General features: G+C 43.0%; 1 protein-coding gene across 1 annotated transcript; it reads right to left on the bottom strand.

Annotated features, from left to right (window-relative positions):
• Window positions 1-18456: 18456 nt before the first annotated feature.
• On the bottom strand, window positions 18457-49699 carry LOC121557075 (glucagon receptor-like). The gene is made up of 14 exons (XM_041870954.1): window positions 49520-49699; window positions 29067-29234; window positions 28475-28571; window positions 27726-27833; window positions 25676-25797; window positions 23005-23111; window positions 22421-22574; window positions 22112-22271; window positions 21922-21982; window positions 21757-21826; window positions 20616-20704; window positions 19619-19757; window positions 19280-19321; window positions 18457-18813 (listed from the first exon to the last, which is right to left on the bottom strand). The coding sequence occupies exons 2-14, from the start codon at window positions 29115-29117 to the stop codon at window positions 18457-18459; spliced, it is 1557 nt and encodes a 518-aa protein (XP_041726888.1). The 5' UTR covers window positions 29118-29234; window positions 49520-49699.
• Between the last annotated feature and the right edge of the window lie 21687 nt (window positions 49700-71386).

Genomic DNA, 71386 nt, shown 5'->3' with positions numbered 1-71386 from the left:
CAAACCTGTGGTGGTGATCTCAGGCTATCAGGCTATCAAGGATGCTTTTATCAACCATGGAGAAGAGTTCAGTGGCAGCGCCAACTACCCCGTGATCATGACAGGCTCTAAAGGATATGGTGGGTGACTTTTAAATGGAAGTGGGTGGGTGTCATTGACCTTGCCACAGTCAGTCTGTGTGGAAATGGACAATTTAGCAGATAACCTAATGTAACATACGTTTTGTTATGCTCTTCTAATTCTACATCTTTGTGCTTCTGTCCTACTCTTTACTGTAGGAGTGTTGGTGAGCAATGGGAAGAGATCAAAAGATCTTCGCAGATTCTCGCTGATGACCCCGAAAAACTTTTTGATGGGGCGCAGGAGCATCGAAGAACGGGTCCAAGAAGAGGCTAAGATGCTAGTGAAAGCCTTCAGTGAATATGGAGGTAGATTGTTTTCTTAGTATTTTTCTTGCTTTTGAAATATGGGCAATATGCTCGGGCGGAGCATGTGGGGCCTCAAGCGTATAAATTATTTAATTACTATTTATTTTATTATGCCCAGCTCACGAGCGAGGCCCCTTGATGATGTGAGCCCTGAGGCAATTGTCTCTTCTGCCTAATGATAAGTCCGCCACTGGTAAAACCTCCCCAGTACAAAACCAGACAGAGCACTTTCCTTCCAGGACCCTAGGGATAAATAACAAGGGAGTTTAACGTTTGTTCTGTAATCAGTGTAACTGAGAACTGGGGCAGGGTGAATGTTATAACCTAGTGTTTAATTCAAACATAGTTGTTGCTTCTCACAGCTATTTCTAAAAGTTGCACAATATTATACTGTATATGGATAACCAATCAGGTATTTAAAGGTATTTGTGTGCTTGCCTTCCTTCTCTAATCTAGATTCAGTTGTCAATCCCAAAGAATTGCTTTGCAATTGTGTTGGCAATGTGATCTGCTCCATAGTCTTTGGGCACAGGTTTGAAAATGACGACCCAACATTTCAGCTCATCTAAAAGGCTGTTGATGCCTACTTTAATATCCTCAACATCCCTATAGGTGCGGTACAGTAACTTTTCAGTTATCTCTTTTTATAGAATCTTCCATTGCTCTCAACGCCCTAACTTGTGCTAAATTGAAGCTCTATCACACTAATTGCACAAAATGGCCTTGGGCTGACCAATCCATTGTTTTCACTAACAAAAAACCCTCCCCTTCCTCCCCTTTCTTTCAGATGTACAACATGTTCCCTAGAATCGTTTGGTGCTTTCCAGGCAAACCCCATGAGAAAACAAGGCATGATCCTCACATTGGAGGTTGAACCTCTTACACATTCTGAAAAATATGGAATGTGGCTGGAATTAAGATACCATCCATGTCCACTCATGTGAGTTTGGCTATCAGAATGAATAGACAAGTGAGAGGCCCATCTCTGGTTTTCCAATGTATTTAGTGGCATTAAGTATGTGGAGATGGCATCAACTAGCCACCAGATGTCGCTGTTTACTTGAATAACTGATGGTGACTTATTCTCTTCTCTTAGGAGAAACACTGAGTTCAACTGTGAGAACATGGTGATGACTGCATGGAACCTGTTTGCTGCTGGAACATTCAAGGTTCCCTGTCTACCCAACTCTTTATCGATTGTATCCAAGTCTCCTAGACCTATTTGATAACATGGTAATCCCAAAAATAATAAATAGTTTGAAATGTGTTATTACGATGTAGTTACATGTAATAACTCCAACAACAAGCCATACATGGTATCAGTGCAACGTAATGTAAAGTGTGACCTAAATCTTCTTAAGAGACTGTTCAGAAGGAGATAGACGAGGTGATTGGCTGAAGAGTGCCCACGGTTGACGACATTTCACCATATTTTGTTTGACGTGGTGGAAGTGTTGTTCAAAAAATATGATTTACATTTTACTAATCAACATGCAGTTTTCATAGCAAGTGAAGGGTGTTATTTTGACATTCTTTCAGGGTACCATGGTCCTGCCTCTGCTGTCCTCTGTGCTTGCTGATCCTAAACTGTTCAAGAACCCAGATGAGTTTGACCCAGAGAACTTCCTGGATGAAAATGGACGCTTCAAGAAAAATGATGGATTCTTCGCTTTTGGGGTGGGTAAGATTATGCTCCAAGTAGTTTGTGGATTATGTGTTCCTGTATCTCTATCCACAAAAAAAACATGAAAAGATATGAGAGGATTGGGACTGCCCTAGCCTGGTGGAACCAGCCTGATCCACCAGCCTAGGATTTCCGCACTCATTTAAAAAACGAAACAAGAAACCTGAGAACCTCTGGTCAACTTCAATTAAACAATTGAAGTTCTAGGCTGACTGACAATGACCTCTCCCCTCTCCCTTCTCTTGTCCCTAAAGGAAGCGGGTGTGTCTGGGAGAGGCTCTGGCCAGAGTCGAGCTCTTTCTCCTCTTTACCTCCCTCCTGCAGCGCATAAACAGCGCCGGAGAAGATGGCTGCCGTTTTACAGCCCTCTAACCAATTGTACTATTATGTGTGTTTTTCCGCGTTATTTGTAATTTATTTTGTACATAATGTTTATGCCATCGTCTCTTATAACCAAAAAGAGCTTCTGGATATCAGGACAGCGATTACTCACCTCGCATTGGACGAAGACTTTTTCTTCAACGAGTCGGACGCGAAGGATATTCTACAGACACCCGGCAAGGCCCAGATCCCCGTCATTCGCCTGAGGAAGAGACGGAGATATCGTGGACGTAGGTCGGGGGGTGCCTTATGAGGATCCGACGGCGAGCGAGTAAACTGCCTCTCCCATCAATACTATTAGCCAACGTTCAATCTTTTGAGAATAAAATTGACGATTTAAGATTACGGTTATCCTACCAACGGGACATTAAAAACTGTAATATCTTATGTTTCACGGAGTCGTGGCTGAACGACAACAATGATACCATTCAGCTAGCAGGCTACACGCTACATCGGCAGGACAGAACGGCTGGCTCCGGTAAGACAAAGGGTGGCGGTCTCTGTATATTTGTAAACAACAGCTGGTGTACAAAATCAAATACTAAGGAAGTCTCGAGGTTTTGCTCGCCTGAGGTAGAGTATCTTATGATAAGCTGTAGACCACACTATTTACCAAGAGAGTTTTCAGCTATATTTTTCATAGCTGTCTATTTACCACCACAAACCAATGCTGGCATTAAGATTGCACTGAATGAGTTGTACAAGGCCATTAATCAACAGGAAAACGCTCATCCAGATGCAGCGCTCCTAGTGGCCGGGGACTTTAATGCAGGGAAACTTAAATCCGTTCTACCTAATTTCTACCAGCATGTCAAATGTGCAACCAGAGGGAAAAAAACTCTAGACCACCTTTACTCCACACACAGAGACGCATACAAAGCTCTCCCTCGCCCTCCATTTGGCAAATCTGACCATAACTCTATCCTCCTGATTCCTGCTTATAAGCAAAAACTGAAGCAGGAAGCACCAGTGATTCGGTTAATAAAAAAGTGGTCAGATGACGCAGATGCCAAGCTACAGGACTGTTTTGCTAGCACAGACTGGAACATGTTCCGGGATTCTTCAGACAGCATTGAGGAGTACACCACATCAGTCACTGGCTTCATCAATAAGTGCATCGATGATGTCGTCCCCACAGTGACCGTGCGTACATACCCCAACCAGAAGCCATGGATTACAGGCAACATCCGCACTGAGCTAAAGGGTAGAGCTGCCGCTTTCAAGAAGCGGGACTCTAACCCGGAAGCTTATAAGAAATCCCGCTATGACCTCCGACGAACCATCAAACAGGCAAAGAGTCAATACAGGTCTAAGATTGAATCATACTACACTGGCTCTGACGCTCGTCGGATGTGGCAGGGCTTGAAAACTATTACAGACTACAAAGGGAAGCACAGCCGCGAGCTGCCCAGTGACACAAGCCTACCAGACAAGCTAAACCACTTCTATGCTCGCTTCGAGGCAAGCAACACTGAAGCATGCATGAGAGCACCAGCTGTTCCGGACGACTATGTGATCACGCTCTCCGTAGCCGATGTGAGTAAGACTTTTAAGCAAGTCAACATTCACAAGGCCGCTGGGCCAGACGGATTACCAGGGCGTGTACTCCGAGCATGTGCTGACCAACTGGCAAGTGTCTTCACTGACATTTTCAACATGTCCCTGACCGAGTCTGTAATACCAACATGTTTCAAGCAGACCACCATAGTCCCCGTGCCCAAGAACTCTAAGATAACCTGCCTAAATGACTACCGACCCGTGGCACTGACGTCTGTAGCCATGAAGTGCTTTGAAAGACTGGTCATGGCTCACATCAACAGCATAATCCCAGAAACCCTAGACCCACTCCAATTTGCATACCGCCCCAACAGATCCACAGATGATGCAATCTCTATCGCACTCCACACTGCCCTTTCCCACCTGGACAAGAGGAACACCTACGTGAGAATGCTATTCATTGACTACAGCTCAGCATTCAACACCATAGTGCCCTCTAAGCTCATCACTAAGCTAAGGATCCTGGGACTAAACACCTCCCTCTGCAACTGGATCCTGGACTTCCTGACGGGCCGCCCCCAGGTGGTAAGGGTAGGTAACAACACATCTGCCACACTGATCCTCAACACGGGGCCCCTCAGGGGTGCGTGCTCAGTCCCCCTCCTGTACTCTCTGTTCACCCATGACTGCATGGCCAGGCACGACTCCAACACCATCATTAAGTTTGCCGACGACACAACAGTGGTAGGCCTGATCACCGACAACGATGAGACAGCCTATAGGGAGGAGGTCAGAGATCTGGCCGTGTGGTGCCAGGACAACAACCTCTCCCTCAACGTGACCAAGACAAAGGAGATGATTGTGGACTACAGGAAAAAAAGAGGACTGAGCACGCCCCCATTCTCATCGACGGGGCTGTAGTGGAACAGGTTGAGAGCTTCAAGTTCCTTGGTGTCCACATCACCAACGAACTATCATGGTCCAAGCACACCAAGACAGTCGTGAAGAGGGCACGACAAAGCCTATTCCCCCTCAGGAGACTAAAAAGATTTGGCATGGGTCCTCAGATCCTCAAAAAATTCTACAGCTGCACCATCGAGAGCATCCTGACTGGTTGCATCACCGCCTGGTATGGCAACTGCTTGGCCTCTGACCGCAAGGCACTACAGAGGGTAGTGCGTACGGCCCAGTACATCACTGGGGGCAAAGCTCCCTGCCATCCAAGACCTCTATACCAGGCGGTGTCAGAGGAAGGCCCTCAAAATTGTCAAAGACTCCAGCCACCCTAGTCATAGACTGTTCTCTCTGCTACCGCACGGCAAGCGGTACCGGAGTGCCAAGTCTAGGTCCAAAAGACTTCTCAACAGCTTCTACCCACAAGCCATAAGACTCCTGAACAGCTAATCATGGCTACCCGGACTATTTGCACTGCCCCCCACCCCATCCTTTTTACGCTGCTGCTACTCTGTTAAGTATTTATGCATAGTCACTTTAACTCTACCCACATGTACATATTACCTCAACTACCTCAACTAGCCGGTGCCCCCGCACATTGACTCTGCACCGTTACCCCCTGTATATATAGCCTCCCTACTGTCACTTTATTTTACTTCTGCTCTTTGTTTTTCTCAACACTTTTTTTTTTTTGTTGTTGTTTTATTCTTACTTTTTTTGTTTAAAATAAACGCACTGTTGGTTAAGGGCTGTAAGTAAGCATTTCACTGTAATGTCTGCACTTGTTGTATTCGGCGCATGTGACCAATAAAATTTGATTTGATTTGATTTGATTTGATTTCACTTTCACCGGCACCAGACCTCCAGCGGAGATCAACATCGACCCAGCGTGCTACAGCTTTGGCCGCATGCCGCCTTCCTATCATTGCTACATCAAACTGAGGAGTGACCACTCTACTGTGGAGCAGTCACAGGCTGAGCTTCACAGGCAGCTGCTTGTCATTATGCAGTAACGATAGCCTTACATTTACCACCTTTTGACAGGGGTTAGTGAGTTGTAGTATCTTGCTATTATCCTCAGGTAGGATCTCTAAGGTATGGGTTGATATTTCAAGGCTAATTTCAGTCCACATGAATGTCTTTTTAAAGCTTGTTTTTGGTCAGGTTTCAAGAATTCCCATCAGAGGTGTTGGTTACCATATCTCTAGACTTTTGATCACACTCCCCTGCTTTGTACCCTTGTAAAATGGGACAACATTTCAGCACAGGCCTATAGGTTAATATTAAGTTCTCTATTGAAATGTTATGGTGAGAGGACCAACAGTTTCTGGTGGTAAAATGTAAGCAATTGAAATTTGTATTTTTTTGTAGGTTACTGTGTGGTTAGGACTGTACATCTATACCAGCAAAGCACTTAGGGGTACTGTACACTATGTATACTGTGGGGGTCACAATGTTATTCTGCCTTTGTATTCAACGTGACTGGTGTATCGTAACAAAACGTTTGGTTGTAACATATAATATGTTTCACAGAAACAGAATGCTGTTACTGGAATGTTCGTGGTTACCAGAAAAATTAATCAATTAACTCATGAAAATAGTATTGTGATTGTACAACACATTTTACATATGCTTTTGACACAATGGTTCTGATTGGTACAACTGATATTTTTGAGTTTGTTTGCAAACTTAATAAACCTAAAAGTATTTGCCCCCTTTCTAATTGTCTCTACTTCTACATATTTTTGATACTGAAAGTTCTCAGATCTTCAACCAAAATCTAATATTAGATAAAGGGAACAAATAACACAACAATTACATACTTCATTTATTTCATAAACAAAGTTATGCAACACCCAATGCCCCTGTGTGAAAAAGTAATTGCTCCCTTACACTCAATAACTGGTTGTGCCACCTATAGCTGCAATGACTGCAACCAAATGTATCCTGTAGTTGTTGATCAGTCTCTCACATCGCTGTGGAGGAATTTTGTCCCACTCTTGCATGCAGAACTGCTTTAACTCTGCGACAGTTGTGGGTTTTCAAGCATGATCTGCTCGTTTCAAGTCCTGCCACAACAGCTCAATTGGGATTAGGTCTGGACATTGACTAGGCCATTCCAAAACTTCAAATTTGTTGCCTTTTAACCATTTTCATGTACACTTGATTGTGTGTTTTAAAACATTGTCTTGCTGCATGAATCAGCTTCAGCTCACAGACGGATGGCCTGACATTCTCCTGTAGAATTATCTGATACAGAGCAGAATTCATGGTTCCTTCTATTAAGGTAAGTCGTCCAGGTCATGAGGCAGCAAAGCATCCCCAAACCATCACACTACCACCACCATGCTTGACCGTTGGTATAAAGTTCTTGCTGTGGAATGCAGTGTTTGGTTTTCGCCAGGCATAATGGTACTGTGAGCTGAAGCGCAGCTGGGTCATGCAGCAAGACAATGATCCAAAACACATAATCAAGTCTACGTGAAAATGGTTAAAAAGCTATAAATGTGAGGTTTTGGAATGGCCTAGTCAAAGTCCGGACCTAATCCCAATTGAGATGTTGTGGCAGGATTTGAAACGAGCAGTTCATGCTTGAAAACCCACATATGTCGCTGGGTTAAAGCAGTTCTGCATGCAAGAGTGGGTCAAAATTCCTCCACAGCGATGTGAGAGACTGATCAACAACTACAGGAAACATCTGGTTGCAGTCATTGCAGCTAAAGGTGGCACAACCAGTTATTGAGTGCAAGGGGGCAATTACTTTTTCACACAGGGGAATTGGGTGTTGGATAACTTTGTTAATTAAATAAATAGAATAAGTATACATTTTGTTTGTTATTTGTAAATTCAGGGTCCCTTTATCTAATATTAGGTTTTTGTTGAAGATCTGATAACATTCAGTGAAAAAATATATGCAAAAATAGAGAGACCAGAAACAGACAACCTAGACCATAGTGCCCTCCAAGCTCATCATTAAGCTCGGGCCCTGGGTCTGAAACCCGTCCTGTGCAACTGGTTCCGGAACTTCCTGACAGTCCAACCCCAGGTGTTGAAGGTAGGCAACAACACCTCCGCTACACTAATCCTCAACACGGGGGCCCCACAAGGGTGCGTGCTCAGCCCCCTCCTTTACTCCCTGTTCACACATGACTGCTTGGCCACGCACGTCTCCAACTCCATCATCAAGTTTGCAGACGACACAAGTGGTTGGCCTTATTACCAACAACGACGAGACAGCCTACAGGGAGGAGGTGAGGGCCGTGGCGGTGTGGTGCCAGATAATAACCTCTCCCTCAACGTCAACAAAATTAAGGAGCTGATCGTGGACTTCAGGAGAGCAGAGACGGCACGCCCCCATCAACGGGCCGCAGTGGAGAGGGTGACTAACTTCAAGTTCCTCGGCGTCCACATCACTGACAACCTGAAATGGTCCATCCACACAGACTGTGGTGAAGAAGGCGCAAAAAGTTGCAACCTCAGGAGGCTGAAGAAATGTGGCTTTGCCCCTGATACCCTCACAAACTTCTACAGATGCACAATGGAGAGCATCCTGTCAGGCTGTTTCACTGCCTGGTGTGGCAATTGCACCATCCGCAACCGCAGGGCTCTCTAGAGAGTGGTGAGATCAGCCCAACGCATCACCGGGGGCACACTGCCTGCCGTCCAGGACATCTACAGCACCCGGTGTCACAGGAAGGCCAAGAGATCATCAAGGACCTCAGCCACCCAAGCCACGGCCTGTTCACCTTGCTACAATCTAGAAGGCGGAGACAGTACATGTGCATCAAAGATGGGACAGAGAAACTGAAAAACAGCTTCTATCTCCAGGCCATCAGACTGTTAAATAGTCACCACAAACCGACCTCCGCCCAGTACCCTGCCCTGAACTTAGTCACTGTTACTAGCCAGCCACCGCCCAGTACCCTGCACTGAACTTAGTCACTGTTACTAGCCAGCCACCGCCCAGTACCCTGCCCTGAACTTAGTCACTGTTACTAGCCAGCCACCGCCCAGTACCCTGCACTGAACTTAGTCACTGTTACTAGCCGGCTACCACCCGGTACTTTACTCTGCACCTTAGAGACTGCTGCCCTATATACATAGTAATTTAACACTGGTGACTTAAATAATGCTTACATAGTGTTTTACCCACTTAATATGTACAGTTGAAGTCGGAAGTTTACCTACACTTAGGTTGGAGTCATTAAAACTTGTTTTTCAACCACTCCACAAATTTCTTGTTAACAGGCTATAGTTTTGGCAAGTCGGTTAGGACATCTACTTTGTGCATGACACAAGTCATTTTTTCCAACAATTGTTTACAGACAGATTTTTTCACTTATAATTCACTGTATCACAATTCCAGTGGGTCAGATGTTTACATACACCAAGTTGGCTGTGCCTTTAAACAGCTTGGAGAATTCCAGAAAATGATGTCATGGCTTTAGAAGCTTCTGATAGGCTAATTGACATTATTTTAGTCAATTGGAGGTGTACCTGTGGATGTATTTCAAGGCCTACCTTCAAACTCAGTGCCTCTTTGCTTGACATCATGGGAAAATCAAAAGAAATCAGCCAAGAACTCAGAAAATAAATTGTAGACCTCCACAAGTCTGGTTCATCCTTGGGAGCAATTTCCAAACGCCTGAAGGTACCACGTTCATCTGTACAAACAATAGTACGCAAGTATAAACACCATGGGACCACGCAGCTGTCATACCGCTCAGGAAGGAGACGTGTTCGGTCTCCTAGAGATGAACGTACTTTGGTGCGAAAAGTGCAAATCAATCCCAGAACAACAGGAAAGGACCTTGTGAAGATGCTGGAGGAAACAGGTACAAAAGTATCTATATCCACAGTAAAACGAGTCCTATATCGACATAACCTGAAAGGCCACTCAGCAAGGAAGAAGCCACTGCTCCAAAACCGCCATAAAAAAGCCAGACTACGGTTTGCAACTGCACAAAGACAAAGATCGTACTTTTTGGAGAAATGTCCTCTGGTCTGATGAAACAAAAATAGAACTGTTTGGCCTTAATGACCATCGTTATGTTTGGGGGAAAAAAGGGGTAAGCCGAAGAACACCATCCCAACCGTGAAGCACGGGGGTGGCAGCATCATGCTGTGGGGGTGCTTTGCTGCAGGAGGGACTGGTGCAATTCACAAAATAGATGGCATCATGAGGAAGGAAAATAATGTGGATATATTGAAGCAACATCTCAAGACATCAGTCAGGAAGTTAAAGCTTGGTTGCAAATGGGTCTTCCAAATGGACAATGACCCCAAGCATACTTCCAAAGTTGTGGCAAAATGGCTTAAAGACATCAAAGTCAAGGTATTGGAGTGGCCATCACAAAGCCCTTACCTCAATCCTATAGAAAATGTGTGGGCAGAATTGAAAAAGCATGGGCAAGCAAGGAGGCCTACAAACCTGACTCAGTTACACCAGCTCTGTCAGGAGGAATGGGCCAAAATTCACCCAACTAATTGTGGGAAGCTTGTGGAAGGCTACCTGAAACGTTTGACCCAAGTTAAACAATTTAAAGGCAATGCTACCAAATACTAATTGAGTGTATGTAAACTTCTGACCCAATGGGAATTTGAAATAAAAGCTGAAATAAATCATTTTCTCTACTATTATTCTGACATTTCACATTCTTAAAATAAAGTGGTGATCCTAACTGACCTAAGACAGGGAATTTTTACTAGGATTAAATGTCAGGAATTGTGAAAAACTGAGTTTAAATGTATTTGGCTAAGGTGTATGTAAACCTCCGACTTCAGCTGTATGATATGCATTGTATGCCTCTTATTTATCTATACCAGCTCTTCCAAAGCATTGCTTGATTGTGTCTTATATGCTTGCCTGCCAAAAATGGATAATGATAACAAAAGTATGTAGGTCACCATTCAAATATAACAACGACCCCTTCCTTCCCATGTTTCCTATGTTGCGCCTCTTCCAGCTGTACAACATTTCCCCCAGAATCGTTGAGTGTTTTCCAGGAAAACACCATGAGCTGTTTAAGGCCATAGACAAGGCCAAAGCTTACATACGAGAGGAAGCAGATCGTCGCCTTAAAAACCTGGACACCTCTAACCCCCAGGACTACTTCGATGTATTCCTGGTTAAAATGCTGGAGGTAAAACAGTGATTTATTCCTGGAATTTGATATTGAACCTCTTACACAGTATCAAAATAATGTAATAGCACCACCTAGCTACCTAAATATATGATCAATGTTTACGTGGGTCTGAATCTTTGTGCAAAAAATCTGACTTTCTCACAAATCTCCTATCAGTGTATGATTTAGAGGTATCTTCCAACTTTCCTTAGGAGAAGGATCAGCCCGAGACTGAGTTCAACTATAACAACTTGTTTCCGTGTGTGTGGGATCTGTTTGCTGCCGGCACAGAGACCCAGTCCTCCACCCTATCACACGCCTGTCTGATGATGATCAAGTACCCTGACATCCAAGGTATCCTCTCTTCTGTATCACTGCTATTGAAGTTATACTCATTTATTGCAAATATATAGAAAATAGTACTGCAACCCGACTTAATGGGACGGTTTCCATGACGCAGATTAAGTGTATTCCTGGACTAAAAAGCACTATAATGAATGGAGATTCCCTATTGAACATGTTTTTAGACTTAATCTGGGTCTGGAAAACCAGCCAAATAAGAGCTGCAACAGAGAGTTTACATTACATGCCATGTAAGCAGCACATGCATCCTGGCATTTCTTCATTCTCAGTACACTATAAACACTGTATATAAACATAAATGACAGAACCCAACTGCTATGAAGGTCTATGACTGTCTCACTTCCTCAGAGAAAGTTCAGAAGGAGAAAGATTAGGTGATTGGCTCGAACAGAGTCCCCACAGTTGACGACAGACATATGATGCCCTACACGGACGCTGTAATCCACGAAATCTAGAGAAGTATGAGTCTTGCTCCCACTGCTGCCCCTCACCAAATGACCCGAGACACAACGTTCCACAATTACCACATCCCAAAGGTGACCACCATTTCTGCAAACTTATCCCAAACGTCTATTAATTTTTACTTGTTAAACTGCCAATTGTTTTATGTAAGTGCTCTTTTGTAATTCTTCCAGGGTACCACGGTGTTTCCACTGTTGTCCTCTGTGCTGTTTGACCCCAAACTGTTTAAGAACCCAGACGAGTTTGACCCAGAGAACTTCCTGGATGAAAATGGACGCTTTAAGGAAAACAACGGACGTCTTGCTTTTGGACTGGGTAACATTTTGTTACAAGTGGCTAATAGAATAATATGAGAATGTGAAAACAAGAACCACTCCATAGTAGCTCTCAGAGAAAAAGAATCAACATCATCACACGATATACATACACATTGCTAACATCTTGTTTGATATGTTTTGCAAATCAAACAAGGCCAATGTGTAGGTTTCAGTCCCAGGATTGCAGGTTGACTGCTGAAGGTAACCTCTCTTCTCTCCCACTGTCCCTCAGGGAAGCGGTACTGCCTGGGAGATGGAATGGGGATTCCCAGGATGGTACTCTTCCTGTTCTTTATTTCCCTTCTTCAGCGTTTCACCTTCAGGGGCACCAAACCTCCAGAGGAAATTGACGCCAGTGTAGTATCCTCCTTCATTGGCCGCCTTGCACGCCCCTACACCTGCTATGTCAAACTCAGGACACCAAATATTTAATTGATCAAACAGCTTTTAATCTTGATGAAATTCAATGTGATTTATTTTCTGAATAAGGAGTCTCAACAGAAAAGTTGTCATGTTATTAATGTCAATTTTTTTGTTAGAGACCAAAAAACAATAGACAAATAGTTAAAAACGTACTGTCAGATTAAGAATAATTTAACAAACGTAAATAAAAAGTGAATAAAAAGTGTCCATTCATGTCACATAGTCTTATATGTGAAATGTAGTACTGATCTCTGTACTGTAATCTCCATGTGATGATAACATATTCACACAGAGTGAAATATAATTTGAGCCACAGTGCACCCAGTTTACCTGTTGACAGGTATATAGACAATGTGGAGTCAAGTCAGAAGGACATGTCCGTTTATGTAACATGTTCCACCCCTGCCACAATGGACCCAATGTATTATGGGTCCAGGGTGACAGTACGGTACTAACTCACTGCACGGTTTTAACGTAGGCATCCACTGAATCAACCTCCCTTTGACCTCAGTTTACTGGGTCCACTCTCTAGATCCAGGTCACGGCACCACTGTAACACATACTAGCAATGCTAACTAACTATATGCTACATCTGGTAATTTTTTCTTGAAAAGTCAATGTCTGACATAAGCAGTTCTACAAACAACACAATATTTTGGAATGTTGGCCAAAGAAATGCCAAAGGTACAGTGAGGGAAAAAAGTATTTGATCCCCTGCTGATTTTGTACGTTTGCCCACTGACAAATAAATGATCAGTCTATAATTTTAATGGTAGGTTTATTTGAACAGTGAGAGACAGAATAACAACAACAAAATCCAGAAAAACACATGTCAAAAATGTTATAAATTGATTTGCATTTTAATGAGGGAAATAAGTATTTGACCCCCTCTCAATCAGAAAGATTTCTGGCTCCCAGGTGTCTTTTATACAGGTAACAAACTGAGATTAGGAGCACACTCTTAAAGGGAGTGCTCCTAATCTCAGCTTGTTACCTGTATAAAAGACATCTGTCCACAGAAGCAATCAATCAATCAGATTCCAAACTCTCCACCATGGCCAAGACCAAAGAGCTCTCCAAGGATGTCAGGGACAAGATTGTAGACCTACACAAGGCTGGAATGGGCTACAAGACCATCGCCAAGCAGCTTGGTGAGAAGGTGACAACAGTTGGTGCGATTATTCGCAAATGGAAGAAACACAAAATAACTATCAATCTTCCTCGGCCTGGGGTTCCATGCAAGATCTCACCTCGTGGAGTTGCAATGATCATGAGAATGGTGAGGAATCAGTCCAGAACTACCCGGGAGGATCTTGCCAATGATCTCAAGGCAGCTGGGACCATAGTCACCAAGAAAACAATTGGTAACACACTACGCCGTGAAGGACTGAAATCCTGCAGCGCCCGCAAGGTCCCCCTGCTCAAGAAAGCACATATACAGGGCCGTCTGAAGTTTGCCAATGAACATCTGAATGATTCAGAGGAGAACTGGGTGAAAGTGTTGTGGTCAGATGAGACCAAAATCGAGCTCTTTGGCATCAACTCAACTCGCCGTGTTTGGAGGAGGAGGAATGCTGCCTATGACCCCAAGAACACCATCCCTATCGTCAAACATGGAGATGGAAACATTATGCTTTGGGGGTGTTTTTCTGCTAAGGGGACAGGACAACTTCACTGCATCAAAGGGACGATGGACGGGGCCATGTACCGTCAAATCTTGTGTGAGAACCTCCTTCCCTCAGCCAGGGCATTGAAAATGGGTCGTGGACTGGTATTCCAGCATGACAATGACCCAAAACACACGGCCAAGGCAACAAAGGAATGGCTCAAGAAGAAGCACATTAAGGTCCTGGAGTGGCCTAGCCAGTCTCCAGACCTTAATCCCATAGAAAATCTGTGGAGGGAGCTGAAGGTTCGAGTTGCCAAACGTCAGCCTCGAAACCTTAATGACTTGGAGAAGATCTGCAAAGAGGAGTGGAACAAAATCCCTCCTGAGATGTGTGCAAACCTGGTGGCCAACTACAAGAAACGTCTGACCTCTGTGATTGCCAACAAGGGTTTTGCCACCAAGTACTAAGTCATGTTTTGCAGAGCGGTCAAATACTTATTTCCCTCATTAAAATGCAAATCAATTTATAACATTTTTGACATGCGTTTTTCTGGATTTCTTTGTTGTCATTCTGTCTCTCACTGTTCAAATAAACCTACCATTAAAATTATAGACTGATCATGTCTTTGTCAGTGGGCAAATGTACAAAATCAGCAGGGGATCAAATACTTTTTTCCCTCACTGTATATTATATAGGAAAATATTTGTGAAGTGCAATGCTCAGTTTGTGAATGCTATTTCAGTAGTTGTGAGGTTCAGCCAAGCCACTTTGGAAATTAAGATAATAGTACACACACACACAATTTGAGTAATGATCGAGGCCTCTCTGTCAAGCACCAGTAATGAGCCTAGTAGGAATACTGCTAGTAAAAAAAACGTCTGTTCATTTTTATGACATACATTTTGATGGACATGTTTGGGTAATGGGTTGGCCCCATTTGGAGTGAATGGGAAGACAGAAATACAAAGCTACCTCATTACTCCATTGGTATGTGTGAAGATGGGGCCTCTGTGTATGTGGGTTAGAGGAGCTATTTCAAAAGGGAAGTTGGAAATTGCCTGGTTTAATTGCCTACATTTATACAGAACCACTGTTCAACTGGTGGGTAGACATTAGGTGGAATGTGGCCCTCAAGAAGAGACTATTGACAAACAGTAAAATGAGTTGAGGGCTCTGGATGCTCATACAGATCGATACACACAGAGTAGTCAAGCTATATCTGGAGAAGTTAGGGCTGTGCTAGTTTTAGATTGAAACCAGTCTTTAAATAGGAGTAGGGGATTGTTTGCTGGGTAAAAAAAACAAACACATTTAGCTAAACTCATATTGGTTAACTGGTATTTCAAATCTTCACTGAGGGTGAGGGTGTGATCAGGGCAAACTATTTTGTTTCTCACAGATTCCAGCATGGAGAACTTAGTTTTTGTCATCCTTACACAGATATACATTGCCTTCGGAAAGTATTCAGACCCCTTTACTTTTTCCACATTTTGTTACGGGACAGCCTCATTCTAAAATTAAATAAATAGTTTTTTTCCCTCATCAATACACCACAATGACAAAGCAATTTTTTTGTTGTTAATTTATTAAAAAGAAAACCCGGAAATATTACATTTACATAAGTATTCAGACCCTTCCTCAGTACTTTGTTGAAGCACCTTTGGCAGTGATTACAGCATCGAGTCTTCTTGGGTATGACGCTACGAGCTTAGCACACCTGTATTTGGGGAGTTTCGCCCATTCTTCTCTGCAGATTCTCTCAAGCTCTGTCAGGTTGGATGGGGAGCGTTGCTGCACTGCTATTTTCAGGTCTTTCCAGAGATGTTCGATCGTGTTCAACTCCGGGCTCTGGCTGGGCCACTCAAGGACATTCAGAGACTTGTCCCGAAGCCACTCCTGTGTTGTCTTGGCTGTGTGCTTAGGGTTGTTGTCCTGTTGGAAGGTGAACCTTCGCCCCAGTCTGAGGTCCTGAGTGCTCTGGAGCAGGTTTTTATCATGGATCTCTCTGTACTTTGCTCCATTCATCTTTGCCTCAATCCTGACTAGTCTCCCAGTCCCTGCCACTGAAAAACATCCCCACAGCATGATGCTGCCACCACCATGCTTCACCGTAGGCATGGTGCCAGGTTTCCTCCAGACGTGACGCTTGGCATTCAGGCCAAAGAGTTCAATCTTGGTTTCATCAGACCAGATAATATTTTTTTCTCATGGTCTGAGAGTCTTTAGGTGCCTTTTGGCAAACTCCAAGCGGGCTGTCATGTGCCTTTTACTGAGGAGTGGCTTCCGTCTGGCCACTCTACCATAAAGGCCTTATTGGTGGAGTGCTGTAGAGATGGTTGTCCTTCTGGAAGGTTCTCCCATCTCCACAGAGGAACTCTGGAGCTCTGTCAGAGTGACCATCAGGTTCAAATTATGTCCAATCATTTGTATTTACCACAGGTGGACTCCAATCAAGTTGTAGAAAAATCTCAGGGATGATCATTGGAAGCAGGCTGCACGGGAGCTCAATTTCGAGTCTCATAGCAAAGGGTCTGAATTCTTATATAAATATGGTATTTCTGTTTTTTATTTTTAATAAATGTGATTTTTTTTCCCGCTTTGTCATTATGCTGTCAGACATGTAGACCAACAACATACCACAAACAAACATACAGTAGAATACTAATGTGTATTTTGTAGCTGTGGTCTATCATGTAGAGAGCCATTTCATATTGCACCATAGTGATTAGGCTACATGGAAGCAGGGGTACTGGGACCTTAATTCCCAGAAGCAGAGGAGAGATTCCCTCTTGGCATGTCAGGGGGTTATAAAACCTTCAGCTGGGTGGTAAGTGGTTGTGGTTAGTCTGGAAAACCTATAAGAAAAAACGATTTGTGGTGAGTAACAGGCTACCATAACTCATCACGAAAGAGATAATTTTCATTCCAGACTCCATAAGCCTGTGATAAATGGAGAATATTACAGAAGGTGCCACAGACTACACCAAGGCTGCTGAAGGGAGGACAGATCATAATAATGTCTGGAACCGAGCAAATGGAATGGCATCAAACACATGGAAACCATGTTTTTTATGTATTTGATACCATTCCACTTATGCCACTCCAACCATTACCACGAGCCGTCCTCCCGAATTAAGGTGCCACCAACCTCCTGTGGCTTATAGATACAGTGCTTATAGATACAGTGCTTAAAGGACCTCTGGAATATGGTCACCTTCCATTCTGTGATAGTTTTCACTATGTGAATATGACATTACAAATAATTCAACCCATTTTGACAGTGCAGTAAAGAAACTCCCCTTCCCCCACTGACTTCATTTGAAGAATACATCTCTTGCTAGTTATCTTCCATATAGTGCATGTGTTCGAACCCTCCTTAGATGTCTCTGATTACATGTCTATCTTTCTCACCCTCAGGTCATTTGCAGGAGTTATGCCTCACACACAGCCACCACCATGATAGTAATGTGCATTCCTTTAGGTCTATGCTATTGATATTGCGTAAGAGCGCGGTTCCTTTGTTCACTGTATTCAGTTACGACTATAAGGTTGCGATAAATGTATGGCTAGAGAGCAAGGGGCATTAGAGATTGGTTGGGTGAGAAGAATTCAAACTACAGCGTTGCCTAGGGAAACCATAGTGTTTGTGTGTGTGGCTAGCTCACTGGTGAAGACAATATTGGTTTACTCACCTCTTGCCTTCTCAGAGAGTTTTTCCAATACCAACATGTAAACACACTCTTGTTTAAATATCCATTGCACATGAAAAGACAGTCCACGGTTGGCACATAATGTTTCCATTTTGTCCACAAGTACAGGCAGAAGTAGAAAACAAAGAAGCAAACCCCCAAAACAGACGAATCAGAGCAGATAAAGGTTGGACGGTGTTCATTTCCTAATTTAAGTAGCTTTCCTCAACATCTAGGTCAATTGAGGCGATATTGCACTTGGGATGGGTCATCTTATCTGCCACTGGAAACCTATAGAAGTCACAGCACAGCCTGATTGGCCAGTGCAGAAAAGGCATTCTGGCAATCATCCAATGAGGCCCAGATCATGTTCACACAACTATTAAGACATGGGTTCGACAAAACACCAAGTAGGCCACATAGATCTGGAAGTACACAACTGAATTGGAAGCAGGTGATTGTCTGGTTCATATTCCATCCACTAGAAATTACAACGGTAGCCATTAGCCCCCCACAGGGCCCCTCAGCAGTAGCTCTCAGAGTATTTGATGGCTCCCTCTCCGCCCCCGTTGCCCAGTGGAGCTCCATCAAGGCCGTTCAGCACCTGCTTGCGGGCGGAAATGTAGCAGTAGGCCTTGCCCTTCTTGGCCCCTGGGTGGTGGTGTGGGTGCGGGTGGGGATGCTGCCCCGAGCCGGAGGCGTCCGAGGAGAGGTTGTGGGTATCCTCATGTGGACAGTCAGGCTGGCAGGGTGGGTCGTGGTGGCACTGCCCGCCGCCCGTGCCCCCCTGTGGCGTGTTGCTGCCGGTGTTGCGAAGGTCATCCAAGACAGTCATGCCCAGCTTCCATCGCTGCCACTTCTTCTTTATCTCTGACTGCACCTGGGAGAGGGAGAGAGGGATGCATGAGGGAAGGTAATTTGTTTTTTTCTGACCTTATGATCTGACCAGGAAAAACGTTTCACAAGACAAATTGTATCTAATTATATCTTTATTCTCTTGAAACACTACTGTATGTAGGCTACCTCAACCAACTAGCCCATATCTCAACAGGAGATACATAGGACCTTTCATGTCACACAGTGGCCTATACACTTCTTGACTCTACACATGGCTGGGCCCCTCAGTGACATCCCGTTGCCCTGTGGACTTAGGTATTAAGCTTCTCTGTGTGACAGCTAACCCACAGTGACAGGGTGACATACCCAGCAGGTCACAGAAAGCACAGGCTTCTCATAGGAACAAACAGAAACAAATGTGCCATAACCTCAGGTGTTTGCTACTGATGTTCAAGTGCACTTGTTTTGCCCTGGGCTTTGTTGAGAGCACACTTCACTTCGTTACTCACCTCTTTATTGACGAAGCAGTACAGGATGGCAACCAGGAGACCCTGTGGGACGAGAGAGAGAGAGGTATCAGAAGAAGAGTGATTACCTCTATCTTCCCATATCTAAGACACACCTAACAGAAGCACCACAGAGAGAAAGAACATGCAGTAACAAGCAAGAATGCCTGCGTGCACAGGACACATGCAAGCACACGCGCTTGCACGCGCGCACGCACACACATACACACACACACACACACACACACACACACACACACACACACACACACACACACACACAAACACACAAACACACCCCCATATAGACAAATGCATAACCTTTTTATCTCATCATATTACCTGGAAAGAGTTGAAGAAAAGTTCAAAGAAGAGGTTGATATTTCGGAGGATGCCCTCTGTCTGTTCTTCTGACATCACGGCAAAGACAACCTCATGGATGCCCAGGAGAGGGATGAGGGTCAGAGTTGACTTAGCCAACCTGCACACACAGAGCATCCTTTACAGAGTCAAGCAAGGGCAACTATTAGAGAGGTCCTATGTGGTGAATCTCTTTCATCAATGACATCAATGGATGGTTCACTTTTCACACAAACACATAAAAGCCAAACAAGGAAAGCCACAAGTTCCACATCTGGACTCAGAGCAGGGATGTTAAGTAACGGCTTCAAACAAAGCATCTTGGGAAATCAGAAAGGCCTCCTCTTCCCATGACTCTTTGGTGGTTCAGAATTGAATTGTGCTTAGATTCCAATCAGACTCATGTTATCCAGTGTGCCTCAAAGCCAGGCTTAGGTCAGAGGATTAGGCATGCGACTGGTCTCTTGGATGTGGCTGGTTTCCTAAAAAGTCTATGCCGTCTCCAAGGACCACGGCTCACAATCAAAGGATGGGAGGCCCCTTTCAATACCACAGAAACATCAAAGAATTCCATAGCTCCCTTTCCTCTGCATGCCATAAATGGTTAGTAGAAGTGCAAGTCAACTTAGTGATGGATTATTGAGGTAATGGATGTCAACTAAGTTTGAAGCAAATATCTTTAGTGTGGATAGTGTTATGTCATCATAATGTCTGCTGGCTCGCACAAGAGTAGAGTCCTTGTGTGTTCATGCTGGACGATAGTTGACAACATTATTGCCAAAGGTACGGTAATGTTCCGTGAATTGAACAGTGTTTAACAAGGTATGACATAGACAAAGTTATGTGACAAGAAACACAAACATGTGTAAGCAATGAGTTGACTAAATCAGTTTTATAAGATACAACACGGTGTTTGTTTTGTGTTTTTATTCTGGTTTGCTTTGATCTAATTCATGGATTAGAAGGTGCTGTATCTTACCTGAATTTATAATCGGTGTACCTCATTTGGTGTGCCTTTAATTTGGAGACAAGGATCTGTATGATCCGAATAAATATGAAAAAGTTGATCTGGAATAAAAAATAAATAAATAAAACATAATTAACATCAAACCACCCAATATTAGCTTTATTAATTTCAGAAATAAAATGTAAGAATCTGACATCTAAAAAGGATATGTATCCAAATAGGTCTGTTCTGTTCTCTGGCATTTCAGTATTTTATAAGAAAGGGAAACAAGGATAACTGCTACTGTTGAAGTAGGGTGAATATGTGAGAATTCCACAATAATGTGAAAAGCGAAAGTTTGAGTTCCAAAGTCAGATTGCAGCATGTTAGGGGTATTAACTGCAAAGTCCAGGTGACAAGAGTGCAACTGCACGCCATATTATGTGTGAATTACTCCTATTTATTTATTTAACCTTTATTTTGACAGGGAGTCATGCTGAGACCAAGGCCTCTTTTACAGATGAGCCTTGTAATTACAAAGATATACACATCAACACAATATGGAAAGTAAAACAGAGTTACAAAACACAGTCTATGTCTAACATTACTAACAATGTCAAACCATGTTAGGCATTTTGTCCTGAGGGGAAACGCGAGAGTTGTGGGACAAATGACAAGTAATCTGTGACAGGAGAATCCTCATCTCTTCTGGCATGTTTGCTTCTAATGCAAAATACCATAGAAAAAAAGGATATTCTCTTCTTCTCAGTTTCACTGAGAGACACTAATTAAACACTCTTAAGATAAGGTGGATTCAAGCTTCAAGAACTTGTTAAGCATAAATATTCAAGGTCTAGGTCCTTATTTCTAAGTGTTACTAAGAAAAGAAAAGAAACCGAATGACATTAATTTTATGTCTTCTGGGTTGATGAGTCATTCATAAATTTTTATGTACAGGCCATTCCGGAACCAAAACATGCTCACTCAGCTTTCCCGTTTACACAATTTCCCCAGGCTTGTCACGGTCCGCTAACTTCAAAGAGACAAGACTGCAGGGGAAGTGGGGGGGGCAGAGGGCGGAGGAGAGGAGCGGGGGGTTGACGAATGACTCACCCCTGGACCCCCGTTGCTTTAGGGCACACAGCACAGTCGACACACGTCAACACACACTCACCAGAATGGCTAGGAGGATGGGTGTGCGGATGATCCACCAGTACGCCATGTTCTCGTTGATCTCCCAGCACCTGGGAGGAGATGAGTCACAATCTCTCAGTTGTAATTCTGTTTTTAGTAACAGATGATAAGCCAATAAGACTGAATGGAAATGAGTGTGACTCACCGTGTGTTTTCGTACAGGTACCGCACTATAATCCAGGGGACCACAAATAACACTGGGGTTCCTACAAACAGTGCCATAAACCCATACATTACTGTCAGGAAACAGTATTTACATTGTTTACCATGCATGTGTGTTCATCTGTGTGTGTGTGTGTGAGAGAGTGTGTGTGTGTGTGTGTGTGTGTATCTACCCCAGCCGATGAAGAGGTATCCACAGAAGTAGCTGTTCTCAGAGAAGACCATGAGCACCAGGAGGTTGTGTAGGTACAGGCCCTCCACCAGCAGCCAGTAGTAGTTAGCCCCCACACAGTACTGCATCAGCACCTGGGCCACACGGCAGCCAGAGAGAGCCTGGGGGCAAAGGTCAGGGGTCAAAGGTCAGGGGAGGAGGTCAAGGATGGCTGTCTAAAGTATGAGTGATGAATTGAGTCTTTAAACTGTACGTTTGTGTTTGTGCGTTTCTGTAACCTGCATTAGTGTGTATAGCCTTTAGTTCTGACCTGATCACTGAGGACATTGGACACATCTCTGTTGTCTCTGAACTCGGGGGTGTCCCTGGTGAGAACAGCATCTCTGGTGAGGATGGATATGGCTCGCAGGATGAAGGATGCAAACAGATTGGTGTGGATATAGTTCCTGGTGCATCTTAGTTTCCTAGGGTACAATACTTGACAATGAGATTACTGTATCACAAAATTCTTTCCAGCATCATGTATATGTCATATACAGACGTAGGATCTTAAGTTGATCACTCTTGTTGCTGAGAATTTTCCTGCATAGCAGGAAATGCAAACTTGTAGTGTATTCAAGGTTCTAAAGTTTGTAATTTCCACTTTAAAATGTCTGAATTTGCGGGAACAAAAAATATCCATTAATTACAATCCACATAATAATTAACATTTCCTGTTGCTGCAGGATTATTTTCCTGCTGTAGCAAACAGGCTCAAATTAAGATCCTACATCTGTATGATTTATATTTGCCTAATTCACATCAGAGGACTAGAATTGAATCCATTGCCTTAGTCCATAGTCAGAGTCAGATCCTGACATATTGTTTATGACTGTGGTCAGAGCCAGTATTTACCTGAAGATGAGCAGTATGATGAGGGCCAGGGAAAGGCTGGCCAGGGACAGAGAGTAGCCCACAGTGTACATCACCCGGAAGTAGGCCAAGATCACCATCTGGTTCTCCTGTGGACACACAAAGACATGCACTCAAATCCCAAGTAGACGAGGGAACAACCTGACCCTGTTTTCACCCATAACTCTCTGACTCTCTTCTGGATTTGCTGTGCTGTACTGAACTAATGTCCGGTCCTTTAGGTAGAGCGCAAACAGAGACACAGATACAGACAAAGCAGATGCACTGACCGCAAGTAGTCCTCTTGTCTTGTTGTCTATCATGCCTTGGAAAACGTTCATAAATGTTTTAATGATGCTCGCAGTACACCTGTTAAAAATATGTGACACTCCATTATTGTATACTCTAGGCTTATGCATCTCACAGATTAGAACATGTGAGTGTAACAGGTGGAGTGGAGCGTAAACGCACATTTTACCCACCTATCATGGAAAAATGCTTTGGAAATATTGGGAGAGTTATTTTATTCACTGCAAATGGCTGCGAGCGGCGATCAGCATTTACCCACCTATTTTTCTTATCATCAGAGAGTCTGCAGACTGGAGTACATTTCAGCTGTGGGGCCAATGAGGCAAAGCAGTGTTGCATCATCGGTTGCCAGCAACAACATAACCCCTAGGTTAAAGAGAAGACTGTGTGTCTCTCAGAGCTCACCCCTCACACTCTGTAGCCTGGCAGATCTATAACCCTGTATGTAGTACAGACTAAGTAATGACATATTTTATACATGTATTTATGTAGTGAATGGGCCATTCATTACTGAGCTCGTAATGGGGTGCAGCATTAGATGTGAAATTAAGAGAGGGTAAGGAGGACGTGAGTTGCGCATATTGATAGGGATTAGTGGAAGTCATCATTAGGGCACAGCAACTGCTGCTGCTGCTAGCCCACCTCAACATTCATAAGCAATCAGAGCATTCGGGCATTATCGTAAAAGGATGGCCATTCTAGTAATTGCATTTCTATGTCCCGTACAGGTGGTATGCCATTGGAATACCTACTCTATTACTCCTTGCTTTTTGAATGGCTATTTGGCTATAAATTAGTTTACCTCTCAAAGCATCTGTCAGTACTTGGAGGGTCTATTAAGACTACGGGTGTAGTTTTCTAAAAGTCAAATTCAGTAATTAAAAGCATTAACCATTTGAAAGTCTCTTCTTCTTCTTCTTCTTCTTCTTCTTCTTCTTCTTCTTCTTCTTCTTCTTCTTCTTCTTCTTCTTCTTCTTCTTCTTCTTCTTCTTCTTCTTCTTCTATGGTATATTGGCGATTACACAATTTAATGTGCATCCCGCCACCTAATATGCAGGATGGAAACAGGATTCCTCAAAAAAACCGAACTACCAAAAAACGACCAAAAAATTAATCAATAAAATAAACTAAATCAAACAACTTTTCTGTAAAAAATAAATAAATAAATAAAACAGATCTGATCCCTACACAGGCTCAAGGGGAACCTGGGAGAGCGGTCTTCCGGCGCCAGTACCCCTTTCAGATGTAAAATCCTTGAGTCCCAAAAACTTTTCTGCAGCAGCCACAATAATGTCTAGTTTCTTCTACTTTTTTTAGACTGCTGTACAGTTTATAACTGTGGCAATGAACGCAACAAAGTCCACATTTTTAACACACAGGGTATCTTTTGTCTGGCAGCAAACATTTACTACAGGCTGTGGTGTATCCACTACCATCTCTTCACTAGCATCACTTGTTTTCTCAATTATTTTAATCGCTTCCGCATAGGAGATCCGATTGACTGCTCTAACTTTTGCCACCTCAATTTCCTTCACCCTTACAGGGCACTCCAGGAACTCAGGATCATGATCCCCACCAAAATTGCAACACCGTCATCCTTCTACACACCGTTCTTCAGTATACTCTGTTCGTCTGCACACACTTGAAACATGGCCAAATCCTTTCCATTTCTTACACTGCAGTGGTTTTGGGACGAAAGCTCTTACGGCGTTTCTTACATAACCAAGCTTCACATGCGTAGGTATTGCTCTATCAAAAAACAACAGGACCGACAGACTTTCTTCTTTCCTCCATTCACCCAACGGGTCAGACACCGGGCACCAACCACACCAGGAATTCTCTTCAGGTATTCAACCTGAACATCCGTCATCACACCTGAGATGACTCCTTTGATGTGTGTTCTACTCCGAAGTTCAAAACACAAAACTTCTGTTGTCCGGATTCTTTTGAGGCCCACTGCAATTTTCCTCTGCTCTTCAGAAATACAATTAACCAAAATAAGATCATTCCTGGTCACTCTGACAGACTCCACTTTTCCAAGCGTACATACTTCACCATTTTTGACACCTCAAACGTGTTTCCCACATATGCATCCTTACTCAACAAAATCATCCCAACAAGAAGCAATTCATTATAATTTACACACGTATCTTCCACTCCAATTTTAGACAATATCCTTTTTATTCCAGTTTTCGATATTACTGTCTTCACCAAATTTGCTCAACATGCTGCTTAATTCGAACTCAGCATCCACTTCTGCCATCTTCCCTGCAGAGCCAGTCTCTTGTCCTCCTCTTAGCCATGCGTGTTATTATGTGCTCTGAGAAGAGGGTCTACTTCAGGAATGGTGCATGATGGGTATTACCTGTGCCACCTGCTGGTTGTTGTCTGCGTTGCACTGGGAGTGGTCCCTCCAGGTGCTACTGGTGTTGTTAATGGCCCACTGGCCATCAGGCCCACACTCCCGCAACACATAACCATTACGAACTGCACAGACATGGGGAGGGAGAGAAAAAGGAAGAAGGCAAACAGATGAGACATATTCAATTCTGCACATAGACATTAAAACCAGCAGATAGTGATAGCGCTGACGTCATCCACGTATCCTATGGAAAACTCCCAATGGCGCATGAAGCCGGAATTATTTGAATTTGAAGTGCACCATATTGCTGAATGGGACTGAATGGCGCCACAAAATTGCTTAGGATCATGGTGAAAGTGGCAACAAGGAGCCTCCTCATTGCCTGCCGGCCCGTGATTGGTCTGTGTCAGCACGTGGTCCTGTGTGACGACAAATGTAGTAGTCAGAATGGATCACTATTTAATTAAATATCTCGATTTGTAGTGGACTTTAAACGTTGGCATTTGCTCAAATTTAACTTGACATGAGAATGTGTTCACCTTCCCGCAAACTTTAGACCATGCATACGCACATCTGCTAGTGGTTGAGATATTGTATTGTAAGTTGGCAAGTACGTATTTTGTGCAAATGGGGAATATGATGAAAAGCTTATTCATAAAAAACTAAAAAAAGGAAAACATATTAACAAGAATGCAACCCTTTTCCATTAGTGAGAAGAGCAAAAATCTATGTTTGATTTTTTTAGTCTAAAATAATTTGACATAGGAATCTTATAATTAGACAGAAATATTTTTCCTCTTTTATTTTCAGAACCATTGCAGAATATATTCCTCACTTTTCTGGCCTCGAAGGGTTAATATTCCCGAAGGAGCCATACAACAAATTACCATGTGCATACTATCATTTAATTGGACCTAGTAGCCTAGTAAGTAGATAGGCCATATGTATTTCAAGTTTTGCAATATCATCGGCAGCGCAGTTTATAATACCGGTATAGACTACAGTCGAATTTAACAGCTGATCTTTTACATTGAAGTAGGCCTATGAATCAAGTTTCACATTTTAATTGTCACTTGCACAAGTACAGTGAAATGCCTTGCTTGCTCTTTCCCAACAATGCAGTGATGAGTATCAGTAGTACTATAATAAATAAAAAAGCCAAATAGAACAAAAACACACAAGAAATAGAACTGTAAGTATTGTAATTAAAACATTTTAGTAGCCCTACAATGTTTCAGAAAGCGCGGGCAGTCCATCATATTTAGGTTAGGGGAAAAGTTTATATAAAACATTGTTGAATTCAAACGTTCTGCTGACAGGTCCATGACAATTTGCCATAGATTTCTCTTTAAGAAACGGAAACAGTCCTGTTCCAGATACAGCATACATTACTGCTAAAGATTCAAACATTCTGCCAACACATTAAATAGACCGGTAGTTGATGTAAAATATTTGACAGTATGGGTAGGTTACAGTATTGCTGTGCGATTGGAGCGCGACATCATTGCCTATTTAATCTCAGAGTCTATACCAAGGCAGGACAACCAAAAACCCAATAATCTATTGATAAACTATTGAACAACAATTTGTCTTTTGCATGCCGTGGTCTAATGCCAATAGTTCCACATTTTACAACAAATAAAGGGCGTTATTGTCACCATAAAAGGTGAATGAAGCGTTTTCCAGGCAAAGTTTTAATGCTCGTTCACGCATCCACAGTTTTACGACAGGGCTGATTTATAATGGGATACATGCATATGTATTGCATGCGTCAAGTTTATAAATCTCAATATTTTTGTATGTGCGCAGACTTTCAGAAATGGCGCACGGTTAAAAATGAGGCCCCAGGGCTTTTGGCACTGCTAGGTTAGTACGCAGTAGCCGACCAGCAGAGCTCGTGATTTCACGCTCCAGATCAGACACTGGGGGCCTGATTCTGCACTGCTTTAGATAGAAACAGTGTTATCATTAACCTCCTTGCTGGACGTTGGATGAAACAGAATCTCAATTCTCCTACCAAACCATAAAGCACTAACCAATGCCACACCAGTACCTTGGTTGTACCAGGGGAGGTACCACGGACAGGGCACTTTGACAGTGGTGTTGGGGACGCCCTCCGGCCAGCAGGCGTACATGTCAAACATGCGGCCGCAGAACAAGCCTGGGGGGAGAAGAGAAGATATAAGTAAGTCGTAAGTAAGTAAGTAAGCAGTAGCTAATTAAGTAAGCAGTAAGTAAGTAGTAAGCAAGCAGTAAGTAAGTAAGTAGGTAGGTAGGTAGGTAGGTAGGTAAGTAAGTAAGTAGTAAGTAAGTAAGTAAGTAAGTAAGTAAGTAAGTAAGTAAGTAAGTAAGTAAGTAAGTAGTAAGTAAGTAAGTAAGTAAGTAAGTAAGTAGTAAGCAGACCCTGAATCCCTAAGATTTTGTCTGAAACTAAGCAGGATAGAGACTGTTTAGTGTTTGGATGAAGACCCCCTGGGAAAACAGTAGTAATGATGAGGATACTGCCCTGCAATGGATGCAGTCCTTTGGGTCAGACGTTAAGTCGAAGCCTGACTCATGGTACTTATTCTAAGAATTGGGTAGATTCTGTGGACTCTGAAATATATATTTGTTCGAGGGAAAGGAGAAGGGTGATGAAGCTCCTGGTGTTTTATCATAATTGTGAAGCCAAATGCATATTTCCACTGTCTACTGTAGACAATAACGTTTTCGATGTTATTCTATTCTATTTATAAACCCATAACTGGGTGTGCCTGATTAGGACACATACATGTAGGACAGGTGTCTGTCTTTGAGTCTTACCTGGGTGTGTGGGGTCCGTGCTCATTCTCAGCAGGCATTCGTTCCTGTATCTGTTCCATTCCTCCACCGTGTGCTTCACCGTCTTTGTTGACACAAGCTGCCGGTCACAAATCACAGGATGGAGGGTCAGGGGTCAACCCCAGTGGGTTCTTCTGGGTAAGCCCCACAATACCTAACTGCAGTGGGCCTGACTGGGTGTAAAACCTGACTGGATATAAAACACTAATGCCTTGGCTTACTGTAGTGCTGTAACTTAAGTTCTCCATAAAAGCTGACATATCCACTAAACCAGCTGCATCGATTGAGGATGCAAAGCACATTACACTGACACTGCTGTTCAGATCAGCTTCCCAGCACTCTGATTGTGTTCTATAAAGCACACTGAGACCGTTATTACCTGAAGTGATTCAGAACAGTGAATCATCTTCACATTACTTACATTTCATAACAGCTCCTGAGGACAATCAAACAAACTAACGACGGCAGAGTCTAAAGACACGACACACTTATATGGATGTCTTGAAGGTGGAAAGTAATGTTAAGTACAATCACTACTGCCGTAATGAGTAGAAACAAAGTTAAAAGTGCCTACCCCAGTTCTGCACAGGACAGACAGGATGAGGATGAAGGCAGGGGTCTTCATCACTTAGAGGAGTGCCAGGGAGGAGGGCCACTCATCATCTCAGGGCTGCTGGGTGTTGTTCACCCAGGGGGGCCAGAACCAGGCCATGCCTCAGACCTCCACCCCATAGCCCACACCCTGCAAAACAACACACACAATCAGTTAGACCTACTGTGTACAATACAGAGCAATCACTCAATATGGGTTTGGGTTACAATTCTTATCACATATTACGCTAAAACAGAATGTATCTTATAATTTTTTTACTTTTTACCCCTTTTTCTCCCCAATTGGTAGTTACAGTCTTGTCCCATCGCTGCAACTCCCGTACGGACTCGGGAGAGGTGAAGGTCGAGAGCCATGCGTCCTCCGAAACACGACCCCGCCAAGCCGCACTGCTTCTTGACACACTGCTCGCTTAATCTGGAAGCCAGCCGCACCAATGTGTCGGAGGAAACACTGTACAGCTGGCGACCGAAGTCAGCGTGCATGCACAAGGAGTTGCTAGAGCGTGATGGGACAAGGACATCCCAGCCGACCAAACCCTCCCCTAACCCGGACGACGCTGGGCCAATTGTGTGCCGCCTCATGGGCCTCCTGGTCGCGGCTGGCTACGACACAGCCCTGGATCGAACCTGGATCTGCAATGCAGTGCCTTAGACCGCTTCGCCACTCGGGAGGCCCAGAATGTATCTTTTAGTCTTTTAGAATAGTTATGCACGCTCAAGGTTTCTGTTTTTTTTGTCTTATTTCTTGTTTGTTTCACCCAAAAAAGTATTTTGCATCTTCAAAGTGGTAGGCATGTTGTGTAAATCAAATGATACAAACCCCCCAAAAATCCATTTTAATTCCAGGTTGTAAGGCAACAAAACAGGAAAAATGCCCAAGGGGGGTGAATACTTCCGCAAGCCACTGTAATGAAGCCCAGAACCATGTACTGTATTTAGAGAGTTAGGACCATGAGGTTTCTGCATTATGATGCATTTACATGACACTACAACATTCTATAGCAGCCATGTTAGCTCCCCATTAACATGACATGCAGAATATTTAAGTAAGGGATAATAAACGAGGGGCTATGCGTTCTCTGGAAAATAAAGAACGATGTGGAAGGTGTTTCACGATGAGCTGGCGGAGTGGAACTAACCTTCCACGGAGTTGCATTATTTACCAGAGAACGCATACAGCCCCGGGTTGATTATCCCTTTTATACCATGGCTATAATTTAACACATTTACAGCTAGAAATGTGTTCAACATCCACTGAAGTAGCTAGCAAGTATACTAGATAGCTACAGTAGTTGCCTTGGTAACCAAACAAACAGACTTGCCAGTTTAGCTAACCAAACGATCAGTCCTAGGTTGCTATTATGAAAATCAAATTCAACAATGCCAATAATGTTTTCAATTCGACTTCTGCTTTCAAAAGGTGGTCCTCTGTAGCTCAGCTGGTAGAGCACGGTGCTTGTAATGCCAAGGTAGTGGGTTCAATCCCCGGGACCACCCATACACTAAAAATAAAAATGTATGCACGCATGACTGTAAGTCGCTTTGGATGAAAGCGTCTGCTAAATGACATATTATTATTTATTATTATAAAAGCAGCTCAAACTTGTAAGAATGAACTATAGTCATTGAATTCTACCGTGCAAATATACAGTGCGTTACAGGGAAATAATGCACGCTCTAGAATGCCCTTCAAGCCAATCAGAAATGAGTATTCAACAATGCCATGGTATAATGCTATGTAACTGAATGTCTAGAATTAGAACAATATTAAAAATTCTAAAAGTTGGCCTAACTCTCTAAATATATCTCTGAAGAAGCCACGTGCCAGAGACAAAGTATTCTGTTAAATCATGTATGACCGGGTTGCAGTCAATTATTCATGGTTTTGTGTGGGGGGTGTTGTGCTAAACAGGGTGGAAAACTGTGTGATTTGTCTTAAAAAATACAAACACTGAACATAACATATTGTTCCCATTGTCCCTGATATGTTACATAAAGAGCTGGAACACATTGGTCTACACCGCAACTCCCTCAATGTACAGTACATACTGTACTGTAATAACCTCATTGTTGGGGACCAAACATTTTTTACAAAGAGTTTGTGCTTTTGGGGCAATGCTTCATGCACACGGAGGATCCAAATAAAGTGCTGTAATCAAATCTACTAATCTAATACATTTTTACAAGGAGTCCTTTACGACGGGTAATTTTTCCTGCACAAGGAATTTGGAAATTGTATACATAACATCAGTCACGTTGACAATATGTATTTTTCTCTGAATTATATTTTTCTTGTGCTAGTGCTGTATGTGTGACACTCTGGCTCCGGGACTTTTATATTTGAGCCAGGGTGTATTTGTTTTGTTGGGGTTTGGTTTGGTTATGTTGGGTTTTGGGTGTATTTCTTGTTTGCAGTTCTGTGGGGTTCTTTTCTAGGTTTGGTCTATGACTCCCAATCGGAGGTAACGAGTGTCTGCTGTCGGCTCGTTATCTCTGATTGGGAGCCATATTTATTCTGATTGTTTTCCTGTGGGAATGGTGGGTTTTTGTTCCTGTTGGTCAGTGTACCGTGGACTTCATTGAGTCGTCTTTTGTTTGTAGTTCGATAACGTTTATTTAATAAAGTCATGTTTCTTGGACACGCTGCGCCTTGGTCATACTTGGACGACATAGACGACCGTGACAGAAAAACCCACCATAAAAGGACCAAGCAGCGTGTCAAGCGGCAACAGGATTTATGGACGCCTATCAAGGATTCATGGACATGGGAGGAGATACTGGATGGAAAGGGTCCTTGGGCACAACCGGGAGAATATCGCCGCCCTCGTGAAGAGCTGGAGGCAGCTAAAGCCGAGAGGAGGTGGTATGAGGAGGCAGCACGGAGTCGAGGCTGGAAGCCCGTGGGTACTACCCAAAAATTTCTTGGGGGGGCTAAAAGGGAGTGTGGCGAAGTCAGGTAGGAGACCTGCGCCTACTCCCTGGACTGACCGTGGAGAGCGAGAGTACGGGCAGACACCGTGTTACGCAGTAGAGCGCATGGTGTCTCCTGTACGCAGGCATAGCCCGGTTCGGTACATTCCAGCTCCACGTATCGGCCGGGCTAGATTGAGCATTGAGCCGGATGTCATGAAGCCGGCCCAACGCATCAGGCCACCAGTGCGTCTCCTCGGGCCGGCTTACATGGCACCAGCCTTACGCATGGTGTCCCCGGTTCGCCTACATAGCCCGGTGCGGGTTATTCCTCCTTCCCGTACTGGTCGGGCGACGGGGAGTATACAACCAGGTAAGGTTGGGCAGGCTCAGTGCTCAAGGGAGCCAGTACGCCTGCACGGTCCGGTATTTCCGGCGCCACCTCCCCGCTCCAGTCCAGTACCACCAGTGCCTACACCACGCACCAAGCCTCCTGTGTGTCCCCAGAGTCCTGTGCGTCCTGTTGCTGCTCCCCGCACTAGCCCTGAGATGCGTGTCCTCAGCCCGGGACCACCAGTTCCGGCACCACGCACTAGGCCTTATGTGCGTTCCCAGGGTCCAGCATGCCCTGTTGCTTCTCCCCGCACTAGCCCTGAGATGCGTGTCCTCAGCCCGGTACCTCCAGTTCCGGCACCACGCACCAGGCCTACGGTGCGCCTCCGACGGCCAGAGTCTGCCGTCTGCCCAACGGGCCTGAACTGCCCGTCTGCCCAACGGGCGCCTGAACTGCCCGTCTGCCCAACGGCGCCTGAACTGCCCGTCTGCCCAACGGCGCTTGAACTGCCCGTCTGCCCAACGGCGCCTGAACTGCCTGTCTGCCCAACGCCGTCTGAACTGTCCGTCTGCCAAGCGCTGCATAAGCCGCCCGTCTGCCATGAGCCTTCAGAGCCGTCCGCCAGACCGGAGCCGCTAGAGCCTTCCGCCAGACAGGATCAGCCAGAGCCTTCCGCCAGACAGGATCAGCCAGAGCCTTCCGCCAGACAGGAGCCGCTAGAGCCTTCCGCCAGACAGGATCAGCCAGAGCCTTCCGCCAGACAGGATCAGCCAGAGCCTTCCGCCAGACAGGATCAGCCAGAGCCTTTCGCCAGACAGGATCAGCCAGAGCCTTCCGCCAGACAGGATCAGCCAGAGCCTTCTGCCAGACAGGATCAGCCAGAGCCTTCAGCCAGCCATGAGCAGCCAGATCCTTCAGCCAGCCATGAGCAGCCAGATCCGTCGGCCAGCCATGAGCAGCCAGATCCGTCGGCCAGCCATGAGCAGCCAGATCCGTCAGCCAGCCATGAGCAGCCAGATCCGTCGGCCAGCCATGAGCAGCCAGATCCGTCAGCCAGCCATGAGCAGCCAGATCCGTCAGCCAGCCATGAGCAGCCAGATCCTTCAGCCTGCCATGAGCCGTCCAGCCAGGATCCGCCAGAGCCGTCCCAGCCAGGATCCGCCAGAGCCAGCCAGCCAGGATCCGCCATTGAGTCCGGTGCTGTCCCTTAGCCCGGTGCTGCCCCTTATCCTGGTGCTGCCCCTTAGTCCGGTACTGCCCCTTAGTCCGGTGCTGCCCCTTAGTCCGGTGCTGCCCGTTAATCCGGTGCCGCCCCTTAATCCAGTGGGGTTTAGTTGGGGGGGTGGTCATATGGAGGAGGCTACGGAAGCGGATAGTGACTAAGGTGGGGTGGGGACCACGACCAGGGCCAGAGCCGCCACCGTGGACAGACGCCCACCCAGACCCTCCCATAGAGTGTATGCTGGTGCGCCCGGAGTTCGCACCTTTAGGGGGGGGTACTGTGACACTCTGGCTCCGGGACTTTTATATTTGAGCCAGGGTGTATTTGTTTTGTTGGGGTTTGGTTTGGTTATGTTGGGTTTTGGGTGTATTTCTTGTTTGCAGTTCTGTGGGGTTCTTTTCTAGGTTTGGTCTATGACTCCCAATCGGAGGTAACGAGTGTCTGCTGTCGGCTCGTTATCTCTGATTGGGAGCCATATTTATTCTGATTGTTTTCCTGTGGGAATGGTGGGTTTTTGTTCCTGTTGGTCAGTGTACCGTGGACTTCATTGAGTCGTCTTTTGTTTGTAGTTCGATAACGTTTATTTAATAAAGTCATGTTTCTTGGACACGCTGCGCCTTGGTCATACTTGGACGACATAGACGACCGTGACAGTATGATATGAAACATTTTCTAAGGCTACAAAAATAACCCCAACTGTGTACATTTATCGAACATGACATGTTTGACTTTTAGGCCATAAAAGAGTTGAGGGGGAGTTGCACAGTATCCTGCCTTCATCTTCAATAGCTTGTTTTTCTTTTCAGGGGCCAATTCCCAGCAGGTGTCTCTATTTGTTTCCTCTGTACAAAAGAAAATACAGTAAGCCTGCAGTCAAACACTGTAGCATACACACAACATCAAGAGTAGCTACTCAAAACACAGATTATTATCCAAAGTACACTGTCGGGACTTTATTCCTTCACAAACTATGAGCAGCCATTTCAAAACATCCTGAAAAGCCTCGACTTCACTTCAGAAGAACGCTCTGAAAATAACAATGAAGGTTCAAAGCTGGAGATGCCATTGGATAGCCACTGGATGAACTTGTTTAGCAACTCCTGAACAAGCACACTAACTGTGAGGGTTTTCTTGACCCGTGAAGGTGTTAGACTAAAACCAAGAAACGACATAACAGCCTGACTGGTCATTATTACCATGTCATCTCATCATGATAAACACATCTTCGTTTAAGTCAACATGTCAGTCAAGCTACTGAACCTTAATCCACCCCTCACAGGTCCCATGGCTGTGCAAAACAGGCAATATTTTACATCATAACATATGAGAAAATGATCGCACATCTGCTGGGTGAGAGCCTGCTCGTTATGTGGTGGGGGATATTTGCACATTAATGAATCCTAATGAAAACCCAACTCATTAGTGAGGCCTCGGGCAATTCCAGTGCACCACAATGAATAAAATGTTACTTTTTATGAGAGTTTACATTCTGCAAGAATATTCAGGATTTAATTATCTCATTATTGGAATTCGTCTCACAAAACATCCAGGGGATTCTACCGTTGAAGCTGCCGGGGTTTTAGGCAAACAATTACAGCATTATCATCTCAAAAAGAGGTATTTTCTGTAGGGTCTCGGTGGAATGTACAGCTACAGTATGCAAATAGCAGGCATGGGATGGGAGTGATGATAACCTGCCTCAATGCCAGTCATACCTGGCAGGAAACCACTCAAACTCGAACTCATCTGACGCCAGATTGTAGACGGGTAAGAGGCAGCATCATGAGACAACCTGGGCTGCCATAACAGGTTTGGACAAAGTTTGTGAGATGTGAGGAATATGGAGAACAGTACAGACACTCTTTATCATGGTACCACGTGATTTTCAAAAAGTGATAGAATCTAGAGTATTTTATATCATTAGTGGCATGTTTATCATGCCTCCTTTCATGAGGTGTGATAAGGTTGCAATGTTCTGACCTGTGTGTAGGTTTAATCCATGTGTAGGTTTAATCCATCCCTGTACTGTGTCAGCAGTGACAAGCCTGGCCCAGTGAAGGAACACTTATACTCTTCAATCCACCAGATGAAATTATGAGAGAAATGTCCTCCGTTTAAGGTTCCTTCAAACATTGGCTCAGGTTTTACCTGACGACACGCTTTGAAGGAGACAATGGATTCTATTCCTGTGTCTTTGGCAAACCTCCGTCACCCTACTTTAGCCATGTGTAATGATAAAAGACTACATCGCAAAAAAAGGCTGAGAGAATATGCCGTTGCGAAACATCTTGGCTCACCTTTAAAGAGATCCTTCACTGCAAAGAGTGAATCATACACTCTGTGATTTGGAATCTGGTGGGCAATATTACATCAGAATGGAGCAATTTTCAGGGATAGTCGATACAAATGTTATTTTAAGCCCAAATGACATCTTCATGACATATGTGACGGAAAACACACAGGGCGTCTATGACTAGATCCATTAGAGGAAAATGAAAAACAGAATATCGCTTCAGGACAGAATGGCGCTTTGTCTGGAATCAAATAGACACAAATATAAGAAGATTAATAAGATGTTGAAGCTGTAAAATGGGACTGTCAAGAAGTGGAGTAATATTAATCAATGACAGCCTGGAGAGTTGGCTGATATAATGTCTATAGTGCACAGATCTAGACAGTTATTTATTTATTGTATTTATCTCTACTTACCATGGCAATGACCTCATGTATCAATGCCAGCCTGGTGATATAGAGTAGAGTCACAGTCTTTTGAGAATGAAAGTGCAAGTAATTCACCAACCAAACCCAAGGTATAAGGATATCTAGTCAGTTGTGTTATCTAAACTGCGCCACAGTTTTTTAGATTGTGTTTTTCCTATTTCCCAAAGTTCCTACAATACAGTTCAACTTGTGGCCATGGAAGCTGGCATCTCTCACCGATCACTGACAGTAATAGGAAGCACATGAGCCAGGGGTTCTTCTGGTTGCATGTAACTTGCAGTAGAGGGACTGATTCTCAGACCAGTGCTGTCACAGTTTTTCTGTCATCAAGGGCAGACATGCTTTTAAAACAGGGTGGATGGCGTGTGACCCTCTCCATCCTGGTCAAACGGGAAACTGTTTTGGCAGGAGGTTTAAGAGAATCAGAGCTAGGCTACTGGATCTCCTTAACACCAGGGCTATTTCAGTCCAGTGGCCCTCGGTGGCCCCTCCAACTTATCGTCTGTGAAAAAGTTAATAACACTAACCAGGATACAAGTGGGAAATATAAAGATCCAGTCCATTAAAACAATTGGAGGCCCCTTACACTTCAGTGTTGTGATGCAAAAATTCTAGCAAAATGTATAGCGCATATAATTAAAAAGGTATTGTCAGATATTATTCATCCTAATCAGACAGGTTTTTTACATGGACGATAAATTGGAGATAATATAAGGCAAGTACTGGAAACAATAGAACACTATGAAAAATCTGGGAAGCCAGGCCTGCTATTCATAGCTGACTTTGAAAAGGATTTCGATAAAGTACGAATGGAGTTTACAGTGGCTTGCGAAAGTATTCACCCCCCTTGGCATTTTTCCTATTTTGTTGCCTTACAACCTGGAATTAAAATTTGATTTTTGGTGGGTTTGTATCATTTGATTTACACAACATGCCTACCACTTTGAAGATGCAAAATATTTTTTATTGTGAAACAAACAAGAAATAAGAAAAAAAAAACAGAATCCTTGAGCGTGCATAACTATTCACCCCCCCAAAGTCAATACTTTGTAGAGCCACCTTTTGCAGCAATTACAGCTGCAAGTCTCTTGGGGTATGTCTCTATAAGCTTGGCACATCTAGCCACTGGGATTTTTTCCCATTCTTCAAGGCAAAACTGCTCCAGCTCCTTCAAGTTGGATGGGTTCTGCTGGTGTACAGCAATCTTTAAGTCATACCACAGATTCTCAATTGGATTGAGGTCTGGGCTTTGACTAGGCCATTCCAATACATTTAAATGTTTCCCCTTAAACCACTCGAGTGTTGCTTTAGCAGTATGCTTAGGGTCATTGTCCAGCTGAAAGGTGAACCTCCGTCCCAGTCTCAAATCTCTGGAAGACTGAAACAGGTTCCCTCAAGAATTTCCCTGTATTTAGCGCCATCCATCAAGTCCTTCAGTTCTGACCAGTTTCCCAGTCCCTGCCGATGAGAGGTGTTGGCTTTGCGCCAGACATAGCGTTTTCCTTGATGGCCAAAAAGCTCAATTTTAGTCTCATCTGACCAGAGTACCTTCTTCCATATGTTTAGGGAGTCTCCCACATGGCTGTTGGTGAACACCAAACGTGTTTGCTTATTTCTTTCTTTAAGTAATGGCTTTTTTCTGCCCACTCTTCCATAATGCCCAGCTCTGTGGAGTGTACAGTTTAAAGTGGTCCTATGGAAGGTACTCCAATCTTCGCTGTGGAGCTTTGCAGCTCCTTCAGGGTTATCTTTGGTCTCTTTGTTGCCTCTCTGATTAATGCCCTCCTTGCCTGGTCCGTGAGTTTTGGGGGGCGGCCCTCTCTTGGCAGGTTTGTTGTGGTGCCATATTCTTTCCATTTTTTAATAATGGATTTAATGGTGCTCTGTGGGATGTTTTTTTATAACCCAACCCTGATCTGTACTTCTCCATAACTTTGTCCCTGACCTGTTTGGAGAGCTCCTTGGTCTTCATGGTGCCACTTGCTTGGTGGTGCCTCTTGCTTAGCGGTGTTGCAGACTCTGGGGCCTTTCAGAACAGGTGTATATATACTGAGATCATGTGACAGATCAGACTTTATTTAACTGATTATGTGACTTCTGATGGTAATTGGTTGCACCAGATCTTCTTTAGGGGCTTCATAGTAAAGGGGATGAATATATATGCATGCACACCGTTTCCGTTATTAATTTTTTCGAATTTTTTGAAACTGGTTATTTTTTTCATTTCACTTCACCAATTTGGACTATTTTGTGTATGTCCATTACATGAAATCCAAATAAAAATCAATTTAAATTACAGGTTGTAATGCAACAAAATAGGAAAAATGCCAAGGGGGATGAATACTTTTGCAAGGCACTGTATGTATGTATGTACACTGCTCAAAAAAATAAAGGGAACACTTAAACAACACAATGTAACTCCAAGTCAATCACACTTCTGTGAAATCAAACTATCCACTTAGGAAGCAACACTGATTGACAATACATTTCACATGCTGTTGTGCAAATGGAATAGACAACAGGTGGAAATTATAGGCAATTAGCAAGACACCCCCAATAAAGGACTGGTTTTGCAGGTGGTGACCACAGACCACTTCTCAGTTCCTATGCTTCCTGGCTGATGTTTTGGTCACTTTTGAATGCTGGCGGTGCTTTCACTCTAGTGGTAGCATGAGACGGAGTCTACAACCCACACAAGTGGCTCAGGTAGTGCAGCTCATCCAGGATGGCACATCAATGCGAGCTGTGGCAAGAAGGTTTGCTGTGTCTGTCAGCGTAGTGTCCAGAGCATGGAGGCGCTACCAGGAGACAGGCCAGTACATCAGGAGACGTGGAGGAGGCCGTAGGAGGGCAACAACCCAGCAGCAGGACTGCTACCTCCGCCTTTGTGCAAGGAGGAGCAGGAGGAGCACTGCCAGAGCCCTGCAAAATGACCTCCAGCAGGCCACAAATGTGCATGTGTCTGCTCAAACGGTCAGAAACAGCCTCCATGAGGGTGGTATGAGGGCCCGACGTCCACAGGTGGGGGTTGTGCTTACAGCCCAACACCGTGCAGGACGTTTGGCATTTGCCAGAGAACAACAAGATTGGCAAATTCGCCACTGGCGCCCTGTGCTCTTCACAGATGAAAGCAGGTTCACACTGAGCACGTGACAGACGTGACAGAGTCTGGAGAAACCGTGGAGAACATTCTGCTGCCTGCAACATCCTCCAGCATGACCGGTTTGGCGGTGGGTCAGTCATGGTGTGGGGTGGCATTTCTTTGGGGGGCCGCACAGCCCTCCATGTGCTCGCCAGAGGTAGCCTGACTGCCTGAGTGGCGCAGTGGTCTAAGGCACTGTATCGCAGTGCTAACTGTGCCACTAGAGATCCTGTTTCGAATCCAGGCTCTGTCGCAGCCGGCCGCGACCGGGAGACTCATGGGCGGCGCACAATTGGCCCAGCGTCGTCCAGGGTAGGGGAGGGAATGGCCGGCAGGGATGTAGCTCAGTTGATAGAGCATGGCGTTTGCAACGCCAGGGTTGTGGGTTCGATTCCCACGGGGGCCAGTATAAAAAAATATATATATGTATTCACTAACTGTAAGTCGCTCTGGATAAGAGCGTCTGCTAAATGACTAAAATGTAAATGTAATGAGATCCTCAGACCCCTTGTGAGACCATATGCTGGTGCGGTTGGCCCTGGGTTCCTCCTAATGCAAGACAATTCTAGACCTCATGTGGCTGGAGTGTGTCAGCAGTTCCTGCAAGAGGAAGGCATTGATGCTATGGACTGGCCCGCCCGTTCCCCAGACCTGAATCCAATTGAGCACATCTGGGACATCATGTCTCGCTCCATCCACCACAGACTGTCCAGGCGTTGTAGGGAGGTCATACAGGCACGTGGAGGCCACACACACTACTGAGCCTCATTTTGACTTGTTTTAAGGACATTACATCAAAGTTGGATCAGCCTGTAGTGTGGTTTTCCACTTTAATTTTGAGGGTGACTCCAAATCCAGACCTCCATGGGTTGATAAATTTGATTTCCATTGATCATTTTTGTGTGATTTTGTTGTCAGCACATTCAACTATGTAAAGAAAATAGTATTTAATAAGATTATTTCATTCATTCAGATCTAGGATGTGTTATTTTAGTGTTCCCTTAATTTTTTTGAGCAGTGATATATATATATATATATATATATATATATATATATATATATATATATATATATATATATATATATTTGCAAAACAATATATGGGGGATTGGAAGTGATGCAGACAATTACATTGATGGAAGCTACAATCTATCTGCAATATTAAAGCTGATCTACCCTCTAAATTAGTTTTTGAAAATATAAAAAAATACTTGTAAATACTACAAAATATATACAGTGGGGAAAAAAAGTATTTAGTCAGCCACCAATTGTGCAAGTTCTCCCACTTAAAAAGATGAGAGAGGCCTGTAATTTTCATCATAGTTACACGTCAACTATGACAGACAAATTGAGAAAAAAAATTCCAGAAAATCACATTGTAGGATTTTTTATGAATTTATTTGCAAATTATGGTGGAAAATAAGTATATGGTCACCTACAAAGAAGCAAGATTTCTGGCTCTCACAGACCTGTAACTTCTTCTTTAAGAGGCTCCTCTGTCCTACACTCGTTACCTGTATTAATGGCACCTGTTTGAACTTGTTATCAGTATAAAATACACCTGCCCACAACCTCAAACAGTCACACTCCAAACTCCACTATGGCCAAGACCAAAGAGCTGTCAAAGGACACCAGAAACAAAATTGTAGACCTGCACCAGGCTGGGAAGACTGAATATGCAATAGGTAAGCAGCTTGGTTTGAAGAAATCAACTGTGTGAGCAATTATTAGGAAATGGAAGACATACAAGACCACTGATAATCTCCCTCGATCTGGGGCTCCACGCAAGATCTCACCCCGTGGGGTCAAAATGATCACAAGAACGGTGAGCAAAAATCCCAGAACCACACGGGGGGACCTAGTGAATAACCTGCAGAGAGCTGGGACCAAAGTAACAAAGCCTACCATCAGTAACACACTACGCCGCCAAGGACTCAAATCCTGCAGTGCCAGACGTGTCCCCCTGCTTAAGCCAGTACATGTCCAGGCCCGTCTGAAGTTTGCTAGAGTGCATTTGGATGATCCAGAAGAGGATTGGGAGAATGTCATATGGTCAGATGAAACCAAAATAGAACTTTTTGGTAAAAACTAAACTCGTCGTGTTTGGAGGACAAATAATGCTGAGTTGCATCCAAAGAACACCATACCTACTGTGAAGCATGGGGGTGGAAACATCATGCTTTGGGGCTGTTTTCTGCAAAGGGACCAGGACGACTGATCCGTGTAAAGGAAAGAATGAATGGGGCCATGTATCGTGAGATTTTGAGTGAAAACCTCCTTCCATCAGCAAGGGCATTGAAGATGAAACGTGGCTGGGTCTTTCAGCATGACAATGATCCCAAACACACCGCCCGGGCAACGAAGGAGTGGCTTTGTAAGAAGCATTTCAAGGTCCTGGAGTGGCCTAGACAGTCTCCAGATCTCAACCCCATAGAAAATCTTTGGAGGGAGTTGAAAGTCCGTGTTGCCCAGCGACAGCCCCAAAACATCACTGCTCTAGAGGAGATCTGCATGGAGGAATGGGCCAAAATACCAGCAACAGTGTGTGAAAACCTTGTGAAGACTTACAGAAAACATTTGACCTGTGTCATTGCCAACAAAGGGTATATAACAAAGTATTGAGAAACTTTTGTTATTGACCAAATACTTATTTTCCACCATAATTTGCAAATAAATTCATTAAAAATCCTACAATGTGATTTTCTGGATTTTTTTTCTCTCATTTTGTCTGTCATAGTTGACGTGTACCTATGATGAAAATTACAGGCCTCTCTCATCTTTTTAAGTGGGAGAACTTGCACAATTGGTGGCTGACTAAATACTTTTTCCCCCCACTGTAACTAAAATAACACTAACCAAGGTCTGGAAGTGCGGCAGCTTCAAACGGGGGAAAGATTAGAACTGGGGATTTTAGCTTTTGTGCATAATTAGGAGAATGGACGGGTGGGACCTGATCCAATCCGTTTCAGACAGAAAGAGGCTGTCTAGGTACGGCAAGCTGGGGCGAGCCAGCATAACCCACTGCTCACTTTACACTGCTGTAGACACAGGTAGCGGGGAATAATTAAACATTCTCCATGCATTAGCACTTTTGACATATAGGCAGCATATTTCAAAAAATGGAATGTGTGGTGCATGGATGATGTAAGCTACAGCGATAAGACTGATTAATGCCTTTTCAAATTCAGATTCAGTACCATAGCCAGCAAGGGAAGAGGAGATGAATTGTGTTTGACTTCCTGCTGCTGTAGTATCTCTGAGGCAGATCAGAGCTCTGATGAGCAGAGGAAGGTCACAAGAAGCTGTGGACCCGTTGGCCCCTCTCACTGTGTGACATCCATCTTCCAATCATGTTGTTGTGTAGAGGAGGGGAGGGAGGGATGGGGGGATCCACATAGTAACCACTGAGTGATTTTTACTTCAGAGAGAGAGCTGTAATTTCCACATGGCACTGTTTACGCACACATACCGGTATACTGTATGGCAAAGTACACAGAAATGGGCAAAGACATGCATACAGATTTGCACAGGCACGCCAGCCAGCACACGCACGCACCCACCCAAGCACACAATAATGATAAAACACAATGTCTGACATCTCAAAATTTGGGCCATGTGTTTTGGGACACTTTTGAGGCATTGTGCTTTTACCGGTATTTCCAGGATTGTCCACTAGTGTTGCTAGGAAATCCTAGAAAATGTTCTGTAATGGTTAAGGTGTTGGCTTGACAGTTACTGGACCTGGGTTCGAGTCCCGGTTGGGATTAACCCCAGAATTTGCTCCAATATACTTCCATTGTTGGTTTCATTGACTCTCCCCTTTAACTGCCCCAAATTGACCTATTTTTTTGCGACAACTTCTGAGTCCGTTGGAGAGGATCAGCTTGAGCAAATTGAGAAGTAGAATCACTGACCTACAAATAGTATTCCCTGCAAAATAATAGGTTATGTGCAATCCCCACACTGAACACACACGCACAACCATACATTGATTAACTGATTGTGTCAATTACAGAACATTTCCTAGGATTTCTTACCTGCAGCAACACTAGTGGACATTGCTGGAAATACCGGTAAAAGCACAGTGCCTCAAAAGGTGCCCCAAAACTCCTGGCCCTAATAATGAGATGTCAAACATTGTGTTTTATCATTATTGTATGTGTGCATGACATAATAGATTGAGGCTACTTTATATTATTTTCCTGATAAATCATGATACAACCCACTGCCAAAGAGGAAAGGGTGATTCAATTACAATTTCAACTACACAGAAGGAGCACTGATGGCAAGACACCAGAGGTTGTAGGTTTACAGAGAACTGGACTATGATACACAGATTCCTCTCTGCCTGCTTTTATAAAACATGTCTCCATACAAAGTTCACCAGGGCTGATAACATTCCAAGAGAATATATACAAAGATGGCCAAAGATACAACTCTCCTTACATCTTATGTATATCCTGTGCACCAGTGGAGGCTCCTCAGAGGTGTGTCCTCCTCACTGAATTTCATAAAAATAAAAATAGTAAAACATTGAAAAAGTTATCCTTTTTAGACAAAACTATACTTAATACATTCACGTCACCAAATAATTGATTAAAACACACTGTTTTGCAATGAAGGTCTATAGTAGCCTCAACAGCACTCTGTAGGGTAGCACCATGGTGTAGCCAGAGGACAGCTAGCTTCCGTCCTCCTCTTGGTACATTGACTTCAATACAAAACCTAGGAGGCTCTTGGTTCTCACCCCCTTCCATAGACTTACACAGTAATTATGACAACTTCCGGAGGACGTCCTCCAACCTATCAGAGCTCTTGCAGCATAAACTGACATGTTGTCCACCCAATCAAAGGATCAGAGAATTAATCTAGTACTGAAAGCATAAGCTACAGCTAGCTAGCACGGCAGTGCATAAAATGTGGTGAGTAGTTGACAAAGAGAGAGAAAGACAATAGTGGAACAGTTTTCAACAAATTAATTTATTCAAAAATGAAGGAGAAGCAAGAGCGAGAGAGAGAGAGAGAGAAAGAGAGAGAGAGATTTTTTTTCACTTTCAGTTTCACTTACTTAGCTAGCAAATGCAGCTGGCTAGTTTAGTTGCACAAACACCAGGCTCAAACAGAAGGATACTATGTTAGCTAGCTGGCTGCATTTGGTATGGATGAAAGAGAGCTTCCTCCAGTTGAACAGTAGCAAGACTGAGGCTATGCTTATTGGGACACCCAAGCAGGTCACCAGTGCTGAAAACATCTGCCCTACAATCAGCGGCCAAGCCATCCACATGTCCTCTGTCATCTCCAACTTAGGAGTCAAGTTTGATCCTTCTCTGTCAATCGATGCCGACATAAAACAAAAATGTAAAACAGAATTTCTCCATCTTAAAAACATTGCCAGGGTCATACCATCACTCTCCCAGCCAGATGCAGAGAAACTGATCCACACCTTTATCTTCTCTCGGATCGACCACGGCAATGTGCTGTAGTGGGCCTCCAAGCCAAATCACTACAGAGGCTCCAACTAATCCAGAAGAGTGCTGCTAGGGTCCTGACCTCATGCCTGTATTTAAAGCCTTGATGGATTGAGGCCCACCTACATCAGCGACCTCATCTCAATCAGCGAGGCATCTCGCACTCTCCACTCCAACCACTCCCTACTGCTTCAAGTCCCCAAGAAATGTCTCCAAACTATGGGGGACCGAGCCTTGTGCTCCCTTGCCCCTTGCCCATGGAATGCGCTTCCTGACCATCTGAGAGCCGCTCCATCACTTGGAACGTTTAAAATGGGCCTTAAAACCCACTTCAACAGACTGTATTTTTTAAAGTCCCAATCTAAAATGTATTTAGCACCTGGCCCACTATCGCTATTTTACCTGCCTTGATTCTAAATGTATGTTGTTTTAATGATATATAATTGTATTAAAAAAACTCAGTAGAGCTTTCAGATAACTCTGTAATTAAAAGCGCTATACAAATTAAATATATTATTATTATTATGCACACACACAACACACACAACACACAACACACACACAACACACACACACACAACACACAACACACACACACACAATAACGATAAAACAAACAATAGCAATGTCTGACATCTCATAACAGATAGGTTACATTACGATCTTTCCCTGATAAATCATGAGGCAACCACATTGCCAAATAAAAGAGGAAGGCGTCATTAAATTCCCCTGTTTATTTTTCTCTGTCCTGAATGCTTGATGATAGGCAAATGTTTCCCATTTCCTCATAAGTGGAGCCTTAGTCCTTTTAATTAGTAATTAAACACATGACATGACAGCCATGACTTGGCAAGACAGTTAATCAATCATTAAGCAGACATTCCCTGGGAGTAACTTAGGCTGTCGAAACCATATATCAGTAAATTCAAATGTGAAATATGGAGGACTGAGTAAACATGAGAAGAAATGTTTCCTTGCAATAGCAATAGCCTACCTACTGTAAACACACACAGGAATTCACCTACTCTGTCAAGACCAAAGACTCATATCAAAGAAGAATCTAACATGAACAAGATGCGGCAAGAAAAGAGGTTGTAAAAGACAGTGCATTCATGAGAACTCTGTAGCTTATAAACCCAAGCTTGGACTTCTGGAACTGTGTGTGTTGCTTTACATCCCAATATCATCCTTAATAGGGTAAAGAGATTCAGATCTCATATTTTCACTAATACCTCAGATTCCCTCTCTACACAAAACAGATAAGAAAAGCTCTATGCGCTGTTTACCTTCAGCCTGGCTGCAGCAGGGCTATGCCTTGGCACATCCCCAATAGAGGATGATTAGAAACTAATTAAACCCCTCAGGCAATTTAGAAGTCTACCTAAGTTAGAGGGTGATGGAAAAGTGGGGAGAACTGTTCGTGGGGTTCCCATGTGCTGTAGAAGTGCCAACAGAAAGACCTGCAACAATAGCATTCCAGTTAAGGTATTCCCTTCAAATCGAGACGTGAACGTTCCATAGTGAATGACAGGATTGTGTGTTTAAAGCAACTTTTCTGTTTTTTTGTTGTCTGTTGTCTTGTTGTTTTTTTGTTGTCTATGCCGGGTGGTGTCTCATAAGATGGTCATAGATGCTTTATGTTACTGGCCTTTATCCTGCCATGATCAACTTTCTGTACGACTTAGGGACTCCATAGACTTCAGCCCATTCATGCTGACCTCATTGACCAAATGTGATTTATTTGACCAGAGTGCTTGATCAGATCATGGGTATGACTGAATGGAAGGTTATACTGCATGTGTAATTGAAATTAGGAAAGTAATCAACTAACCACCCACAACATGCTTGTGTTGTATACTTGTATTTTCAAGACGGCAAACAAGATAAAAGGGAAATCTCCCTTTGAGACTTTTCCCCATCTTGATATCGGTACAAAAACACTATTCATTACGGAAAATCACAAACAAATTATTAGGAACATGTTTGGAAGATCATTGATAATATTTAAGGACAGATCCATTTGATAATCTTGAAAATCTTGAACAAGCATTTTACATGTACATATTTTAATAAATCTATTAAATGAAATAATAAATATTGGGCTTTTGGCTCACTGTTAGCACAAATAGGTCAGGACACAAAAAGGCAGCGGAAGAATGAAAATCTATTTAATTCATGTGCCATAGGGCAATGCCACACACACACACACACACACACACACTTTATTTTGTCATTCAGATAACACTGTTTTAGTTTCTCAAGACCTCCATTTTGTGTCCGTCGACACTTAATCTGGCGGGTTCTCTTTAAACAAGTTGCAAGCCACTGATGTTTACCAGGCCAACCAAAGCATTACAGTAATGTACTCATGGACTCCTTGTAAAGTATAGAGCTGTGGCATATCCCAGCAACCAGAAGCCCCAGCTGGTATGAAATTCCTTTGCTCTAAACAGTGAACCCCTTAGCACAACATCACTGGAGTGCCTGATGTCACAACCCTGTCATTCTGAGTGGTGTCAGGTGCGTGGGCCAGAGCATTGACAGACACATGACACAACTGTTTGTGCCTCTAACAGAAGAGCACACAGAGCCATTAGGTGCCAGCCCCAATTAACACTGACACACCCGACAGAAAGAGCTCTCATTTTACATAACAACATAACGGGACTGTTACTACAGCTGGCATCTGTGATCACCTCTCTCAGAGAGAGAGAGAGAGAGAGAGAGAGAGAGAGAGAGAGAGAGAGAGAGAGAGAGAGAGAGAGAGAGAGAGAGAGAGAGAGAGAGAGAGAGAGAGAGAGAGAGAGAGAGAGAGAGAGAGAGAGAGAGGGGGTGTGTGTTTGAGAGAGACAGGTGTAGAGAGTCACTATATGTGCATGTGAGTTGCTCAGCTGATGTGTGTCTGTGTAGCCTGTGGTGATCTCTGTGAATATGAACACGTCTGGATGTCCAAGTACCATAAAAATGTATATGCACTCCATGTAACAACTTTCTGACAGAACCTGCTACCAAAGAAGAAGCAATGAGCCATTCTGAACTGTTTCCCACTGCTTTCTTCTCACATGTTGAAAAAGTAAAAGTACTATCATCTTGCTTGTAAAAGTACTATCATCTTGCTTGCATGCTTTACCAGTAAGTGGCAATGGTAGTGAGGTGATTGTGTTTGGGGATGATGTTTAGGAAACAGCACTGGTCTAAAAAATTATGAACAGTACTGTATGTTACAGCATGACAATGGAAGCCACGGTTTGTGCTGCATAAGCCCCTACCACTAACAGGAGGGTGGTGAACAGAGGGCGAAGGGAAACAAATGTAACAGTCCATCAACATTATAATTCAGCCAAATCTGTGAGTGCCTATCAGCAATGTACTGTATGGACACTTTACTCCACACTAACATCTCTAAACATAAATCATAGTGATCATAACAACTAATCTAATCAAAATGATGCAAGTCAGTGCCCAGTTGTCTTTTGTCAGGAATTCACCATTGCCTCTTGAAGAAGAATTCACCTGTAGACAGGACTACTTGCAGCTATTTACTATAATAACTTGACTAACCAGTTTCGAACACATCAAATAAATAAATATGTAATTAACTCTTATTTGTTTTTTTGATGTGGTCATGTGTTCAATAACTCCTGAACTCACCTCAAACCTCAACAAAAGAGTAATAATGTTTTATATGCTTTCTCGTAAAATGTCCCGGAGGTTTCCGTTCTTTGTCGGATGAAAGACCTTCTCCATATTCAAACCTTGTTCACCACGCCACACAAATAAGTGTACAGTCTATGAAAGCAAATAGGTAAATCCACGCGGGCCTCAAACCAAAGACATTTCAGCTGTTTGCCCAACTACCAATACATTTAAAACTGTTGACCAAGTGATAAAATGACACTAGACTAGCGCCTTCCAATCTTTCAGAAGCGCGCCATCATTCTGAACTACAGCTGTCAAGAGCAAAGTAATGGGTAGAGAGCGCTAGTTGTGCGCAAGGCACAGAGATGAAGCCGCACGCACAACAATGACTTGTTATTTCCAAAGTATCAACTTTCGAGCACTTATCATAATATTGATGTGACAACAGGCTTACCGGCGTTTGAAAACGAATGGAAAGGAAAACTAAAAGGCCTAATAAGAAAACGAATAACATGCAGCAATATAAAATACTAAGTATAACATATAAAATATAAAGTCTACTCTAATAATATAAATATCACTAGGCCTACTACTACCACTACTACTACTAATAATAATAATATATCCTACTATTTATAATCAATTTTCACTGTGATAATGATCAATATATTTTGTAGTTCTTCCAGGCGCAAGTCTGCTTTCTGATCATGTTAAATAGCATTGCATACGCCGGGATGCCTGAATACCCTGAACGGTAAGCATGTTACACATAATTGGGCAAATGATGCACAATTATTAGCAAGTGGCTTATGTGCCTCACACTGAGCTAAACCACTTAAAAATAATAATAATTTGAGATAACTCATGCTCAAAAGTACCTCACGCATGGCCTTATCAATACAGACTACAAACTTGCCAACGCAATATAGCACAGTAATAAACACTATCACTGAGAATAATATTGAAAGCAGAATCTTACCGTTCGGTGAATCATTTTCTTTTTCAGTGAAGGTTAATTGTCTAGATCCCGTGCGCAAATGAAATGGCCTTTCAACGCCAAATACAGAGCGTATTTCAAAATTACAGGTTTTTAGAGGAATCCATAAGGTTTGTAGGACAGAGGCGCCTCCACCCGTAGCACGGAGATACTTGTGAAGCTTAAAACCAAACTGCAGGGAATTGAACCGAATTAGCACCCGGCTCGCCCACTCTCTGTCGACTGAGCTGTGCGCTCGGAAACACGCGCGAAACACTAGACACTTGGAAAATGATGTCTGTCGCTCACGCAGTTGCAACAATAACAAAGCGTTTTCCGAAATCCCCGCCACTGTTTCGGTAAAAGGTTAAGGGATTTGCCTGGAGAAATGTAACCACACTCAAATTCATAGACCAAGCTATGGATGCAAGGACTGACCATCCATGATATCCAAATTATAGTTTTAACCATGTTTTGAGGCTATACAGTGTTTGTTTACATATACTTTGTTTACAAACATTGGAACAACAAGCTTATAGTTTGGCTTCTGATGGGGTACGACAGTTTATCTAAACTCGTGGGGCATTTATAAGTTATATTCTTCAAGAATCAATGGATTTAGTCTACATCATTATTTCATTTATAATAAAAAAAATGGATGTAGTAACTGCAGATTGCCCATTTAAAGGTACAGCGATGGGTCTACAGCAGGGGTGTCAAACTCATTTTAGCTCAGGGGCCACATGGAGGAAAATCTATTCCCAAGTGGGCCGGACCGGAAAAATCATGGTATATATAACTTAAAAACAACAACTTCAGATTGTTTTCTTTGTTTTAATACGATCAACATACAACATAAAGCTGGAGCCTGAGGACAGTGTGTCCAAAATAGTACAAGCACAACATCACTATTAATCATAAAACACGTCAAGTTTATTTGAAAATTCTAAAGAAAAAGAACACACAAACACACAATGCCTCAGTGATTAACAGAACTGTTTCACAGATCACAGAACTATATCAGGGTGTCATTTCTCAGGCAGAAATGTAGATAAAAATAATGAAATCCTGTTCCCCAAACAAGTGCAAGAACCACAGAGTCAAGAATAGGTTAAATATACAAATAAAATCAATTAAAAACAATAGCACATCAACATAAAAACATAAACATAAATCTGAAAGCGTTGCTCAAACTCCCGTAACAGTCCCGTTATTTTATCTTTGAACCGCTTCATGTCTGCCACATGTTGGGTCGCACACACATTTTTCAGACAGGGGAAGTGAGCTGCATCACCACCGGCAATTTGCGTCTCCCACAATGACAGCTTCAACTTGAAAGAACGTATGCTGTCATAATACTGCGTGACAACTTTGTTGCGCCCTTGCAGCTGTTTGTTCAAGTTATTCAGGTGCTCTGTAACATCCACCATAAATGCAAGGTCCTGCATCCATTCTGCGGAATGAAATTCTAACACTGGTTTGCCCTTTTCTTCCATGAACTGTTCAATTTCTTCTCGTAAATCAAAGAAACGCCTCAGCACAGCACCTCGGCTTAACCATCTTACCTCAGTGTGGTATGGCAGGCCATAGATGTGGTCTTTCTCTCTGAGAAGGCTGTCAAACTGACGGTGATTCAGGCTTCTGGATCAGATGAAATTAACAGTTTGGATGACCACCTTCATGACGTTATCCATCTTTAATGACTTGCAACACAAAGCCTCCTGGTGCAAAATACAGTGAAAAGTCAAAAAATCACGTCCTCCATTTGCAGATTGCACTTTCTCTCTGAACTTTGTCACAACGCCTGCTTTTTTCCCAATCATTGAGGGCGCACCATCTGTAGCCAGGCTGACAGTGCGGGACCAGTCCACTCCGACCCTGTCCAGCGCGCCGACGAGTGCGGTAAAAATATCAGCTGCTGTCGTTGTATCTGTCATCGGCACCAACTCCACGAACTCCTCGGTGACGGTCAATGTGTCATCAACTCCGCGGATGAAAATGGCCAGTTGCAATGTGCAACATCTGTAATGTCCGTGCTTTCATCAATTGCAACCGAAAACGCAATAAATGACTTTACTTTTTGCTTCAACTGGCTGTCCAAATCCACTGAAAGATCGGAAATCCTGTCTGCAACTGTGTTTCTTGTCAGGCTGATATTTGCAAAAGCCTGCCGCTTTTAAGGGCACACAATCTCCGCTGCCTTCATCATGCATTTTTTACAAATTCACCCTCACTAAATGGTTTTGAAGCCACTGCGATTTCATTAGCAATGAGGTAGCTAGCTTTCACTGCAGCGTCACTGATGTCTCGGCTGTGAGTAAACACAGACTGCTGTTTCTTCAGACCCGCCAACAGTTCATTCACCTTCTCTCATCTCCGCTGTCCTTGAAAGTTGTCATATTTGTCGGCATGAAGACTCACATAGTGGCGACGAAGGTTATATTCTTTCAGCACTGCAACATGCTCTGAACACGCCAAACATACAGCTTTCCCATTCAATTCCGTGAATAAATAGGATGACAATTTTTCTTGGAACACTCTGCACTCTGCGTCCACTTTTCTCTTTTTTGACAGAGACATATTGGGGCAATGAGGGTGCCAAAGCACATAATGTTAAAAGTAGAAGCCGTAATAAATATCGCGGGCAAAACAAAGTAGCTCATTGGCTGCACGTGCTTGACCTACTTGCTCTGCCCCGGTATAAACAGTTTGCTTGCTTAACACAATTGCTATTGCGCCATCCAGTGGACGCAATTGGAACAGCAGTTTATTTAATTGAAAAATTGCAGCGCATTTTTATACTTTACAAAAAGAAAAAAGAAAAATATATATATATTTTTTTTAGTATTTTTTTTTTTTCAAAATCATCTCGCGGGCCGGATTAAACCCGTTTGCGGGCCTGATCCGGCCCGCGGGCCGTACGTTTGACACCCCTGGTCTACAGTATTCATTTTCAAAGCAAAACAATTTGGAAACTACCCACGATTTATGTGAAGTATTTTTTTATTCAAAATTGATCAGATAATGTCCCTGGATTAAGGATATTCAGAGGTCAAAAGAGAAGAATACTGGAATCTTTACTGCCTTACTAAACAAACAATAATTCAGTGAATATTAACTGTGTAAAATGTGAGTGCCAGAATCACACTGTTTGTTTAGCAACCTATTGTTTCGATGTTTGTTCATATTCTCATGCACACTTGACCACACAAAGGTACTGTGACTGTTTACCCATCAAAACCTATCTCTCCAATCCCACATGACCGCCCACACTAGGCCCAACATACCAGCAACAAACTGGGTCAGGGTTTCAGTGGACAAAGGGCAGGGTTCAATGTCAACCAGTTGGGTGACTTTCCTCACACTCCACCCTCACATTCTGGGACATACAGGGATACCTTAGTGTATTGCTAAGGTATTATATTTATTGTGAAGTTGGCCCTCCACCCCTCATGGTAAAGAAGTGACTAATTAACACATGAACCTTGCTTGTGAGCATGTTAAACCATCACACAATTGTTGTCATAACACTCCCAACTAGCAAAAGCTACCAACAGGTGTTCTGAGTAATATGAGTAACACCCTCTCTTTATCAATGAGATCATTCTCTATCCAGCCGACCTATTGCCCTGTATTCTGTCTATAGCCCTCTATCCTGAAACATGCTTTGTGTGTGACCACCATTATCTCTGACGGCCATTATTTGTCTCAGCACACCTCTGGGAGGACACTGGCTGATTCTCTGATAAGCCGTATCTGCTGTTGTTTTTGCAGTGCGCTTCATTAAGTGATGGATAGCAGCTGCATGTTCCAGCAGCGCTCTGGGGCGACAACGCTGATTGGGATGTATGGGAGAGAAGGGAACCCCAGTCAATTACGGTTAACCACCCTGCTAGCTTAGCCCACTGTTGGTTCTTGGTTTGTTTTTCCTCATGGTGATGAATGAAAGACTGAGCTTTGTTTCATCAGCCATCATTCACCCTGAGCACGAGCCCATTCATCGTAAATAAACAGAACTGATGGGGACTCCCACTCACTCCCAAACAGATCATCCCCAGGGTCATCCCTAGAGGGTGGGGGGGGGGGGGGTCAATTCAATACCCATGCATTTTCCCCCAATTCCACCAATCCCCTTCCTATACATCAAAACCCACAAGCAGCCTCCACACAAATGGTTAAACGTGCTACATGTGTAAAACCATATATTTCAAATATGAGAAATAAGAGCAACATAGCTATGTCAGGAGAGGAATGGAGAGAGGAAACATTCTCAAAATACAATTTTTCATTGGTGTGGTGTGGGAATCAATGTTATGGATGGCACAAAAGCAGCATGGCTTAATTCCCAAATCCTCATTCAGCCGCCATCTTTAGTTTCGAACAATAGCAACCTTGGGGTGCATCAGGATAAACAGAAATGAACCATTGTAGTAATCCTCAGCACCATGAACATCACAAGGCAAAAGGAACCCACAGTACCACATCCTGCAGCAGTACAAGGGAAAGGCCAGTTAACAGGAGTCAGACCTGATTTACAGAGCCTCACAAGCGTCTGGACAACACTCCAAGGGAACCAGTGCATCACAATTTAGAGGGTTCACCCAGGTCAGAAGAGAGCTGCCAAATTCTTACTTTGCAGATTTAAGGAGAAAGGGAAGGGGGAGAGAAGGAAGGGAATATGGGTAGATAGCTAGAGAGAAATAATGAGAGGGTTACAATATTATGTACACAGAGAGTCGGATACTGTGACATCGACTGGGGTATGCATGTTGAAGAAACAAGACCTGCGACAGCAGTCAGAGAGACTTTGGTGGCTAAGTCTCTGCCTAAACACACTGTAACAATGGCAGCCCACAGAAGCCCTCTGGGCACAATGCTCAGGTTCAAGCATTTCACAAGATGTGTCTTGTTACACCTTCAGCTGAGGCTGGTGCTGCTGACAGGTGATATGACACCAGTCATAGTGTTTGTCAAGAGAGCACGTCATAAATTAGCACAGGAGACAGTTTAATAACTCACTAAGCTTTGATAAATGTTGCCCTAAGAGTGATGCATAGTAATAGAAGGATATAACCTCCCCTGGCTGGAAAGATGACAAGATCAGGATATGCGGGGAAACACATGAGAAACATAGAACCATGTCAGACATCAGAAGTGGAAACTTCCCATTGCTGGGTGGTGGTTGTTTCCCGCACTTGTCAGGGATCATTAGGGATGCAGGCTGAATGTTGCTGTTTGGCTGCAGGCCAAAATGCTCCAACTGGCAAGTGGCAGTCTGGCATTCACACCTCACCAGTACGAGAGAGGAAGCTGATCTGGCCCACTCCAACCATCATTAGACAAACGATTCAATGAGTGATTGGAATGAAAGCATTGAGGTTTGGGGCATGTGTTTTTCTCTTGTCTCCAGGAACTCACACCCTCCTCGTGATTGAGATGAACTTGATCCATTCCTGGATAATCCTAAAGCAGGGTTTATTTGGCCCCCCAAGTTTTTTGAGGCAAAAATTTAACTTACAAAAATGTTCCCCCCCATTGTTGGACACAAAAGACTGTAAAAACACCAGGAAATCAGCTCAAGTGATTTTCATTTAAGAAATCTGTTCCCAAGTATTCCCATGCATAATAGAGAGACGCGTGGTCGTATAGAAATGTAAGCAAGGTTTGAAATGATTATGTTTTAGTCAAACATTACATCTGTTTGGGCTTCTTGCAGTCAATTTGCAGTCTACAAATTATTTGTAGTTATGTTCCGGCCCCCGACCATCCGCTCAATAAAAAAATTGGCCAGCGGCTGAATCTAGTTGATGATCCCTGCCCTAAAGGGTTACTTTCTACCACATTCGGTAAATTATCTACTTAATCAATAAGGCACTGAAGCACAGTAAAGTCCACCAGACCAGGAACCAGTGGAACACTGTCCTTAAACTGGCCACAGCGGGATTGTTGGGTGGATTATGAATGTGTTGGCTGATAGCCTTCCTCAAGTGCTTTCTGGCCTAAAACCAGCTTGAGTCAAAACCTTACGTCAATACATTGACTCTACTAATGTACTGACGTCTGTGTTGGGAAAATTATATTGAGTTATATTAGGAAAAGCAGTCAGGTCTTATCAGAAATGGTAATCAATCCAATCATAACTGTGGCCTGAATATTTAAATGTAAAGTGCTTCTACAATAACAACTTTCAGGAAAGTTTTAAACTTTCAGGCGATTGGAATTTGTGCCATTGATTGCTGTGTGAGCAAATGCAACACTCACAGGTCAACGTGGTACATGTACACAGTATATACTTTAGCTATCTCGTAAATAGGGCTCATATATTAAAGAGTGGTCCATAATTTACTGCATTGTTGATACAGTTGAAGTCGGAAGTTTACAAACACCTTAGCCAAATACATTTAAACTCAGTTTTTCACAATTCCTGACATTTAATCCTAGTAAAAATTCCCTGTCTTAGGTCAGTTAGGATCACCACTTCATTTTAAGAATGTGAAATGTGAGAATAATAGTAGCGAGAATGATTTATTTCAGCTTTTATTTATTTCATCACGTTCCCAGTGGGTCAGAAGTTTACATACACTCAATTAGTATTTGGTAGCATTGCCTTTCAATTGTTTAACTTGGGTCAAACGTTTCGGTTAGCCTTCCACAAGCTTCCCACAATAAGTTGGGTGAATTTTGGCCCATTCCTCCTGACAGAGCTGGTGTAACTGAGTCAGGTTTGTAGGCCTCCTTCATCGCACATGGTTTTTCAGTTCTGCCCACAAATTTCCTATAGGATTGAGGTCAGGGCTTTGTGATGGCCACTCCAATACCTTGACTTTGTTGTCCTTAAGGCATTTTGCCACAACTTTGGAAGTATGCTTGGGGTCATTGTCCATTTGGAAGACCCATTTGCAACCAAGCTTTAACTTCCTGACTGATGTCTTGAGATGTTGCTTCAATATATCCACATAATTTTCCTTCCTCATGATGCCATCTATTTTGTGAAGTGCACCAGTCCCTCCTGCAGCAAAGCACACCCACAGCATGATTCTGCCACCCCGTGCTTCACGGTTGGGATGGTGTTCTTTGGCTTGCAAGCGTTCCCCTTTTTCCTCCAAAAATAACAACGATGGTCATTATGGTCAAACGGTTCTATTTTTGTTTCATCAGACCAGAGGACATTTCTCCAAAAAGTACGATCTTTGTCCCCATGTGCAGTTGCAAACCGTAGTCTGGCTTTTTTATATCGGTTTTGGAGCAGTGGCTTCTTCCTTGCTGAGCGGCCTTTCAGGTTATGTCGATATAGGACTCATTTTACTGTGGATATAAATACTTTTGTACCTGTTTCCTCCAGCATCTTCACAAGGTCCTTTGCTGTTGTCTGGGATTGATTAGCACTTTTCGCACCAAAGTACGTTCATCTGTAGGAGACAGAACGCGTCTCCTTCCTGAGCGGTATGACGGCTGCATGGTCCCATGGTGTTTATACTTGCATACTATTGTTTGTACAGATGAATGTGGTACCTTCAGGCGTTTGGAAATTGCTCCCAAGGATGAACCAGACTTGTTAAGGTCTACACATTTCTTTCTGAGGTCTTGGCTGATTTCTTTAGATTTTCCCATGATGTCAAGCAAAGAGGCACTGAGTTTGAAGGTAGGCCTTGAAATAAATCCACAGGTACACCTCCAATTGACTCAAATTATGTCAATTAGCCTATCAGAAGCTTCTAAAGCCATGACATCATTTTCTGGAATTTTCCAAGCTGTTTAAAGGCACAGTCAACTTAGTGTATGTAAACTTCTGACCCACTGGAATTGTGATACAGTGAATTATAAGTGAAAATAATCTGTCTGGGGGCGGCAGGTAGCTTAGTGGTTAAGAGCTTTGTGCCAGTAACCGAAAGGTCGCTGGTTCTAATCCCCGAGCCGACTAGGTGAAAAATCTGTCGATGTGCCCTTGAGCAAGGCACTTAACCCTAATTGCTCCTGTAAGTCGCTCTGGATAAGAGCGTCTGCTAAAATGACGTAAATGTAAATGTCTGTAAACAATTGTTGGAAAAATGACTTGTGTCATGCACAAAGTAGATGTTCTAACCGACTTGCCAAAACTATAGTTTGTTAACAAGAAATGTGTGGAGTGGTTGAAAAATGAGTTTTAATGACTCCAACCTAAGTGTATGTAAACTTCTGACTTCAACTGTATTTGAGGGAAAAATCACCAAGTTAGCATCATATGGAGAGTGTTTCATGGGGGAACAGGTAAAGAGGTCAAAACCCAAACAAAAACCATGCCTCTGTGTGAAGACCACCATTTTTATGTTTCGCGCAAATCCAAAAGAGGGCTTGGGAAAGCACTCGAGCTAGGCATTATGAAAACACAATGGGGGTTATTCCCATAGTTTTCCAAGTCCTCACATTCTCAAACAATACACAAGATTGAAAAATAAATAATCTCACGGAAATGTTCTGATAATGTGGTCACATAAAGCAGCCTAGATACAGTACTGTCACAGGGTAATGTGGCATTTCTCATTGATTGCAATCTTAAATAAATGCCTCAATTGACTTTTTCTGCATTGACCCCTGCCACAGGAGATAAATGCTCAAGGAAAAGACAGTAGGATAGTTTTGTGTTCATAGAGGTTATAAAAGCAACCTTTAACATGAACATTTTTCACACTTTGTTTTCAATATTTTCTTAATGAGGCAACTGCATTGCTTAAGATGTTGCCATCAACAGTGCCTCTTAGGAAAATAAACAGATCTGTTATTCAAATGTATTTCAACTGAGTTATGATGAGATTAGTTGAGGTCACCACTATTTAAAGGGCCAGCGTTAAGTCACTGTGCCAAGTTATTTTTAGATGCACCACACAAAGAGGGATATTCAGCTCCATAATCATACGTGTCACGGGGTCGACACAACTTCTATGTGTGTGGTTATGGTTCTTCTGGTGTTTTATTTGAGAAATGTTCCACTTGATTCTTCCACTGGCCCATGAGAAATCTAGGGAATATCTATTTATCATATCTAATGAATAAATTAATTACATTCTATCTATGTGACATGGCTACATGACTAAGTGTCTGTTATCCTCACTGACTCTATTCAAGGTTCTACAATGTCATTGTCTCATAAGTGTCAGGAGTGATTACGCTCAATAGTCAAGGGAAAGGTAGGGCAATTGCCCCCTGTTTGCCCATAAAACAGCATGTCGGCTGCAGGTTATATATTACTGCACTGATAGATATTACTGCACTGTCGGACCTAGAAGCACAAGCATTTCACTACACCCGCAATAACATCTGCTAAAAAAGTGTATGTGACAAATACAATTTGATTTGATTTGATTCACACTGCTGGCAACACAGCGTAAGGGCACATACAGTAGCAGCAGCCGCTCCCATTTCTGCATCATTTGAAATGAGATTGAGTGCCATTCATTCAACACGGACTCTAGATCAGGGGTGTCAAACTCATTTTAGCTCAGGGGCCACATGGAGGAAAATCTATTCCCAAGTGGGCCGGACCGGAAAAATCATGGTATATATAACTTAAAAACAACAACTTCAGATTGTTTTCTTTGTTTTAATACGATCAACATACAACATAAAGCTGGAGCCTGAGGACAGTGTGTCCAAAATAGTACAAGCACAACATCACTATTAATCATAAAACACGTCAAGTTTATTTGAAAATTCTAAAGAAAAAGAACACACAAACACACAATGCCTCAGTGATTAACATAACTGTTTCACAGATCACAGAACTATATCAGGGTGTCATTTCTCAGGCAGAAATGTAGATAAAAATAATGAAATCCTGTTCCCCAAACAAGTGCAAGAACCACAGAGTCAAGAATAGGTTAAATATACAAATAAAATAAAATCAATTAAAAACAATAGCACATCAACATAAAAACATATAAACATAAAGCTGGAGTCTGAGGACAGTGTCCAAAAGCACAACATCACTATTAATCATAAAACACCTCAAGTTATTTGAAAGTTCTGAGGACAAAGAACACACAAACACACAATGCCTCAGTGATTAACAGAACTGTTTCACAGATCACAGAACTATATCAGGGTGTCATTTCTCAGGCAGAAATGTAGATACAAATAATGAAATCCTGTTCCCCAAACAAGTGCAAGAACCACAGAGTCAAGAATAGGTTAAATATACAAATAAAATAAAATCAATTAAAAACAATAGCACATCAACATAAAAACATAAACATAAATCTGAAAGCGTTGCTCAAACTCCCGTAACAGTCCCGTTATTTTATCTTTGAACCGCTTCATGTCTGCCACATGTTGGGTCGCGCACACATTTTTCAGACAGGGGAAGTGAGCTGCATCACCACCGGCAAGTTGCGTCTCCCACAATGACAGCTTCAACTTGAAAGAACGTATGCTGTCATAATACTGCGTGACAACTTTGTTGCGCCCTTGCAGCTGTTTGTTCAAGTTATTCAGGTGCTCTGTAACATCCACGATAAATGCAAGGTCCTGCATCCATTCTGCGGAATGAAATTCTAACACTGGTTTGCCCTTTTCTTCCATGAACTGTTCAATTTCTTCTCGTAAATCAAAGAAACGCCTCAACACAGCACCTCGGCTTAACCATCTTACCTCAGTGTGGTATGGCAGGCCATAGATGTGGTCTTTCTCTCTGAGAAGGCTGTCAAACTGACGGTTATTCAGGCTTCTGGATCGGATGAAATTAACAGTTTGGATGACCACCTTCATGACGTTATCCATCTTTAATGACTTGCAACACAGCCTCCTGGTGCAAAATACAGTGAAAAGTCAAAAAATCACGTCCTCCATTTGCAGATTGCACTTTCTCTCTGAACTTTGTCACAACGCCTACTTTTTTCCCGATCATTGAGGGCGCACCATCTGTAGCCAGGCTGACAGTGCGGGACCAGTCCACTCCGACCCTGTCCAGCGCGCCGACGAGTGCGGTAAAAATATCAGCTGCTGTCGTTGTATCTGTCATCGGCACCAACTCCACAAACTCCTCGGTGACGGTCAATGTGTCATCAACTCCGCGGATGAAAATGGCCAGTTGTGCAACATCTGTAATGTCCGTGCTTTCATCAATTGCAACCGAAAAACGCAATAAATGACTTTACTTTTTGCTTCAACTGGCTGTCCAAATCCACTGAAAGATCGGAAATCCTGTCTGCAACTGTGTTTCTTGTCAGGCTGATATTTGCAAAAGCCTGCCGCTTTTCAGGGCACACAATCTCCGCTGCCTTCATCATGCATGTTTTTACAAATTCACCCTCACTAAATGGTTTTGAAGCCACTGCGATTTCATTAGCAATGAGGTAGCTAGCTTTCACTGCAGCGTCACTGATGTCTCGGCTGTGAGTAAACACAGACTGCTGTTTCTTCAGACCCGCCAACAGTTCATTCACCTTCTCTCATCTCCGCTGTCCTTGAAAGCTGTCATATTTGTCGGCATGAAGACTCACATAGTGGCGACGAAGGTTATATTCTTTCAGCACTGCAACATGCTCTGAACACACCAAACATACAGCTTTCCCATTCAATTCCGTGAATAAATAGGATGACAATTTTTCTTGGAACACTCTGCACTCTGCGTCCACTTTTCTCTTTTTTGACAGAGACATATTGGGGCAGTGAGGGTGCCAAAGCACATAATGTTAAAAGTAGAAGCCGTAATAAATATCGCGGGCAAAACAAAGTAGCTCATTGGCTGCACGTGCTTGACCTACTTGCTCTGCCCCGGTATAAACAGTTTGCTTGCTTAACACAATTGCTATTGCGCCATCCAGTGGACGCAATTGGAACAGCAGTTTATTTTATAGAAAAATTGCAGCGCATTTTTATACTTTACAAAAAAAAAAAAAAAAATTTTTTTTTTTTTTTTTAATCATCTCGCGGGCCGGATTAAACCCGTTTGCGGGCCTGATCCGGCCCGCGGGCCGTACGTTTGACACCCCTGCTCCACATGTTCTAGATTCAGATCCATTCAAGGAAATTGGATAGGCAATGCTCCTCTCAGGGTCTCTTGTTCAAGTGCTGCCCATCCCACCTGACACATAACGGATGGTGACAATAACCTCATTAGCAAACAGTCACTCATGTCTATCTCACGCCCCGCTGTAAGAACACAGCAGGGGAGGCATTTCTCCAATGAGTCTCGTTGCAACATGTGAATGGCAATCCAGTGTAGTGCATCCCCTATTCATTACGATGGCATACATGACGCCTAATGTCAGACGAAGCACAATTTATGAATTACCCATGAGAACACACTGTCGCTCTCTGCTGTTTGTTCAAAATCTTAACCATGTGTAGAACTCAGACAAATAAAAAGACGAATCAATTCCTCTCCTATTACACATACAGTACTTATCTAGTTTAGAGCCTCGTAATCCAGACGATTGACTGCCTTTAACAATAAAGATAAAACCACTAAAGCATCTCCCTCTTGGGTTAAATGCGGAAGACACATTTCAGTTGAATGCATTCAGTTGTACAACTGACTAGGTATCCCCCTTTCCCTTTCCATTCCCCTTTCTCTCTCACTGAGGAGCCTGAGGTTTCCATTATAGGAACCAGCCAGTGAGTAGAGGAAAACAGTGATAAATCTTAAGCAGGGGAGGCAACGCATGAAACAAATAAAGTGGCACTGCTGTGTGCCTCCCCAGCCATGTCTACCCTTCATGCCTCATATTCAAAGAAATTGAACTGTAGCACCTTCCTAGACCCTGAATCTCGAGTGTCATGGTGATTAAGCTCTGTTTGTACAGTAAAGAACGGTTTACATTTCGCATGTCGTCCCCTGGAAGAAACCATGGATAAAGCAAACAAACACCAGTAAATAATACTTGCAAATGGAAACAAAGATTCTAATTTGATTTATTACCAGGTTTACCAAGTCAAAATGATATTGTACTGTTAAATAACCTTTGACAGACAAACAATGCATATATTGGTTGTTCTTTGTTGATGGTGTTGGTATGAGCATGAATTTATGTTAGAAGCTGTAGCTATGTAGATTAGGAATACACCACATTGGGCTCTGCAGTTCTATGAACTATGTGACGAGTTGTGGTCCCAAGGTGTCATGTCAGTTGGATGTCAAATTTGTTGACATCATTTCAAGTGATGTGCCATATCGATTGGTCCTTCAACTTGTTGGATTTAGCCAATAACAGTGTTTAAGCCAACAATTGTACAACTGACTAGGTATCCCCCCTTTCCTTTTCTCAATAAAACATCATTTTCCCTGTGGGATTTCAATGTGACAGTGCAACACAGATGGAGCAAGAACAAACATAAGGATCAAATCCAGGAAATGCATCCATCTAGTGTAAAGGGTTCTGCACTGATGAAATTCCTCATGGAATACCAAAGCCACTGGCCGTGTCCGAATACCCATACTTGCCTCCTAAATAGTAGGCCGTTTGAGTAAGTGAAAAAATAAAGTTTTATAGTATATTACATTTTGAAATTACAATCCGTATTAGCCAACGCCAATGGCAACAGCTAGTGTTACTGTGGTCCGACAAATAACGAAATATACATTTAAAAACATGAACATGTAGTGTGCGTGTGTGTGCATCTATCAGTTATACATACATGTCAGTACATACACACAAGTAGGTCACATGGGGGAAAGGAGTTGTGCTTTGAATTATTGCTTTGTTCATTTCTTTAAACCAGGTTTGCTGTGAGATGGAAGGGAGTTCCATGCAATCATGGCTCTGTATAATACTGTACATTTCCTTGAATTTGTTGTCGACCTGGGGACTGTGAAAAGACCACTGGTGGCATGTCTGGTGGGCTAAGTGTGTGTGTCAGTGCTGTGTATAAGTTGACTATGCAAACAATTTGGAATTTCCAACACATGAATGTTTCTTTTAAAAACAAGAAGTGATGCAGTCAGTCTTTCCTCATCTCTTAGCCAAGAGAAGCTGGCATGTATAGTATTAATATTAGCCCTCTGATAACAATGAAGACCAAGACGTTCCGCTCTGTTCTGGGCCAGCTGCAGCTTAACTAGGTCTTTCTTTGCAGCACTTGACCATATGACTGGACAATAATCAAGATAAGATAAAACTAGAGCCTGCAGGACTTACTTTGTGGAGTGTGGTGTCAAAAAAGCAGAGCATCTCTTTATGACGGACAGACCTCTCCCCATCTTTACAGACATTGAATCTACATGTTCTGACCATGACAGTTTACAATCTAAGGTAATACCAAATAATTTAGTCTCTTCAACTTGTTCAATAGCCACACCATTCATTACCAGATTCAGCTGAGGTCTAGAACTTAGGGAATGATTTGTACCAAATACAATTGTCTTTGTTTTAGAGATGTTCAGGACCAGTTTATTACTGACTACCCATTCCAAAACTGACTGTAACTCTTTGTTAAGAGTTTCAGTGACTTCATTAGCTGTGGTTGCTGATGCGTATATGGTTGAATAATCTGCATACATGGACACACATGTTTTGTTTAATGCCAATGGCAGGTCATTGGTAAAAATAGAAAAGAATAGAGGGCCTTGAGAGCTGCTCTGTGGTACACCACACTTTACCTGTTTGACATTAGAGAAGCTTCCATTAACGAAAACCCTCTGAGTTCTATTAGATAGATAGTTCTGAATCCATGATATGGCAGAGGTTGAAAAGCTATAACACATACGTTTTTTCAACAACAGGTTATGGTCAATTATATCAAAGGCTGAAATCTAACAGTACAGCTCCCACAATCTTCTTATTATCATATGGACTATTTTCAGCCTTTCCTGGGTAGCTTATCAGAGATAATATGGAAAAGAGCAAACAAAGCAAGAGAAAAAAAAAAACAATCAGCAGTCCATTAATCAGTTGGTGTGTGTGTGTGTGCTGCGGGGTTGAAGCTACAAACCCATAAGCTTGGCTCTCTCATCCCTTCCAGGCTTTTGGGAGGGAGGGTGGACAATGAGCCTGTCATAGCGGATGTAAGCAATGTCCCCATGCACTCTGGCAGCTTTCATGGCTGGGATAGGTTCTTTCCTCTTCTGGCGCACAGCTTCAGGATAGTCCTGGTTGAGGAAGATGTACGTTCCTCTCAAGTTCTTGGCTCTTTCCAGAACAGCTGATTAGGTGAAAAATCTGTCGATGTGCCCTTGAGCAAGGCACTTAACCCTAATTGCTCCTGTAAGTCGCTCTGGATAAGAGCGTCTGCTAAATGACAAAAAAATAAAATAAAAAATAAATAAACAGCTACCTTGTCCTTGAACCTCAGGAACTTGACCACTATCTGCCTGGGCCTGTCACCTGGGCCGGTGGTGGGTTTTCCAGTCCTGTAGGCACGCTCCACCTCAAACTTCCTGTGATCCCATCTTCAGTTTCTCTTGGATCATTTCCCTCACTTTGTCCTCAGACTCCGTCCAGGTCTCATGTGGAGATTCTGCAATTCCGCCCACAACAATGTTGTTCCGCCAAATTTTCCCATCATTGTTATCATGGATTCACATACTGAACTGATGTCCTCCCTCAATGACTTACAGATTGCTGTTATCTTGCCGTTCTCCAGTTTAATCATTAAGAGTCTATTGACGCACCCGTGCGTCAATCTAAGTAACACAATAAAACAATTCCCATCTAAATCCGTCAGTTTAAGCTAGAGATATCAATCCACCGCATCCGCCTATGTCAGCCTTCCGCATCTGCGGTGGAAGGTGGCCGAGCTACAGCGGTGTTTGTCAGAGCGTGAGACATCCTGAAAATTGTTATTCTCATGAAAACATCCGAACGGTTTGGCCTACAAACTAATATGGAAAGGGGAGACTCTCACGAACACGATGGTGTTCTCTGTTTTACTCTACGAGGGGGTCACGGGACTTGTCTGAAGGTAACCCATACAAACAAATGGAAGTAGGAGGTAGTTTTGTGCCCCAAAAAATATGGGATTAAATATGTTAAAAAAAGATGTATATATATTTGTTTGCCTTCTTATATCTCCTAGTTATAGAACACACACTTCAAAACCTTATTCCTTATGATAAATTTTTTTACTGTCTATTTTGCTATTTATGAATTAGTAAGCATTTCATGGTAAAGTCTACACCTGTTGTATTCGGCTCATGTGACAAATACAATTTGATTTGATTTGACTATTGAGGAAGAGAATCATCTTTCCACACCCACCCCACTGGGAATAAAACTGGTTGAATCAATGTTGTTTCCATGCCATTTCAACAAAAAAATGTAATGTGATGACGTTGAATCAACGTGGAAAACTGATTGGATTTGAAAAAAGTCATCAAGGTAACGGAATTTCATATTTTTTCACCTAATTTATTAACCTAAATCCAATGAAAGTGTTGATTTCACGTTGAAAAGTGTTGATTTCACGTTAGTGATGTTGAACTGATGTTTGTGCCCAGTGGGACGTGTGTTCAACAACAACTGATCATCAGAATAGGGGGTGCGCTCTACAAAAATGAACAAATGGCGGGGAACAAGCACGATTGCGCATTCGATGGCGCCTTCTCAGTATGGATGGGTAGTATGTTGATATTTGTTGCTTACTGCATACTTTTTTTCACTAATCAGTACATTCTAAATAGTATGTATGTCACGCCCTGACCTATAGAACTCTAGTTAGTTTGGTCAGGGTGTGAATATCATGTGTGGTATTCTGTTTGTATTTCTATGTTTGGCCGGGTGTGATTCCCAATCAGAGGCAGCTGTCGCTCGTTGTCTCTGATTGGGGATCATACTTAGGCAGCCAGTTTTCCTGCCTGGGTTGTGGGATCTTGTTTGTGCTCGGTGAGTTTGGCTTGTTAGTGTATAGCCTTCCGACGTCACGTCACGTTTCCGTTTGTTGTTTTTGTATGTTTATTCAGTTTAATAAACATGTATGCATTTCACGCTGCGCCTTGGTCTGACCCGTTCTTCAACGACCGTGACAATGTAGTAGAATTAGTAAACAGTATGCAGTTTAAGTAAGTAGTACGGAAGCCAAATTTCGGACATGGCCATAGTCAATACAGCACATCTGTACCACGTTCTCAGATTGCAGAAAAAACAGTGTCCTTGGGCTATTAAAATAGCATACTGTAGGCCTACAAAATCCAGAGCCCAGTTTCATAGCTTTCAGTCTAATCCTTATTTAGCCTTAGGGCTGGGAGAGGAGTGGTAGATTTTATCCTGCAGACTTATGGCAGCCTATAGTTTTCAAGGGTACACTTGGTCTGAAACCTTTCACAAGGATAACCATTTCACAACATTGAGTTCAGAGACAGGTGCTTGGCACAGTTCACCATAGACTCTCACTCACACTATTGACATTTTACACACTGTGCCAATAAAAACCAAAGAGATGGCCACGAGAAGATTCTGACTGAAGAGAGTGCAAAGACAGAGCAATACGCTACCCAGAGCTGTGACAAGATGTATGCACACCTGTGTTATACATGGCTGTATGAATATACTGCATATGTTATGTTCAAACCAACATCGACCAGTTTTGACAAGCCAATTTCTCACAGGCACAGTATGTAGCATAATCCAATTTCTATAGACTGATAGTATGGATGGATGTGAAATCTTTGTCAACTAGGGGTCTGTGAAAACTAAGAAATGTCCAGTTAAAAGTAGTTGGGGAATAACATTGGTGAATAATATCTTAAATCATGTGTTTTTGACAAGTGACAGCTTAGGCAAATACAAGTCTGGACATGGTTTTTAGATTTACTATTGTTTGTTGGGCTTTACCAACAATTCCAGTATGACAACAATTCCATTACTAAGTAACGCAATATAAAAACAATAAGAAATCACTTATTCCAAGAAACAAACCATTCAACAAACATTCAAAACAGCTCTGTCTCTGCTGTCTCGAGTGCATTGCTGTGCCATGATGAATCGTGATTGGCTACATGAGAAGGAGTATGACCTCTCCAGGCTCACAACAAAGCAAATAAAAATGGTATCATCCATATGAATGTCTCATCTCAGCCAGGTGCTAATGCTATGTACTCTTCATTTGATAACCAAAACCCAAAGGATTCCATTTCCAATCTGATCCATATCACTCAGAATGTCTCTCAGAAGATGAGAGAGAAGAAAGAGAAAATGACTGAGATGAGGCTTTAATGTGGCTCCATTTGTCAAATATATAATTTAATCACAGCAGTACAATCCAAGCAAGAGTGGAAAGACAAAAATATACAAAATATGGGATATTTCTGATGGGGTGAACCCTTTATTATACTATTGAACAATCAAACATTAACAATGTGACATTAAAATGCATTAAAGCACTGTAACTATTACTTAAATGATGATTATGGCAAGAATACAAGGTGTAATAAAAAGATGATACAGTATACAATAAGTACCTGTATAGATTAGACATTAATGTTACATGAAGAGTGCTAAAAGAAACAGTAGTTTTACCATTAGCAAACAAGGATCTTTACTGGTGGTCCCAAAACCAGGATACAAAATAATGGACTTGTCACGATAAAATAAAGGAGGAGCAAATTGGTCTCCAAAAACAGGCTGACAGCAAACATACGAAACACTAACTACGACTGAAAACAACAATGAAATAGGGAGAACACTTTTCAAGTACCTGTACATTCGTCTCGTGATCAGACACTGATTAGTACTGTTTGGCATCGAGAAACTAGCAGAGAAAACAGAGCAAGGGAACACAGGGAAGTGAGGGCATAAATACACAGGTGAACAGGTAGACACAGGTGACACCAATAGGATAATGATTAGTCCAGACTGTGAGTGAGGAGGTGCCTAAGGTTGTCGGAGGATGACACCTAGTGGGTCGCTCCGGAACTGCGACCCCCTCATGTAACAACGTCACACATACTGTGGGATAATAATTATTGTTATAATACCCTTTCACAGTTGACATATTACCATTGATAAATGTAAAGAACAGTGTGAAGGTTATCCAAGCCGTTAAAAGGGTAGGTGAATTACAAATAATATCACAGGTTATATTAAAAAGAAATGGAAAGTGACCATTGCAACAATCCATGACATTGCATAATAGCTGTGGCTGAGGTGGAAGTGATCCAAGCCTTGATTGCTGTAAGCCTCATGAGCTTTATGAACACAAACAGGCTGCCGAAATACCCCCATCATCCAGGGTCATGCTTACAGGGTCATGCTTATGCTTACAGGGTCATGCTTACAGGGTCATGCTTACTTCACATGTCTGTCACATATCCTGGATTATTATCTAGAGCAAGGCACAGCCATAATATGGCTTTAGAGAAGGAGTGCTAGTGAATGTGAACACTACCAGGAAATAACCACTGTCTTATACCTGAAATAGTTTTATATTCCTAGTCAGTTTACAAACACACATAGGGATTGGATAGATTTTTGGTATTCAGGGATCAGATTTCAACCACCACTGAAACTAGGGTTAAACAAATTGACACCAACCTTCTATTTTCTCCAACGTTCTCTGAGATGGTTTTAAAACTACTGGTACTTCTTTCATCCGAATGAGGTCCTAGGTCAACCCCTTCAAGTGTTTGTTTGCCATTCTAAGACTTGTTATCCGATTATTGGTGGCTTATTATGGCGGCCTAATCAGTGTTGATTGACAATGTTTTATATAATGAGGCATTTCAGGAGCTTGCGCCGTACTATAAGCAGTTCTGCAGACTCCGGTCAATTTATGACAACTTAGTTTAAACTGCTTAATCATTGTGAGAGAACTCAGAGCTGATCTTCCCCAGACTTTAGCCACAGACTGGCCACGGACTGGAGCCATAAAACGTACCATTGTCGTTAAATGTACCAGAGAAATGTCCTTGCTTAGTAAGTGAGCTTATGCAAGTTTGGCTCTCAAACCAACCCCCCCCGGTTTAAGCCCCCATTTCATGTGATTGGAATTAGTGGGGTGATTAATAAGGAGAGGAATGATTCCTGAATGTGCCAGTTTAGTGCTTTTGCTACTTATGTAATAATGTTGCTGGATTGGTTTAACAAGGGCCAGAGTCCCTGAGGAATCTTTTCTCAGTGGAGATGAAGGGAGAAGGACAGGCTCCTTTCCCTTTCAGAGGTGCATATAAACACATAATTCAAAAGCAAGCGTGAGAAGGGGAAGGGGAGGAGTGAAAAAAGTGTTCCTCAGCCAATCACTTTTCGAAGGCACTGTCCTGGCCATGGCCACATGCCAAACCCTCCAGATAAATGGATGGAGGCATGCTAAAAGATGTCCCTTAGGATGTGATGAAGCAGGTGCATTATATTCAGTATAATGCCAGCTATATTATTCTTAGCGGTGATGAAGATGTATAATGTATTCAATTTAAAAACCACTCACCAACAACGGTCAATCCTTTGGAGATGAATGTCAGATCGACGGTGGAGGCTTGGCACCAGATGACGATGTAAGGTCAATCACTAGCCATTCTTTACTGGCCGTCCTTCAGCAAATACCTTTCTCCTGGAAGGCACGCAAGCATTTCCCCCATGTTATTAATGTCCAGAGGTTGTAAGTAGGCTGTGTGGGAGGTACATCAGCCTGTGAGAGAGGGGGGTTCAGAGATGTCACCATTTCAGCATTGATTGGACCCCTAAGGAGGAGTCACAGGGAGGAGAGAGGGGGAGAATGGAGATGGGAGAGGAGGGGAGAGGGGTGAGAAGGGAAGAGGGGTGAAAAAGGAAGGGGAGAGGGGAGAAGGGAGGGTAGAGAGAGAGAGAGTAGCTCCATGGGAACTTTAGGGAAGGAAGAGGGTGAACTTCAATACTGAATAGAAAGGAATTTAAAACTACATCTCACTCTATTAAAGACACAGAGCATTTGCAATCTATTAATATAACTATCGCACAGTCCTCTCTTAAAATGTTATTTGTATACTTTTTTCTCCTATTAGATCAAAAGGAGAGCGACATCTAAAAGGCCTAGTAAGATTACTGTCATAATGTCTACAGGTGTCAGTGCAGACAGGCAACACAGGCCTGGGGCTCCAGACGTCGGAGCTGGAACGTTATTGGTGAGCTGTCAGAGTTACTTAATCTTATCTCCTGGGGTGCTCTCTGGATGGATGCTTCACAAGACTGTAAAATAAACAACAATTTTGTCATACAGGATTCCTCTAATGCTTAAGGAACTAAACGTTTACTGCAGTGGGCTAAATCAGGGTCACACAGAGTGTTTCTTGGTATTCTTTGAAACAAAAGCATAAACCTCACAAAAAGGAAAAAAAAGAAACCTGTACCATGTCAGATATGGAGTTGAAATGTATTCAATTTTGAGTTTGCAACCCAATATTCCAACTTATATACAGTGGGGAGAACAAGTATTTGATACACTGCCGATTTTGCAGGTTTTCCTACTTACAAAGCATGTAGAGGTCTGTAATTTTTATCATAGGTACACTTCAACTGTGAGAGACGAAATCTAAAACAAAAATCCAGAAAATCACATTGTATTTTATTGCATGACATAAGTATTTGATCACCTACCAACCAGTAAGAATTCCGGCTCTCACAGAACTGTTCGTTTTTCTTTAAGAAGCCCTCCTGTTCTCTACTCATTACCTGTATTAACTGCACCTGTTTGAACTCGTTACCTGTATAAAAGACACCTGTCCACACACTCAATCAAACAGACTCCAACCTCTCCACAATGGCCAAGACCAGAGAGCTGTGTAAGGACATCAGGGATAAAATTGTAGACATGCACAAGGCTGGGATGGGCTACAGGACAATAGGCAAGCAGCTTGGTGAGAAGGCAACAACTGTTGGCGCAATTATTAGAAAATGGAAGAAGTTCAAGATGACGGTCAATCACCCTCGGTCTGGGGCTCCATGCAAGATCTCACCTTGTGGGGCATCAATGATCATGAGGAAGGTGAGGGAT

The sequence above is a fragment of the Coregonus clupeaformis genome, chromosome 5, assembly GCF_020615455.1.
Source record: "Coregonus clupeaformis isolate EN_2021a chromosome 5, ASM2061545v1, whole genome shotgun sequence".
In the NCBI taxonomy this organism is placed as follows: Eukaryota; Metazoa; Chordata; class Actinopteri; order Salmoniformes; family Salmonidae; genus Coregonus; species Coregonus clupeaformis.
This window is presented reverse-complemented; position numbering and strand designations above follow the sequence as displayed.

Bases quoted from the DNA above. Each gene is read 5' to 3' on its own strand.
- LOC121557075 (XM_041870954.1), bottom strand. From the start codon at position 29,117: ATGAAGACCCCTGCCTTCATCCTCATCCTGTCTGTCCTGTGCAGAACT. The intron at 22,272-22,420 runs GTCAGAACTAAA...CTTTGCCCCCAG, and splicing joins CCAATGTCCTCAGTGATCAG to GCTCTCTCTGGCTGCCGTGT. The intron at 21,983-22,111 runs GTAGATACACAC...CACTGTTTGTAG, and splicing joins ATACCTCTTCATCGGCTGGG to GAACCCCAGTGTTATTTGTG.